General features: G+C 43.5%; 1 protein-coding gene across 3 annotated transcripts; it reads left to right on the top strand.

The window, feature by feature from the left end:
• The first annotated feature begins 201 nt into the window (after nt 1-201).
• LOC123994753 (segment polarity protein dishevelled homolog DVL-2-like) lies at nt 202-47538 on the top strand. 3 transcript variants are annotated; one of them, XM_046297712.1, is made up of 15 exons: nt 202-263; nt 29084-29153; nt 29450-29595; nt 29906-30015; nt 30765-30891; nt 31177-31267; nt 33722-33791; nt 33975-34114; nt 34199-34275; nt 39583-39650; nt 39883-40074; nt 40473-40604; nt 43145-43321; nt 43693-43917; nt 45431-47538. In XM_046297712.1, exons 1-15 carry the CDS (start codon nt 217-219, stop codon nt 45982-45984), a joined length of 2226 nt encoding a protein of 741 aa, XP_046153668.1. In that variant the 5' UTR covers nt 202-216; the 3' UTR covers nt 45985-47538. The 3 variants fall into 3 exon arrangements, with proteins under 3 accessions (XP_046153668.1, XP_046153666.1, XP_046153667.1); XM_046297710.1 differs by lacking the exon at nt 202-263 and adding an exon at nt 12477-12978; XM_046297711.1 differs by lacking the exon at nt 202-263 and adding an exon at nt 12478-12978 and having other exon boundaries at nt 39907-40074.
• The last annotated feature ends 8166 nt before the right edge of the window (nt 47539-55704 follow it).

Genomic DNA, 55704 nt, shown 5'->3' on the forward strand with positions numbered 1-55704 from the left:
TATTGAAGAATACCATCAACTGCTAACACTACCTAAAATGATTGTTCTCCGGCTGTCCCTGTATAAAAACTTTTTTCAGGTAGAACCTTTCCACCAAAGGGTTCTTTGTTGCATAACAAGGAAGAGGAAACAATACGTTGAATGTATTCTGACCCTGATCTTTCCCCTCCAGGTGCTTGATGGACTCCCAGCTGCCTGCCGACCCAGTCGGGGTTCATGCGTAGAACCCAGGATGACAAGGCCTACAATGGTTATTCAGATTTGTAAGTACACTGTGTTGAGTAGTCATACACTGTGTGGCCCGATTTCAATTGGCCTCTTTAGTGTCACCATGTAAGTCTCAGCGGATGTGCCTAAATATACAATTGTGTGTTGTCTTTGTGAGCAGATTAGTGTTTAATCTGTGATCATTTTTGTTTGTGTGATTTTGTAATGACCAAAGAAATATAAAATAAAAAGTTATTTATTTAGTTTTTTCCAGTTGTACATCATTTCCCACCTTATGGCAGACCTTGTCATAGACCATGCAGAGCCTAGCAACAAGGCATGTTCTGACTTACTTCCAATTTACCCATTGTCAAGCTGAGCCCTCCTTAGATACTGTTACTGGGCTGTGACTTCTCCACTGGGATAACCATAGCATTTGTTACAAGATGCAGTGTTCTTGGTCCATGAGTACATCTTCTTTCATACATTTCAGGTGGCCAATATTGTTGAGGAGGCGGCAAGGAGATGAGTTTTAGGAATGGAAGAAAAACTCATTGAAAGAGCCATGGTGTCTTGACTGAAAATGCATTCGTGAGACGTTGACCCTGCATGCATTTAATGAAAAGGTTGTCCTTTTAGTATGGGACAGGATACCACTTTGGGACCCATGATGGTCTTCCCAACCAGACAGAAGAGTGCACCTTTAACTCCACGGGGAGGGATGGTGTCCATATCCCTGGCGTCCCCTCCAGTACATGGGACAGGAGGCCCAGTCGACTGGAATGGACTTGAGGTGGTACTTTGGCTGTCTGAAATGACATTATGTTGTTATACCTTATGTAAGCGGTGGTCAAAAGTACTGCACTCTAAAGGCACACTTTTCATATGCATATATGCTACCAATTCTTGCAACACTAGCTATTACATTTCTTTCCTGGACCTTATTATGCCAAATCCCAAAATGCTGGTAGTCCCTTGGGCCCGATGGTCAGACCTGACAGACAACAAGCAAGGTTTTGTTAGCTCTACATGATGGCCTCTTCAGGCAGAAAGGACTAATCGGTCCCAAGGAGGTAATGACTGTCCTGGTTTGGATGTGTTAATTGAATGTAGGCTCTGTGCTAACTATAGTCTGTTCTCAGAGCTGGAGTCCATCCCAGACCCAGAGTTAATTCCTGAGCCTATTGGAGACTTTGGAGCAGAGTTTACCACAGAGAAAGAGGGTCTGATTGAAGATCTAGGTAAAGAGAAGGATGTGTTATGCCTTATGCGGCATAACACATCTCCTTCGCATAGAGTTGATCAGGCTGTTGATTGTAGCCTGTGGAATGTTGTCCCACTCCTCTTCAATGGCTGTGCAAAGTTGCTGGAATATTGGTGGAAACTGGAACACGCTGTCATACACGTCAATCCAGATTATCCCAAACATGCTCAATGGGTAACATGTCTGGTGAGTATGCAGGCCATGGAAGAACTGGGACTATTTTAGCATACAGGAATTGAATACAGATCCTTGCGACATGGGGCAATGCATTATGATGTTGAAAAATGAGGTGATGGCATTGGATGAATTTCACGACAATGGGCCTCAGGATCTCGTCAGGGTATCTCAGTGCATTCAAAGTAGTTTATGCCTGCCCATACCATAACCCCACCACCACCATGGGGCACTCTGTTCACAACATTGACATCAGCAAACCGCTCGCCCACAAGACGTCATACCATCTGCCCAGTACAGTTGAAACCGTGATTCATCCATGAAGAGCACACTTCTCCAGCGTGCCAGTGGCCATCGAAGGTGAGGATTTGCAAACTGAAGTTGGTTACGACACCAGACTACAGTCAGATCAAGACCTTGGTGAGGACGACGATCACACAGATTAGCTTCTCTGAGGCGGTTTCTGACCGTTTGTGTAGAAATGTTTTGTTTGTGCAAATCCCGGGCCGGCATGGTCCTGGGCCAGCATGGTTAAATGTGGTCTGCGGTTGTGAGGCTGGTTGGACGTATGACCAAATTCTCTAAAATGACATTGGAGGTAGCTTATGGTAGAGAAAAATACATAATTCTCTGGCAACAGCTCTGGTGGAAATTCCTGCAGTCAACATGCCAATTGCACCCTCCCTCAAAACTAGAGACAGCTGTGGAATTGTGTTGTCAGAGTGGCCGTTCATTGTCCCCAGCACAATGTGCACCTGTGTAATGATCATGCTGTTTATTCAGCTTCTTGATATGCCACACCTGTCAGGCGGATGGATTATCTTGGCAAAGAAGAAATGCTCACTAACAGGGATGTAAACAAATGGGTGCACAACAGCTCTTTGTGCGTATGGAAAATGTTTGGTATCTGTTATTTCAGATTATGATACATGGGACCAACACTTTACATGTTGTGTTTATATTTTTGTTTAGTTTGACAATGCGTTTCTGTCTTTATCATTATGCACTGCATACTAGCTAGATCAGGGGTGGGAAAACATTTTTGCTCAAGGGCCACATCGGGATTTTGAAATTAAACAGAGGGTCACATTTTTTGGGGGACCTCCCAAGTGGCGCAGGGGTCTAAGGTGTCACTACAGACCCGGGTTCGATCTCAGGCTGTGTCACTGCTGGCCGTGTCACGCACGGCTCTTGACCTTCACCTCTCCTGAGTCCATAAGGGAGTTGCAGCCATGGGACAAGTCTGTAACTACCACTTGTATACCATGGAATTGGGGGGAAAAAATGGTTAATTGAAGTGGCCAGCGGGACATACTTTGCCCCCTCCCCTTGAGCTAGAGTAATCAGAAATACTGCCTTATTTGTTAAGAACGCCGACTTAAGAGCTTTAGGATAATATCCTTTGCAGTGTTTTACGGGGGTATCTAATGAGTTCAAGATGGTCAGGGCAGTTATGTCATTCTTTTTCATTATAATTGAGGGCAGATTCAGTCCAATTCTAGCCCAACTCAGATGTACAAATTATCAGAGGGCATATTCCGTAGACTCGACAAACAAGAATGTTGCACATGGAAAGTATGGAAACTCTTTTCACATGTTTCTGCAAATCCTAACATTCCTAGATTTCTTTGGCCTGCATTGGTTTCCCGAGTTTGCAAAGCCAGACCTATCGCTAGTCTTGGCTTAATGTGAATCAGGTTATCACAAGTCCCAAGGTTCCTGATTAATCAAGTTACAGGACATTCCTAGGAAAATTGGGCTTGCAATGTTGGGCTTGTTATAAAGGATCTTATGAGGAACAGGTTCTTAGGTCTGGTTAATATATCAGCCAAACACATATGATATGTTTGTCTGATGACGTGGCACGCAACCATTGGTTGATGCAATGCCTACGCATCTAGTCGGGCAGGAACTCTACCTTTGCTACTGTCAGAAATGCACATGAGACTGCCACAGTAACTGTTCTTCCGATTTGAACAAGCCAGATATGTGAAATTATCAGGTGACGATTCACACTGTGGCTGCGTTTTAGACAAGCGGCCCAATTGTTTATTTTTTTCCACTAATTGGTATTGTGACCAGTTACATCAGCCTTAAAAAAAGATCTGATGTGAAAAGATCTGTGATTGGTCAAAATAAAAATGTGTGGGGAAAAAATCAGAATTGGGCTGCCTGTGAATACGGTCCCTGAACCCTAGGGACAGTGTAGGCATATGAAGGCCAATCGGCAACACACCTGATTCTTCCAATCATAGTCTTAATTATTATTATTTTTAATTTAAGGCATCATGGCGATGAAAATGGGCAGGAAACCTTGGAGAGTAATGGTGGCAGGTAGAGGGTTACGATGAATTATCTGCGGTGGCAGGTGCGTTGAAGACTGACGACTTCGGGCCTTGTCCCGATGCTTACAAGGATGATTCTTACCCAGTGGGAGCAATATTTTTGGGGAGAATGGATCCTTGCCTTCTCGCTGATCCATATGTGGTGTCAGGATTGTTGGAGAAGTGGTTGGCCTGTTGAATCGGTGAAAGTAACTCTAAGTGGATTTATGATGATTTTCATCCAGAGGGAGCTGACACTTGGTACATTTCACCTTGGTACAAGAACTGTGACTTTCTTTGCTCTCCGCAGCAGGGCGCCATTGAAAGGAGTGACACTAAGTGTTGAGGAGGACCAACAGAAATGGAGGATTCCTGGTGTTTGTGACTCATGTCGCTTGGTGCGACACAGACCCGGTGGAGAGCGTGGTGAAACAGATACGGTCTGTCCTGAGGAGTTTTGACGCAGAGTCTTTACCCAACAAAGTCAAGTTAGGATGGGTCAGTTATCCCGTGAGAGTTTTTGTCCCGAATCCATTATGGTGTCTTCTGTGCCAAGCTTATGACTATGTGTAGGAGGGAGATTCCTAGATGTGACAAGTATGCATTAGGGCATGAGACAAAGGAACGTGTAGTATCTGTGGAAAAAGTTGTATGTGTTAATTGTAGTGGTACTCATGGTGCTGGAGATCAGAAGTGTCTGGTGAAAGAAAGGCTGGTTGAGGTTGACAGGATCAGTGTAGCTCAAAAGGTATCGTATGAGGAGGCAGTGAAGAGAGTCGTAGAGGAAGATGGGTTCAGGGCGAGGGATCCTAAGAGGCTCTCTATGAGTAGGCCGAGGCCAATAGTGATTGGTAATAACACGTTTCAGTAAGTTTGGCTTCTTAGCATTCATAGCCATGGTTATTAACTGTACGGCAGAAATGGAACATAAACCACAGAAAATATATGTTGTGGTGGCAGATGCAGAGAAGTACATAGGTGTACAAGATTTTCCTACTGAGTTGTTACAAGGTGTGTTGAACGGGCTTGTCCTGTCCTCCCAGGCTGCGGGCCTGGTGTACGATCAGATGTAGAATGGTGTTACGAGAATTATGTTCTGAATGTTCATAAACCGAACTTCAATTAAACAACTCGGTCTGTTACCAAGAATTTGTAAGGTTCTTGTTGAAATTAAATAGGCAGAGGCCAGTCTACAATAGTCAGCAACATTTATTTATGAGAGCTCTACCAATCATATCATGTACATTGGTTTATATATCTCCCATGTTGTCATAAATGTCCCTCTCAGACAATGACTATATAGTTTACAAGTCTTCTCCTACATTGCTTACATTGCTTATCACATCCTGCCACATGTTACACAATCTACTGCAAGCCCAATCTTTCTCCCAAGGTGGGGAGACTTCCTTCCCTGTTATCAGTTTCACAGTGGTCACAAGTTGTCTGCCACAGTTTCTTGTCTGCTAACAGTCCCTCCTTTCTTATGGACAAACATTCTTCATCATTATACAGAGACGGTAGAATTGTGTTAGATATAGTCTTATCATTACTTTAAATGTAGACATCTTTTAATCATTACACACTGATCAAAAAAATAAAAGGAACACTAGAATAACACATCCTAGATCTGAATGAATGAAATATTCTTATTAAATAGTTTTTTTCTTTACATAGTTGAATGTGCTGACAACAAAATCACACAAAAATGATCAATGGAAATCAAATGTATCAATCCATGGAGGTCTGGACGTGGAGTCACACTCAAAATTAAAGTGGAAAACCACACTACAGACTGATCAAACTTTGATGTAATGTCCTTAAAACAAGTCAAAATGAGGCTCAGTAGTGTGTGTGGCCTCCACGTGCCTGTATGACCTCCGTACAACGCCTGATCATGCTCCTGATGAGGTGGCAGATGGTTTCCTGAGGGTTCTCCTCCCAGAATGGGCGGGCCAGTCCATAGCATCAACGCCTTCCTCTTGCAGGAACTGCGGACACACTCCAACCACATGAGGTCTAGCATTGTCTTGCATTAGGAGGAACCCAGGGTCTGAGGATCTCATCTCGGTACCTAATGGCAGTCAGGCTACCTCTGGCGAGCACATGGAGGGCTGTGCGGCCCCCCAAAGAAATGCCACCCCACACCATGACTGACCCACCGCCAAACCGGTCATGCTGGAGGATGTTGCAAGCAGCAGAACGTTCTCCACAGCGTCTCCAGACTCTGTCACGTCTGCCATGTGTGCTCAGTGTGAACCTGCTTTCATCTGTGAAGAGCACAGGGCGCCAGTGGCGAATTTGCCAATCTTGGTGTTCTCTGGCAAATGCCAAACGTCCTGCACGGTGTTGGGCTGTTTGCACCACCCCCACCTGTGGACGTCGGGCCCTCATACCACCCTCATGGAGTCTGTTTCTGACCGTTTGAGCAGACACTTGCACATTTGTGGCCTGCTGGAGGTCATTTTGCAGGGCTCTGGCAGTGCTCCTCCTGCTCCTCCTTGCACAAAGGCGGAGGTAGCGGTCCTGCTGCTGGGTTGTTGCCCTCCTACGGCCTCCTCCACGTCTCCTGATGTACTGGTCTGTCTCCTGGTAGCGCCTCCATGCTCTGGACACTACGCTGACAGACACAGCAAACCTTCTTGCCACAGCTCGCATTGATGTGCCATCCTGGATGAGCTGCACTACCTGAGCCACTTGTGTGGGTTGTAGACTCCGTCTCATGCTACCACTAGAGTGAAAGCACCGCCAGTATTCAAAAGTGACCAAAACACCAGCCAGGAAGCATAGGAACTGAGAAGTGGTCTGTGGTTACCAACTGCAGAACCACGCCTTTATTGGGGGTGTCTTGCTAATTGCCAATAATTTTCACCTTTTGTCTAGTCCATTTGCACAACAGCATGTGGAATTTATTGTCAATCAGTGTTGCTTTCTAAGTGGACAGTTTGATTTCACAGAAGTGTGATTGACTTGGAGTTACAGTGGGGCAAAAAAGTATTTAGTCAGCCACCAATTGTGCTCCCACTTAAAAGTTCCCACTTCAAGTTCTCCCACTTAAAAAGACGAGGCTTATAATTTTCATCATAGGTACACTTCAACTATGACAGACAAAATGAGGGAAATAAATCCAGAAAATCACATTGTAGGATTTTTTATGAATTTATTTGCAAATTATGGTGGAAAATAAGTATTTGGTCACCTACAACCAAGCAAGATTTCTGGCTCTCAGACCTGTAACTTCTTCTTTAAGAGGCTCCTCTGTCCTCCACTCATTACCTGTATTAATGGCACCTGTTTTAACTTATTATCAGTATAAAAGACACCTGTCCACAACCTAAAACAGTCACACTCCAAACTCCACTATGGCCAAGACCAAAGACCTGTCAAAGGACACCAGAAACAAAATTATAGACCTGCACCAGGCTGGGAAGACTGAATCTGCAATAGGTAAGCAGCTTGGTTTGAAGAAATCAACTGTGGGAGCAATTATTAGGAAATGGAAGACATACAAGACCACTGATAATCTCCCTCGATCTGGGGCTCCACGCAAGATCTTACCCCGTGGGGTCAAAATGATCACCTAGTGAATGAACTGCAGAGAGCTGGGACCAAAGTAACAAAGCCTACCATCAGCAAGGGCATTGAAGATTAAACGTGGCTGGGTCTTTGCCTCCCTCCAGTCCCTCGACTTCTTGGCACTGACGGAAACATGGATCACCACAGACAACACTGCTACTCCTACTGCTCTCTCTTCGTCCGCCCACGTGTTCTCGCACACCCCGAGAGCGTCTGGTCAGCGGGGTGGTGGCACCGGGATCCTCATCTCTCCCAAGTGGTCATTCTCTCTTTCTCCCCTTACCCATCTGTCTATCGCCTCCTTTGAATTCCATGCTGTCACAGTTACTAGCCCTTTCAAGCTTAACATCCTTATCATTTATCGCCCTCCAGGTTCCCTCGGAGAGTTCATCAATGAGCTTGATGCCTTGATAAGCTCCTTTCCTGAGGACGGCTCACCTCCCACAGTTCTGGGCGACTTTAACCTCCCCACGTCTACCTTTGACTCTTTCCTCTCTGCCTCCTTCTTTCCACTCCTCTCCTCTTTTGACCTCACCCTCTCACCTTCCCCCCCTACTCACAAGGCAGGCAATACGCTCGACCTCATCTTTACTAGATGCTGTTCTTCCACTAACCTCATTGCAACTCCCCTCCAAGTCTCCGACTACTGCCTTGTATCCTTTTCCCTCTCGCTCTCATCCAACACCTCCCACACTGCCCCTACTCGGATGGTATCGCGCCGTCCCAACCTTCGCTCTCTCTCCCCCGCTACTCTCTCCTCTTCCATCCTATCATCTCTTCCCTCCGCTCAAACCTTCTCCCACCTATCTCCTGATTCTGCCTCCTCAACCCTCCTCTCCTCCCTCTCTGCATCCCTTGACTCTCTATGTCCCCTATCCTCCAGGCCGGCTCTGTCCTCCCCTCCCGCTCCGTGGCTCGATGACTCATTGCGAGCTCACAGAACAGGGCTCCGGGCAGCCGAGCGGAAATGGAGGAAAACTCGCCTCCCTGCGGACCTGGCATCCTTTCACTCCCTCCTCTCTACATTTTCCTCCTCTGTCTCTGCTGCTAAAGCCACTTTCTACCACGCTAAATTCCAAGCATCTGCCTCTAACCCTAGGAAGCTCTTTGCCACCTTCTCCTCCCTCCTGAATCCTCTGCCCCCCCCTCCCCCCTCCTCCCTCTCTGCAGATGACTTCGTCAACCATTTTGAAAAGAAGGTCGACGACATCCGATCCTCGTTTGCTAAGTCAAACGACACCGCTGGTTCTGCTCACACTGCCCTACCCTGTGCTCTGACCTCTTTCTCCCCTCTCTCTCCAGATGAAATCTCGCGTCTTGTGACGGCCGGCCGCCCAACAACCTGCCCGCTTGACCCTATCCCCTCCTCTCTTCTCCAGACCATTTCCGGAGACCTTCTCCCTTACCTCACCTCGCTCATCAACTCATCCCTGACCGCTGGCTACGTCCCTTCCGTCTTCAAGAGAGCGAGAGTTGCACCCCTTCTGAAAAAACCTACACTCGATCCCTCCGATGTCAACAATTACAGACCAGTATCCCTTCTTTCTTTTCTCTCCAAAACTCTTGAACGTGCCGTCCTTGGCCAGCTCTCCCGCTATCTCTCTCTGAATGACCTTCTTGATCCAAATCAGTCAGGTTTCAAGACTAGTCATTCAACTGAGACTGCTCTCCTCTGTATCACGGAGGCGCTCCGCACTGCTAAAGCTAACTCTCTCTCCTCTGCTCTCATCCTTCTAGATCTATCGGCTGCCTTCGATACTGTGAACCATCAGATCCTCCTCTCCACCCTCTCCGAGTTGGGCATCTCCGGCGCGGCCCACGCTTGGATTGCGTCCTACCTGACAGGTCGCTCCTACCAGGTGGCGTGGCGAGAATCTGTCTCCTCACCACGCGCTCTCACCACTGGTGTCCCCCAGGGCTCTGTTCTTGGCCCTCTCCTATTCTCGCTATACACCAAGTCACTTGGCTCTGTCATAACCTCACATGGTCTCTCTTATCATTGCTATGCAGACGACACACAATTAATCTTCTCCTTTCCCCCTTCTGATGACCAGGTGGCGAATCGCATCTCTGCATGTCTGGCAGACATATCAGTGTGGATGACGGATCACCACCTCAAGCTGAACCTCGGCAAGACGGAGCTGCTCTTCCTCCCGGGAAGGACTGCCCGTTCCATGATCTCGCCATCACGGTTGACAACTCCATTGTGTCCTCCTCCCAGAGCGCCAAGAACCTTGGCGTGATCCTGGACAACACCCTGTCGTTCTCAACCAACATCAAGGCGGTGGCCCGTTCCTGTAGGTTCATGCTCTACAACATCCGCAGAGTACGACCCTGCCTCACACAGGAAGCGGCGCAGGTCCTAATCCAGGCACTTGTCATCTCCCGTCTGGATTACTGCAACTCGCTGTTGGCTGGGCTCCCTGCCTGTGCCATTAAACCCCTTCAACTCATCCAGAACGCCGCAGCCCGTCTGGTGTTCAACCTTCCCAAGTTCTCTCACGTCACCCCGCTCCTCCGTTCTCTCCACTGGCTTCCAGTTGAAGCTCGCATCCGCTACAAGACCATGGTGCTTGCCTACGGAGCTGTGAGGGGAACGGCACCTCAGTACCTCCAGGCTCTGATCAGGCCCTACACCCAAACAAGGGCACTGCGTTCATCCACCTCTGGCCTGCTCGCCTCCCTACCACTGAGGAAGTACAGCTCCCGCTCAGCCCAGTCAAAACTGTTCGCTGCCCTGGCCCCCCAATGGTGGAACAAACTCCCTCACGACGCCAGGACAGCGGAGTCAATCACCACCTTCCGGAGACACCTGAAACCCCACCTCTTTAAGGAATACCTAGGATAGGATAAGTAATCCCTCTCACCCCACCCCCCCTAAGTTTTAGATGCACCATTGTTAAGTGACTGTCCCACTGGATGTCATAAGGTGAATGCACCAATTTGTAAGTCGCTCTGGATAAGAGCGTCTGCTAAATGACTTAAATGTAAATGTAAATGTCTTTCAGCATGAAAATGATCCCAAACACACTGCCCGGGCAACGAAGGAGTGGCTTCGTAAGAAGCATTTCAAGGTCCTGGAGTGGCCTAGCCAGTCTCCAGATCTCAACCCCATAGAATATCTTTGGAGGGAGTTGAAAGTCCGTGTTGCCCAGCAACAGCCCCAAAACATCACTGCTCTAGAGGAGATCTGCATGGAGGAATGGGCCAAAATACCAGCAACAGTGTGTGAAAACCTTGTGAAGACTTACAGAAAACGTTTGACCTCTGTCATTGCCAACAAAGGGTATATAACAAAGTATTGAGAGAAACTTTTGTTTATTGACCAAATACTTGTTTTCCACCATAATTTGCAAATAAATTCATTTTAAAAATCCTACAATGTGATTTTCTGGATTTTTTTCCCCCTCATTTTGTCTGTCATAGTTGAAGTGTACCTATGATGAAAATTACAGGCCTCTCTCATCTTTTTAAGTGGGAGAACTTGCACAATTGGTGGCTGACTAAATTCATTTTTGCCCCACTGTACATTGTGTTGTTTAAGTGTTCCCTTTATTTTTTTGAGCAGTGTACATAAAATTCATAATATATAATAATATATGCCATTTAGCAGACGCTTTTATCCAAAGCGACTTACAGTCATGTGTGCATACATTCTACGTATGGGTGGTCCCGGGAATCGAACCCACTACCCTGGCGTTACAAGCGCCATGCTCTACCAACTGAGCTACAGAAGGACCACTAACAAATGGTGGTGAGGTTTTAATGGTTGTAGGGTTAGATGGTAGGGCAATTTTATTATATTTTCCTGTCCTTTTCCCCTTCCATTTTGTGTCACAACGTGTAAGTAATTCACACTCCAGAATAGTAGGTGGAAACACAGGGCTAGATAAGATAAATAGGGTGGCCGTGACCGGCCTTACAATCCAGTACAGTAGGTGGCGTGTATGCACCTTTCAGTTGCTTGCTATCAGGGCAGGATTACCGAATGGGTACGCAGGGCATGTTCCGGGGCCCCTAAATAGGTTATGATAGCAAAATGTGTAGAATTGCAGGAAATTTGCTTTAAAACTGCTACATTTTCTCAGCCTCATGGCAAAATGTGTAGAATGGCATGGTTTCTTTGGGGGGAGGGGGGGGACAAATGTAGTCGTCCAGCCCTAATCCAACAATGCAAATTTAAAGGTGTTTATTGGGTTCGGTAAGATGGCAGAAGCAGGTCTTCTGTTTGAAACTGATGGCGTGTTGAGTGGAAATGAGTGAGAAGGAATGGACCACTGGTAGAGTAAATGTATTGTTATTATTCAACATTCTGGCATGTGAGGAAACGTTCCACATTTTTGCACTGTTTAGTTTGACTGTACCAGAAGCCAGGACGCATAGGAACTGAGAAGTGGTCTTTGGTCACCACCTGCAGAACCACTCCTTTATTGGGGGGTGTCTTGCTAATTGCCTATAATTCCCCCCTGTTGTCTATTTCATTTGCACAACAGCATGTGAAATGTATTGTCTATCAGTGTTGCTTCCTAAGTGGACAGTTTGATTTCACAGAAGTGTGATTGACTTGGAGTTACATTGTGTTGTTTAAGTGTTCCCTTTATTTTTTTGAGCAGTGTATATATTTCTTATTACACAGAGTTAATGTGATTTGTCTTTGATAGACCTAATTGACAGATGCTAATCAGTCATAAAGCATTCTATTTTGTCATTGTATGCATCTGTGAAAGCAGGCTGTGTCAAATCCTATATATCAGAGCATTGGATAAGCTTTAATAATATGGAATAATTGTTTTTACATCGGGTACAAGACAATTGTATTGTACCATGTGAAAGTCCTATCATGAGTCGGCCTATATACTACTAGGCTATCTGCTGGGATTTCAGTTGGATGTCCCGAGCAGGGAAGGGGATGTAGGGGCGTAAAGATACGCCTATGTAGCCTATAACGTCACACGCCGCGTTGGCTACTGGCAGTGCAGGGATATCTTTGTGCCCACTCTTTCCCTACCCAGTTCATACCTAAAAAGTTGTAGGAAACTGTACGAATTTCAGCGTACCTGAGGGAATTAAACTATCTAACACAAACTGGAAAGCGACCGAATAATTAATGTATGCAAGGACAGCTGCAAGTAACCAACCAAGCGAAGCATTTAAATGGTCGCGATTTCAGAAGTAGAATAGTTTGCTGAGAGGGTAACTTTACGGTCAGACCTCGTCCACTCGTACTGTTCTTCTCGGTGTGTAAAGTTCTGAGGGACCGAAAAAGGCTGGTGAAATGGCGGAAACCAAAATAATCTACCACATAGACGAGGAGGAGACGCCGTATCTGGTGAAGATCCCTATTCCTTCGGAAGACATAACACTTTTGGATTTCAAACAAGTTTTGAACAAGCCGAATTATAAATTTTTCTTCAAATCTATGGATCAGGATTTCGGGTAAGGACGGTTGTTAAATGTGATGATGCTTTGAAGCTGGTTTGCTACTCCAGCTACGGGTTGTCTTAAATGGCCTAGGCTAATTGATGTTGGACAGAAGTCATTTCTGTCACGAGGCATGAATTGAATTATTCCCCAAGGAAATGGCACACTGCTATTCAGATAATGCTTCCTAACGTAGGTCTGTCCCATGTCAGTTGACCAGGAACTATTGCTGGAGATCTTGTTTTTACTGCGATAAACTGCTGACTTGGTGCACAATGTCGTTTTTTAGTCTCTAATAATGCCAGGGCCAGCATCATCCTCCGGAATGTAAATGAGCATTCTGAAAAGGCACCACTGAGGAGCCGTCAACTCCACGTGAACAACTGGTGTTGGCGGATTGGAGCACCGAAATGACATATAAAACGACGTTTTTGTAAAAAAAAACGAGGAATTTCAGCACTCAATGAACAGCCTGCATTTAGAACCCCAGTCCTCCCACACCAGTGGGGGCTCAACTCGATCTTAATTCGTGGAGTTTAGTTGGCTATGACTGATTTGCAACAATGTTGCAAACTTATGGCAACAATGTAACAAGTATGGCTCTCCTAGTGAGACACAAAGTAACTGATTGTAAGAGCTATCCAAACAAGTTAGGATTCAGTGAGTTGGTACACTTTAGAGAACCTAAAATGAAAGTATTTTATTCACACATGATGTAGCTATTCAACAGCCTCCTTCATTCACCCCTGAATCCTTATTTCTGTCCTTGAAAGTATAATCATATATTAAACACGTAGGCCTAATTATATAGTAATAACCAATAGTTAGACTGGAGGCATATCATGATCAGCTAATGGAACATGGGCCTATATTTAGATATTCTAAATGTGTTTTTACTGACCCAATAATATATTTTCTTGTGAAAGGCAAATTAAACAAATGCACAACTCCCTATTCAACAGCACTGTTTAAACAGAGGATGTTCTGTAGCCTATACATCTCTGGGGTTCTTCGGTGTTTCTATCCCTCTGTGTTTGAATACGTCACAAATGGCACCCTATTCCCTATATAGTGCACTACTTTTGGCCAGTGCACTATGGGTAGTGCAAAAAAAAGTAGTGCACTATAGTGAATATGGTGCCATTTGGGAATGCAGTCTCTGTGTTTGGGCTAAGTGCCAGAACTCTCCCCTCTTCACAGCAGCTGCACTTCCTCCTCACCTAAACCCCATTCCTTCTCGACCCTTAAGTAGAGTCAGGAGAAAACACTCTGCCACAGACTGTCGACTATTCTCTTTAACAAATGAGCCTTTCCTGCTCTGCCCGAGGTTAGATTTACACATTCACAGTTCCAGCCATTTAAAGCATGACCGCCATGATTTAGCAACTTCAACCACTGAAAACACACACACAGGCGCCTGAGCGATGGAGGAGCTGCATCCCCACATTCAAAATCAGGGTGCATGTTTTAGCACCCCCACTTTTTTATCAGAAAAGTATCATGATCAATTGGGTCATTTTTCATTTTCAATGATAAGTAATGTTTTGCACTAGTCTGTTTTGAAGTAGATGAAGTCCATTTTTTTTTTTTTTTACACACACACACACACACACACACACACACACACACACACACACACACACACACACATATATATATACTGCTCAAAAAAAAGGGAACACTAAAATAAAACATCCTAGATCTGAATGAATGAAATATTCTTATTAAATACTTTTTTCTTTACATAGTTGAATGTGCTGACAACAAAATCACACAAATGATCAATGGAAACCAAATTTCTCAACCCATGGAGGTCTGGATTTGGAGTCACACTCAAAATTAAAGTGGAAAACCACACTACAGGCTGATCCAACTTTGATGTAATGTCCTTAAAACAAGTCAAAATGAGGCTCAGTAGTGTGTGTGGCCTCCACGTGCCTGTATGACCTCCCTACAACGCCTGATCATGCTCCTGATGAGGTGGCGGATGGTCTCCTGAGGGATCTCCTCCCAGACCTGGACTAAAGCATCCGCCAACTCCTGGACAGTCTGTGGTGCAACGTGGCGTTGGTGGATGGAGCGAGACATGATGTCCCAGATGTGCTCAATTGGATTCGGATCTGGGGAACAGGGGGGCCAGTCCATAGCATCAATGCCTTCCTCTTGCAGGAACTGCTGACACACTCCAGCCACATGAGGTCTAGCATTGTCTTGCATTAGGAGGAACCCAGGGCCAACCGCACCAGCATATGGTCTCACAAGGGGTCTGAGGATCTCATCTCGGTACCTAATGGCAGTCAGGCTACCTCTGGCGAGCACATGGAGGGCTGTGCGGCCCCCCAAAGAAATGCCACCCCACACCATGACTGACCCACCACCAAACCGGTCATGCTGGAGGATGTTGCAGGCAGCAGAACATTCTCCACGGCGTCTCCAGACTCTGTCACATGCTCAGTATGAACCTGCTTTCATCTGTGAAGAACACAGGGCGCCAGTGGCAAATTTTCTAATCTTGGTGTTCTCTGGCAAATGCCAAACGTCCTGCACGGTGTTGGGCTATGGACGTTGGGCCCTCATACCACCCTCATGGAGTCTGTTTCTGACCGTTTGAGCAGACACATGCACATTTGTGGCCTGCTGAAGGTCATTTTGCAGGGCTCTGGCAGTGCTCCTCCTGCTCCTCCTTGCACAAAGGCGGAGGTAGCGGTCCTGCTGCTGGGTTGTTGCCCTCCTACGGCCTCCTCCACGTCTCCTGATGTACTGGCCTGTCTCCTGGTAATGCCTGCATACTCTGGACACTACGCTGACAGACACAGCAAACCTTCTTGCCCCAGCTCGCATTGATGTATCATCCTGGATGAGCTGCACTACCTGAGCCACTTATGTGGGTTGTAGACTCCATCTCATGCTACCACTAGAGTGAAAGCACCGCCAGCATTCAAAAGTGACCAAAACATCAGCCAGGAAGCATAGGAACTGAGAAGTGGCCTGGTCACTACCTGCAGAACCATTCCTTTATTCAGGGTGTCTTGCTCTAAAGGCCTATCATTTCCACCTGATGTCTATTCCATTTGCACAACAGCATGTGACATTTATTGTCAATCAGTGTTGCTTCCTAAGAGGACAGTTTGATTTCACAGAAATGTGATTGACTTGGAGTTACATTGTGTTTAAGTGTTCACTTTTATTTTTTTGAGCTGTGTGTGTATATGTATGTAGGTAGGTAGGTAGATGGATGCTTCAAGATGAATGGTTTTTGCCCACTGGAAAAAGTTTTCCTTCCATCCACAGTGACACTTTTGGTTCAGTGCAGTTAGAAAGCACTAGTTGCACCAAAAGAAAATGATATGTATTTTGTTGTCCTGTTATATTTGTATCATTGTTTCATGTCCACTCAGGGTGTTACATATCATTTGAGCTGAATGCACCAGAGGCACACTTTTTTTATCACTTCTTTTCCACTTTTCCTGTAAGAACCATGATGAGCACAGGCATGTGACTATGTCTAATATAACGTGATTGAATTAAAAAAATTCCGCAAGCTGTTTACAGGCATTTTAAAAGCTGCAAAATGTATCTTTTTGGGGAAACCTAACCAAATTCACAGAACAGCTCTATAACTCGCATTTCTATGTGTACTATTTCTATACTTCTCATTTTTGTGTCTTACTTTTGGTTTTGCACACCAGGTGAAAATACAATATCTTTGGTTATGGAAAATATATTTCACAGTGGTTTAGATGGTACAATGATTCTCTACAGTATACTTGCTTGTTTTGTCACAAACAAAAGTAGGTGAACTATTAGAATTTTAGCAATTAGGAATTGTCAGTGACATCTGCATAGTGCACCTTTAACGCCATTATGTATTTTTGCCATCGATTTTCCCAACGTCAATTAGTTAAATCACATTGTTCAATGTTTTCATTCCGTTACAAAAGTAAGTCCTAGCTGAGCCCCATATGCAACTTGTGGCCGCTTTGCACTTACAATGTAGCCAAACTGTGTCTGTGCCTAAGCGCAATATGTTAAAAGCACAGGATATGTGTACCTTGAATAATCTGCTCTGCTAAGTAATATTAGCCAATTTTATACTCTAGTTGCATCAAATATTTATGCTGCTGAGACAGTTTTTATACATTTCTTGGCGACACTATGACAGCACTTCGAACAAAAAAGAAGTCCATGTCGAAGGTAGGAAGTACACTTTTTTTTGCCAGAGATGATGAAAAAACGTTCAAATACTGTAATACTGAATTGGAACGGTAGTCGCCGTTCCAATTCATCCCGAAGGTGTTTGTGGTTGAGGTCAGGGCTCTGTGCAGGCCATATGAGTTTTTCCACACCGATCATGACAAGCCATTTCTGAATGGACCTCGCTTTGTGCATGGGGGTATTGTCATGCTGAAACTGGAAAGGGCCTTCCCCAAACTGTTGCCACAAAGTTGGAAGCACAGAATCGTCTAGAATGTAATTGTATGCCGTAGTGTTAAGATTTCCCTTCACTGGAACTAAGGGGCCTAGACCAAATCATGAGAAACAGCCCCAGACCATTATTCCTCCACCAAACTTTACAGGTGGCACTATGCATTCGAGCCGATAGTGTTCACTTGGCATCCGCCAAAGCTAGATTTGATCTGTCGGACTGCCAGATGGTGAAGCGTGAATCATCACTCCAGAGAACCTGTTTCCACTGCTCCAGAGTTCAATGGCAATGAGTTTTACCCCACTCCAGTCGACGCTTGGCATTGCGTATTTTGATCTTATGCTTTTGTGCGGTTGCTCGGGCCATAAAAATCCATTTCATGAAGCTCCCGACGAACAGTTCTTGTGAACGTTGCTTCCAGAGGCTGTTTGGAACTCAGTAGTGAGTGTTGAAACCGTGGACAGACGATTTTTACGTGCTTCAGCCCTCGGCAGTCCCATTCTGTGAGCTTGTGTGGCCTACCATTTCGCGGCTGAGCCCTTGTTGCGGCTGAGCCCCTAGACGTTTCCACTTCACAATAACAGCACTGACATTTGACCGGGGCAGCTCTAGCAGGGAAGAAATTTGACGAACTGCCTTGTTGGAAAGGTGGAATCCTATGATGGTGCCACGTTGAAAGTCACTGTGCTCTTCAGTAAGGCCATTATCCTGCCAATGTTTGTCTATGGAGATTGCATGGCTGTGCTCAAATTTTATACACCTGTCGGCAACGGGTGTGGCTGAAATAGCCAAATCCACTCATTTGAAGAGGTATCCACATACTTTATGGTTTCAATAAATCAGCCTAAAATGGCACTTGTTTATTTGACTGAATATATACAGTGGGGCAAAAAAATATTCCCACTTAAAAAGATGAGAGAGAAGCCTGTAATTTATCATAGGTACACTTCAACTGTGACAGACAAAATGAGAAAATAAAATCCAGAAAATCACATTGTAGGATTTTTAATGAATTTATTTGCAAATTATGGTGGAAAATAAACTTTTGTTATTGACCAAATACTTATCTCAATACTTTGTTGTAAACCCTTTGTTGGCAATGACAGAGGTCAAACGTTTTCTGTAAGTCTTCAAGGTTTTCACACACGGTTGCTGGTATTTTGGCCCATTCCTCCATGCAGATCTCCTCTAGTGCAGTGACGTTTTGGGGCTGTTGCTGGGCAACACGGACTTCCAACTCCCTCCAAAGATTTTCAATGGGGTTAAGATCTGGAGACTGGCTAGGCCACTCCAGGACCTTGAAATGCTCCTTACGAAGCCACTCCTTCGTTGCCCGGAGGTGTGTTTGGGATCATGGTCATGCTGAAAGACCCAGCCACGTTTCATCTTCAATGCCCTTGCTGATGGAAGGAGGTTTTCACTCAAAATCTCACGATACATGGCCCCATTCATTCTTTCCTTTACACGGATCAGTCGTCCTGGTCCATTTGTAGAAAAACAGCCTCAACGCATGATGTTTCCACCCCCATGCTTCACAGTAGGTATGGTGTTCTTTGGATGCAACTCAGCATTCTTTGTCCTCCAAACACGACGAGTTGAGTTTTTACCAAAAAGTTATATTTTGGTTTCATCTGACCATATGACATTCTCCCAATCTTCTTCTGGATCATCAAAATGCTCTCTAGCAAACTTCAGACTGGCCTGGACATGTCTGGCACTGCAGGATTTTGAGTCCCTGGCGGCGTAGTGTGTTACTGATGGTAGGCTTTGTTACTTTGGTCCCAGCTCTCTGCAGGTCATTCACTAGGTCCCCCCGTGTGGTTCTGGGATTTTTGCTCTTGTAATCTTGTGATCATTTTGACCCCACGGGGTGTGATCTTGCGTGGAGCCCCAGATCGAGAGAGATTATCAGTGGTCTTGTATGTCTTCCATTTCCTAATAATTGCTCACACAGTTGATATCTTCAAACCAAGCTGCTTACCTATTACAGATTTAGTCTTCCTAGCCTGGTGCAGGTCTACAATTTTGTTTCTGGTGTCCTTTGACAGCTCTTTGGTCTTGGCCATAGTGGAGTTTGGAGTGTGACTGTTTGAGGTTGTGGACAGGTTTTTTATACTGATAACAAGTTCAAACAGGTGCCATTAATACAGGTAACGAGTGGAGGACAGAGGAGCCTCTTAAAGAAGTTACAGGTCGGTGAGAGCCAGAAATCTTGCTTTTTTGTAGTTGACCAAATACTTTTTTTCCACCATAATTTGCAAATTCATTAAATCCTACAGTGTGCTTTTTTTTTTTTTTTTTTTGCATCTTTAGATTCCCACTAAGTTTCTAACAGAGATTTTCATTTTTATCCCATATGGAACCACTCATCAAGTGTGCTGTTTAGGTTTTTCTGCAAATTTCTTTAAAATTCTTCATTACAGGATTGCATGTTCTGTTAAGAAATTACTATAATCTATATGTGATTGTCATGCTGTACACTGTGAGTGGATGCCCTAATGGGTTACGTACCCAATGCATATGGGTCCGTTAAATTTTCCGGCGCCACATTTTCCTAAAGGAAACCCTGACACACACACACACACACACACACACACACACACGCACAGAAAAAAAACATAGAAAAGCTATTTTCTACCTCAGACAAATCTTGTTATGCAATTAGTTTGAGTGCTGGCCTCCCTGGTAAGTTAAATTCCCTCCCATCTACAACAGGCTAATTATCTCCTGGATAATACAGCGAGCTATACTGACTGTACTTTTAACTTATGGACTGCTGACATTCATTAGGCTATGAGACAAATGGGTGGGAAGACCGTAATGGAGAGAATGTAGGCTTTCAATATGTCTGCTCTACCATGTCCTGTAGCTAGCTGGCCTGTTACCATGTACAACTACACAACTTTCTCTGGTCTCTAAGGCTGCGTTTACACAGGCGTCCCTATTCTGATCTTATCCCCAATTATTTGTTTTTTGAACAATCAAGTCTTTTACAAACAATTAGGCTGCCTGTGTAAACGCAGCCTAAGAAAAGCGCCGTTTCTCACCACCATATTAGCGGTTCCTCCTTTAAAAGTTGCGAGCTTATGCCGCCGGACTTAGAGGTACCCAGCGTCACAGCGTCATTGCTTCAGACCACCAAGGGGGTATGAGAGCACTCATTATGCATTTAGGTCCCAAGGTTTTTATATGACCAATCATATCGAGTGGTTCCAATGACGAATTTGACGAACCCTCTTTTCTTTTTTGCCTTAATCACTGATCTGGCTTTCAAGTCTATGAAAATGCCCGTTTTTGTTACAAATTTAACTAAAACAATGCACATTCACTAATATTGACTCACTTCTTATAGTAGGCATTAAGCTATAGAAAATGAACACCGGTCTTAACAATCTGTCTGTCTCTAACTGTTTGAAAAGCATCTTAGGCTGTCCTCTTTGTTCAGATTTTGAAATCAAGTGGCCCAGCTTATTTCTCAAAGAGAACGAGTTTCCATTTCCATGTATAATTCTTATGCTTATTGCACATATATAAAAGACTAGACAACTAGTATAAGTCTTTGGCTAAAATGCTGCTAGCAGTACCCCAATGCCGTACGCAACAAATTGAGCATTACTTTTCCAGATTCAATATTAATTTATACTCTCGTTTTAGTTGTCTGCTCTGCACGCAATTTTAGTTGAGACATAGAAAGGGTTTTGTTAAAGTTCTCTATTACAGTAAAATAATGTCTCAATGTGTTTGTCCATATGACCTGTTGGACTGAATGCAGATAGTGAGTTGAAACTGCTTGTCAGAGAGGAAATTGTAATCTCTCAATTTTGTTGGCGTGAGAGGCAGAGGGAGGGGCTCGATGTGTGTAAACCATAGAGGAAAATACTAAGCGAGAGGTTCCACTCAAGCTAAAATCTGTCCAAAATAAGCCCAATGTGTTTCTATGGGCTTATTTTGGACCTAATCTTGTCGCATGCCTTCCTGCATTTGGGACAACAACTTCCTTTGTTAGGGTGGAGATGTGCATTTCTTCTTTATACAGTATATAGATCTCTGGTGTAAATGTGGAGGTGCACACAGCACAGAAGGAGCGAAAGATGTGACACTAAAAATACAACACTAGAACAAGCGGCCGTAAATACTCATAAAAATAATAAAACCATGAGTATTTTGGAATATTGCGCAAAAACATGAATTCAAATAAATTAGATATCGCCCAGCCCTACTTAATTCCCTTAAAAAATGTGTCAAAGCCATTCAGTAAAGTTGCAGAACATTATGCATGGTATTTGTCTTTACCTCAATACAACGCAGTCGTATTTGAAGTGAAGACAACAGCAGATCTTGACCAGAGTGAGGCGTTTTATTTGCAAGTGAAGATAGTAGTCCGTAACTGTACAATATGAATACTAACACACAGAGGAAGGGTTTTGAAACTTTCTTGGCCCATGACCCTCTCCCATGATGTTACCAAAAAAAACATGTGTCTTATATTCAGGCAGAGCCGCCGGAACATGTGGCAAGACGACTGCATTTGCCCCAGTAGGCCTGCTTTTCAATCTGCACACCACTTTCAAAGCAGTAGCACCAACCTGGCCAGATAGCCTACTTGTCAGCACATTTTTGTATTCCAGTTCAAAATGTACCTGCACTGTCGTCACAGACTACCATTAAAAACCATTGAAGACAACATGTAGACAAGCGTGCTATTTATGCAATATGATTGGCCGTTCATTCAAGCACCAATATGCTCCAGCAAATCACAACTTCTCGAGCAAAGCTACGTTAACACAGCATTGTATTAATTTCAAGCTGTCCCGAGCAAAAATTAGTCCATCAATCTACTTGCTGAGCTTATTTATTTTAGGGAAAGTGATTTTACGAAAGTTAACTCCCAATAGTGAACATTCTATCAATATGCTGGTGACTGTTGAGTCTGCAAAAAGAAACCTACAAAAACACATTAGCATTTGTCTTGGTTAGCCTGCTGTAGCCAGGTAGATGTAATTTCGAATGCAATTGTCTTAAAGGGGCAGCGTGATATTTTGAGATGTAATTTAAAAAAATTCTCAATGACATACTTTAGAAACAAAAATTAATACAATGCAATTCTAAAGAGTAGAGTAACAACTTACATTGCTAAATTATATTAAATAGCCTTTTAATGCTAACAAATAACAAATATAATAACAAAATATTGCCTATTAATAGCTGCATATAGAGAGGAAGCAGGTAACCTATAGGCTCTGCATGACCACAATGCATTTAAAAACTACACCATGTCCAGTCCAGTGAGGGGGAAAAGTTACGTTAGACCCTGTTAAAGCTTTACGAGTAGGACTGAGTTTTACCTGACCAGGTCATGATTTTCAGGAAAAACTCCAGGCCCCAGAAGATGCGTACAAATTTTGACACACCACTCTGGAACCTGTGGTGCCTTCTCTGTCATCATGTGAATGATAATGGCTAGTAGAAGTAATCAGCATTTTAAAATTAATAGATTTGGAAGAGTATTTCATTACTGTGACCTTCCCACAGTTCATTGTAAGAGGAAGTGTAAACTAACAGTCCATTAGTTAGAAAAGTACCTTGGCGGCGTAGAGAATTTCGCTATTTTATGCAATTCAACACTTTCATTGAGCTGAAAGAACATTTTGCTGTTTTTGAAGAATTGCTGGAAATGTTCAATGTATTTTGCCATGGCTAATGCTGTGTTCCTCTGTTCATAACTCAATCAATGGCATGTGCTCTGAACCCATGCTAGCCCTAAGACCGCACTCAACGATCTGTATAATAATGATAAATCATTTATGATAATGGCGCCGAAAGACATGGCCGCTGTTTTACGACCCAATAACGAATTGTGCTATTTTGAATGTTTTTTTTTGCATTATTTAACTTGTAGATGCTTCTGCCACCGTGTCTTATGACTGAAAGAGCTTCTTAATATCAGGGCAGTCGGATGGGAAGGATTTACTCCAGACACCCGACAAGGCCCTCATCCCAGTCATTCACAGGAGGAAAAGACCGAGGTATCGTGGACACCGGTCCGGGTGCCTTGTAAGGATCTGTCGCCGAGAGGGTAATCTACCTTTACCATCGATCCTATTAGTCCATTTCCAATCAATCGATAATCAAATAGACGAACTATGAGCATGTATATCCTACCAACGGGCCATTAACTGTAATATCTTATGATTCACCGAGTCGGCAGAACGACGACATGAGTAACATACAGCTGGCGGGTTTTAAGCTTTTTCGTTAGGATAGAACAGCGGCCTCTGTTAAGACCAGGGGCGGTGGCCTATGCATATTTTTACTCAATGAGCTGTATACGGCCATAAGCAAACAGGAAAACGCTCGTCCAGCTGGTGCTGCTAGTGGCAGGGGACTTTAATGCAGGGAAACTCAAATCAGTTTTACCTAATTTCTATCAACATGTTAAATGTACAACCAGAGGGGGAAAAAATCTCTAGACCACCTTTACTCCACACATACAGATGCGTACAAAGCTCTCCCGTCCTCCATTTGGCAAATCTGACCTTAATTCTATCCTCCTGATTCCTGCTTACAAGCACAAACTAAAGCAGGAAGCACCAGTGACTCGGTCAATAAGAAAGTGGTCATATGAAGCAGATGCTAAGCTACAGGATTGTTATGAGAGCAGACTGGAATACGTTCCGGGATTATTCCAATGGCATTGAGGAGTACACCACATCAGTCACTGGCTTCATCAATAAGTGCATTCGAGGACGTAGTCCCCACAGTCACTGTATATACATGACCCAACCAGAAGCCATGGATTACAAGCAACATCCACACTGAGCTAAAGGGTAGCACTCCCGCTTTCAAGGTGCGGGACTCACTCAATCACATTTATTTATAAAGCCCTTCTTACATCAGCTGATGTCACAAAGTGCTTTACAGAAACCAGCCTAAAACCCCAAACACCAAGCAATGCAGATGTAGAAGCACGGTGGCTAGGAAAAACTCCCTAGGAAGGCAGGAATCTAGAGAGGAACCAGGCTCTGAGGGGTGGCCAGTCCTCTTCTGGCTGTGCCGGGTGGAGATTGAACATCTTGGCCATGTACTGTTAGAAATGTTCATAGATGAAAAGCAGGGTCAAATAATAATAATTTGTTGTAGAGGACGCAACAGGTCAGCACCTCATGAGTAAATGTCAGTTGGCTTTTCATAGCCGATCATTCAGCGTTAGAGACCGCAGGTACGGTAGAGGGAGAGAGTCGAAAACAGCAGGTCTGGGACAGGTAGCATGTCCGGTGAACAGGTCAGGGTTCCATAGCCGCAGGCAGAACAGTTGAAACTGGAGCAGCAGCACGACTAAGTAGACTGGGGACAGCAAGAAGTCATCAGGCCAGGTACTCCTGAGGCATGGTCCTAGGGCTCAGGTCCTCCGAGTGAGGGAGAGAATAAGAGAGGTGTGTACTTAAATTCACACAGGACACCGGATAAGACCGGAGAAATACTCCAGATATAACACACTGACCCTAGCCCCCCGACACACAAACTATTGCAGCATAAATACTGGAGGCTGAGACAGGAGGGGTCGGGAGACACTGTGGCCCCGTCCGATGATACCCCCCTGACAGGGCCAATCAGGCAGGGACAAACAGGCACCCACTTTGCCAAAGCACAGACCCACACCACTAAAGGGATATCTTCAACCATCAACTTACTACCCTGAGACAAGGTCAAGTATAGCCCACGAAGATCTCCCCCACGGCACAAACCCGAGGGGGGCACCAACCCAGACAGTGACTCAACCCACTCAAGTGACGCACCCCTCCTAGAGACGGCAAGGAAGAGCACCAGTAAGCCAGTGACTCAGCCCCTATAATAGAGTTGGAGGCAGAGAATCCCAGTGGAGTCAGGGGAACCGGCTAGGCAGAGACCGCAAGGACGCTTTTCGTCGCTCCATTGCCTTTCCGTTCACCTTCACACCACTGGGCCAGACTACACTCAATCCTAAGACCTACTGAAGAGATGAGTCTTCAATAAAGACTTGAAGGTTGAGACTGAATCTGCGTCTCTCACCTGGATAGGCAGACCAATCCATTAAAATTGAGCTCTATTAGAGGTCAACCAATTAATCGGTATGGCCGATTTAATTAGGACCGATTTTCAAGTTTTCATAACAATTGGTAAACAGTTTTTGGACACCGATTATATTGCATTCCACTAGGCTACTGCGTGGAAGGCTGATCACCCGTTACGCGAGAGCAGCAAGGAGCCAAGGTAAGTTGCTAGCTAGCATTAAACTTAACTTATAAACAATCAATCTTCACATAATCACTAGTTAACTACATGTAGTTGATGATATTACTAGGTTATCTAGCTTGTCCTGCGTTGCATATAGTCAATGCGGTGCCTGTTAATTTATCATCGAATCACAGCATACTTTGCCAAACGGGTGATTTAACAAAGGAGCATTCGCAAAAAAAAACACAATCGTTGCACGAATGTACCTAACCATAAACATATTTTGCCTTTCTTAAATCAATACACAGAAGTATATATTTTTTTAAACCTAGATATTTAGTTAAAATAAGTTAATGTTAGCAGGCAATATTAACTAGGGAAATTGTGATACTTCTCTGCGTTCATTGCATATATGCAACAGTTTGGGCCGCCTGGCTCGTTGCGAACTATTTGCCAGAATTTTACATAATTATGACATAACATTGAAGGTTGTGCAATGTAACAGCAGTATTTAAATTTAGGGTTGCCACCCGTTTTGATAACATACGGAACCGTTCCATATTTCACTGAAAGAATAAACGTTTTGTTTTCGAAATTAGTTTCCAGATTAGACCATTTTTATGACAAAGGCTCGTATTTCTGTGATAATTATATCATAATTAAGTCTATGATTTGATAGAGCAGTCTGACTGAGTGGTGGTAGGCAGCAGTAGGCTCGTAAGCATTAATTCAAACTTTACTGCGTTTGCCAGCAGCTCTTAACAATGCTTGATCACAGTCTATCAACTCCTGAGATTAGGCTGGCAATACTAAAGTGCCTATTAGAACATCCAATAGTCAAAGGTATTTGAAATACAAATGGTATAGAGAGAAATAGTTGACGTGTCATAATTCCTTTTAATAACTGCAACCTAATATTTCTTTACTGGGAATATTGAAAAACCAGCTTTCATGTCTTCTCATGTTCTGAGCAAGGAACTTATTAAACGTTTTACTTTATTCTCCAACACTGTTTTTGCATTATTTAAACCAAATTGAGCATGTTTCATTATTTATTTGAGACTAAATTAATTTAATCTATTATATACAGTGGGGCAAAAAAAGTATTTAGTCAGCCACCAATTGTGCAAGTTCTCCCACTTAAAAAGATGAGGCCTGTAATTTATCATAGGTACACTTCAACTATGACAGACAAAATGAGAAAAATCCAGAAAATCACATTGTAGGATCTTTAATGAATTTATTTGCAAATTATGGTGAAAAATAAGAATTTGGTCAATAACAAAAGTTTCTCAATACTTTGTTATATACCCTTTGTTGGCAATGACGGAGGTCAAATGTTTTCTGTAAGTCTTCACAAGGTTTTCACACACTGTTGCTGGTATTTTGGCCCATTCCTCCATGCAGATCTCCTCCAGTGCACTGATCTTTTGGGGCTGTTGCTGGGCAACAGACTTTCATCTCCCTCCAAAGATTTTCTATGGGGTTGAGATCTGGAGACTGGCTAGGCCACTCCAGGACCTTGAAATGCTTCTTACGAAGCCACTCCTTCGTTGCCCGGGCAGTGTGTTTGGGATCATTGTCATGCTGAAAGGGGCAGCGGGATTTTGTATAAGCATCCATATTAGTGTCCTGCTCCTTTTTAAAGCGACAGCTCTAGTTTTTAGCATGATGCAGATGTTGCTTTTAATCCATGGCTTCTGGTTGGGATATGTAAGTACGGTCACTGTGGTAATGAGGTCGTTGATGCACTTGTAGCATCCGTGTCATCTGACCACTTCCTTATTGAGTGGGTCACTGGTGCTTCCTGCTTCAGTTTTTGCTTGTAAGCAGGAATCGGGAGGATAGAATTCTGGTCAGATTTCCAAATGGAGGCTGAGGTAGAGCTTTTTATGCATCTCTGTGTGGAGTAAATGTGATCGAGAGGTTTTTTTCCCTCTATATGCACATGTGACATACTGGTTGAAATGAGGTAAAACGGATTTAAGTTTGCCTGCATTAAAGTCCCCGTCCACTAGGAGCAGTGCTTCTGGATGAGCATTTATTTGTTTGCTTATGGCCTTTATACAGTTTGTTGAGTGCGGTCTAACGGCCAGCATTGGTTCAGAGCACATGCCCATTGATTGCGTTATGAACAGAGGAACACTGCATTAGCCATGACAAAATACATAGAATTTCTTGAAATAAGTTTGATATTCCAAAATATTTAATACAAAAATAAGACCCCAAAATATTTTCCAGGAGGAGAAGAAAATAATTTTCAGACTGAAAAAAATTATATTGGAATTGTGCCTGTTGTTCACACACACACACATCTGCCCTCTCATTGGCTAGAATGGTCCCACCTGATTTCTCTTCCTCCCACTGCCTTCCATCTTTTGAGGACATGCATTTTCATTGTAAGAGCAGTCACTCGACTATCTTGTTAGTATAATAGATAATCCTTTTTTTTGTTGATGAAACCAAAGATTATCTTCAACCTAGACTCGAACAGATCAAATCAAAGTTTTTGTCATGTGCGCCGAATACAACAGGTGTTCACTTTACAGTGAAATGCTTACTTACAGGCTCTAACCAATAGTGCAAAAAAGATACCCCCTTCAATCAACGGGGAAATACAAGGTAATCATTTAAATTTTTACAGCTTTGCCTTAACATTTTGATTGTTAAACATTGTTACTTTTGATCAGTAAATACACAAACATAAAGAGTTATAACAACGGGAAGCACAGCAAAAGCTTTCCGTGACGCACCAATTACCAGAGCTCCCAACTCATACTCCTAATACATGTTCCTTCCTTTACAGGTGATCAGCAACAATTGAGGACATCTCTAACCCACATTGTTATTAATAAATGCATGTGCTTATCATAAACTGTAAATCCTCTTCAGTGTCTGGTTATTCATAATATCTTTAGCTCAAGTGATGGAGGACATGGGACGATAATCACAAGGCCATACACAGAAAAATGCCTTCCCTCACACAGTGACAGGCATGGACAGGCACCCGGGCATTCCAACAAAGGAGAGATGGGTGGATAAACCCATACAGACCAAATAATACGCACCCACAGACAGGAGGAAAAAGAATATGTAATGAAGCACCAGAAGAGGGAGAATGAGTGTGTTTGTGTGTCTAGAGATGCTGTTGTACGATAGTGGCATTTAGGTCTGGTTTCACAAACCAAGTGTGTAAGGTAATAACTATGATACTAAAAGTACCTATTTGAAATAATAAGGAAAGTAGGCTCCATATTTCATCAATGTTTGCATTATAGACTTAGCAATGTACAAATCATCCATTTTTGTTTTTGAGATAATGTTGTAGGTCTGAGTGAGTGAGCGTATGACATCCACTCTGCCTGAAGCATGGGCAAATGAACAATGGCATATTTGAGATCTCTCGCTCTGTGTGTGTGTGTGTGTGTGTGTGTGTGTGTGTGTGTGTCACTCATCTCTCGATCTGTGTTATGTCCGTAGTGTGGTGAAGGAAGAGATTTCGGATGATGCTGCCAAACTACCTTGTTTCAATGGGAGAGTTGTGTCATGGGTAAGATGCTGACTCTCACCTTTCGTCTATGGACTGTGTTGCATGGCACTTTGTCCACCCGGTCAGCAGTAACCTCAATACTTCTCACGTGTGTCTGATTACAGACAACGCTCAATACATAATTGAGTTCTTTATCAAGAATAATAACTTGGATCTTGTTTTCACTGATGTGGTCCTGCTGTTTGTTTTGATAGCATGCTAGTTTGGTGGTAGGTGAGCAAGCATGATGTTTGCTTGTGTGAATAGGTCCGTTTTTTTACTTTGTTTCTGTTGCCCCCCCTTCCCCCCTCCTCTAGCTGGTATCCTCAGACAGTCCCCTTGCGGAGCCCCCTCGTCCCCCGGTGGAGGTCTGTACGGAGTCCTCTCCTCCCCCTTCCCCCCTGCCTCCCCTACCGGTGGAGAGGACAGGGGGCATCGGAGACTCCAGACCCCCGTCATTCCAGTAGGTTGAAGCCCTATACAGCATAGCCTGATCCCCCCCACACACACACACACATGGCTGGGAGTTAAGTAAATGCAATAAAGTGGAAGCTCCAGTGAATGATCTAATGATTGAATGGAATGGTACAGTGGATTGGGATTGTGAGAAGAACATTTCAGAGGGAGAACAGGAAAAATGCTGACTACTTTCATCAGGATGCCTTACGATATGTCAAAAGAGGAAACAGACATGGAGTTGTTTTTCCATGAATGACAATGGCATTCTAAAACATTCTCATCCCCCTTGTTCTCCCCCCTCATTCTTCCTCCAGTCCCAATGTGGCGGGTAGTGTTGAGAACCTGGATGAGTGTACTGAGACAGAGTCAGTGGTGTCATTCAGGAGGGAGAAGCCCAGACGGAGGGAAAGCATGGAGCAGCATGGTCAGTAACTGTTTGAGTGGTCCAGTTGGTAAGAAAATTGCGCGAAACGCCAAGGTCGTAGGTTCAATTCCTGCAGGCATTACATATATTTTTAGGATGTGTATGTGACTAAGTCTCTCTGGATAAGAGCGTCTGCTAAATTACTAAAAAGTGTAATTGTACGGCCTCCCGAGTGGCGCAGTAGTCTAAGGCACTGCATCGCTGTGCCACTAAGAGATCCTGGTTCGAGTCCAGGCCCTGTTGCTGCAACCTGGAGACCCATGGGGTGGCGCACAATTGGCCCCACGTTGTCTGGGTTAGGGGAGGGTTTGGCCGGCAGGGATGTTTTTGTCCCATCGGGCATTAGCGACTTCGGTGGCAGGCCGGGCGCAATGCGCGCTGACACGGTCGCCAGGTGTACGGTGTTTCCTCCGACAACCCGGAAGCCAGCCTCACCAGTGTAAGTGGGCATTGTGTCAAGAAGCAGTGCAGCTTGGCTGAGCTGTGTTTCGGAGGACGCACGGCTCTCGACCTTCACCTCTCCCGGGTCCGTACGGGAGTTGTAGCGATGGCACAAGACTGTAACGACCAATTGGATACCATGAAATTTGGGACAAAAAGGGATAAAAAAAAAGTTAATTGTATTGTCGCTTTGGCAAAGTGGCATATAAGTGATATGCTCTAGTCTAAGTACTAAAGGAGTAATTTTTGGACGATGCACGTTTCTCCCATGATCGTCCTTATCTCTGTTGCCCCTCTGCTTTCCAAAGGGCCGCGGATTAACGGTCAGAGCCGTCGGGAGCGGCACCTGGCAGGCTATGAGAGTGCCTCCACCATCATGAGCAGCGAGCTGGACACCACCAGCTTCTGTGACTCGGACGATGACACCATGAGCAGGTCAGTCACACACACACAGAGCATGGGCCGTCAACCACGATTGTTTAATAACTTGAACTTATTTGGCCCAGCATCACCACTTTGCCTATATCATGTATATAAATGGTTAACAAAACAAGCCCTAAAATAGAGCCTTGGGGAACCCCTTATGTGATATCCAGGAACCTAGATTTTTTAAAAACTGTTTCACATTGACACCGAGTTGTGTTTGAGATATAGTTGCTGAGCCAATTACAGGCTTCCTTAGGGAAGAGTTAACGCCTCCATTCTCCATTCCCCCCTCAGGTTCAGCAGCACCACAGAACAGAGCACAGCCTCTAGGCTACTGAAGCGCCACCGCAGACGCCGGAAGCAGCGTCCCACCAGGCTGGAGAGGGTACTACAGCTACTGCTTTTAATATATAATATTTAATATTTAATATATAATAATAATAATAATAATATATGCCATTTAGCAGACGCTTTTATCCAAAGCGACTTACAGTCATGTGTGCATACATTCTATGTATGGGTGGTCCCAGGGATCGAACCCACTACCCTGGCGTTACAAGCGCCATGCTCTACCAACTGAGCTACAGAAGGACCACATTTATCTAGGAACACACAGTAATTCTGAGAACATAAGACTATAAGATAGTTAGCATGTTGTGTGGATATGTAGGACCCTGCAGTTGGGGCCAGTTTGTTTCAGTATACAGTACCAGTCAAAGGTTTGGACACCTACTCATTCCATTGTTTTTCTTTATTTTGACATTTTTACATTGTAGAATTATAGTGAAGACAAACTATGAAATAACACATATGTAGTAACCAAAAAAAGTGTTAAACAAATCAAAACATTTTATATTTCAGATTCGTCAAAGTAACCACCCTTTGCCTTGATGGCATCTTTGCACACTCTTAGCATTCTCTCAACCAGCTTCACCTGGAATGCTTTTCCAACAGTCTTGCAGGAGTTCCCACATAAGCTTAGCACTTGTTGGCTGCTTTTCCTTTACTCTGCGGTCCAACTCATCTCAATTGGGTTGAGGTCGGGTGATTGTGGAGGCCAGGTCATCTGATGCAGCACTACATCACTCTCCTTGGTCAAATAGCCGTTACACAGCCTGGAGGTGTGTTTTGGGTCATTGTCCCGTTGAAAAATAAATGATAGTCCCACTAAGTGCAAACCAGATGGAATGGAGTATTGCTGCAGAATGCTGTGGTAGCCATGCTGGTTAAGTGTGCCTTGAATTCTAAATAAATCACAGACAGTGTCACCAGCAAAGCACCACCACGACATCACACCTCCTCCATGCTTCGCGGTGGGAACCACACATGTAGAGATCATCCGTTCACCACCTCTGCGTCTCACAAATACACGGCGGTTGGAACCAAAAACCTCAAATTTGGACTCATCACACCAAAGGACAGATATCCACCAGTTGAATTGCTTGTGGTCTCTTCCTCTCATTGGTTGTCCTTTAGTAGTGGTTTCTTTTCAGCAATTTGACCATGATTGCCTGATTCACGCAGTCTCCTCTGAACAGTTGATGTGTCTGTTACTTGAACTCTGTGAAGCATTTTATTTTGGGCTGCAATTTCTGAGGCTGGCAACTCTAATGAACGTATGCTCTGCAGCAGATGTAATTCTGGGTTTCCCTTTCCTGTGGTGGTCCTCATAAGAACCAACTTCATCATAGCACTTGGTTTTTGCGACTGCACTTGAAGGAACTTTCAACGTTATTGAAATATTCCACATTGACTGACCTGCATGTGTTAATGATGCACTGTAATTTCCCTTTGCTTACTTGAGCTGTTCTTGCCATAATATGGACTTGGTCTTTTACCAAATAGGGCTGACTTCTGTATACCACCCCTACCTTGTCACAACACAACCGATTGGCTGAAAGGCAGTAAGAAGGAAAGAAATTCCACAAATTAACTTATGAAGCTGGTTGAGAGAATGCCGAGAGTGTGCGAAGGTGTCATCGAGGGAAAGGATGATTACTTTGAAGAATCTCAAATATAAAGTGTTTTGATTTCACACTTCTTTGGTTATTACTTGATTCCAAATGTGTTATTTCATAGTTTTGATGTCTTCACTATTATTCTACAATGTAGAAAATAAAGAAAAACCCTGGAATGAGTAGGTGTGTCAACTTTTGACTGGTACTGTACATTTTAAAACCATAACAGATTTCACAACATATTAGGTGTTGATTGTGTACAGGCTATTAAATTGATTTATTAGACTTTTAAAATGTGGACCTTTCATCAGCAGCTTGCATGTGTGGAACCCCTTTATAATAATTAACGGTCAATTACCGTGACCAGCAGTTATTTGCATGACAATTACCAGCTGACAAAATTTGTGTCGACAGCTTTCCACAGTGATGCTGGCCCATGTTGGCTCCAATGCTTCCCCCAGTGTCAAGTTGGCTGAATGGTCCACCACCCAAAGGACATTGTTGATACACACGGGAAACTGTTGCGTGTGAAAAAAACAGCAGAGCTGCAGTTAAACATAAACCGGTGTGCCTAGCACCTACTACCATACCCTGTTCAAAGACATGTAAATTGTTTGTCTTGTCCATTCACTCTCTGAATGGCACACATACACAATCCATGTCTCAACTGTCTCAAGGCTTAAAAATACTTATTTAACCTGTCTCCTCCTCTTTATCTACACTGATTGAAGTGGATTTAACAAGTGACATCAATAAGGGATCATAGCTTTCACTTGGATTCACCTGGTCAGTCTGTCATGGAACGGGCAGGTGTCCTTAAAATGTTGTATGCTCGGTGTATGTGATGTAATCGTACGAGTTATTGTTTTGCTGTGTTTCAGGCGTCGTCGTTCAGCAGTGTGACAGACTCCACCATGTCCCTTAACATCATCACTGTTACACTCAACATGGGTGAGTGCCCCCTTCAATTGCTCCCCTCCTTTTCACTTCTATCACCTCACGCTCTTTCATTGCCTTATCTCTAAATAAGGCTCACGTGCTAGCTTATCTGTAAGGTTTCATTTTTCTTATCTGAAATAAAATGGAATAGGATAAAAAAAGACTGTTAGCTGATGTACGGTTTCTCCCGTGCAGATAAATACAACTTCTTGGGCATCAGTATCGTGGGTCAGAGCAACGAGAGGGGTGATGGGGGTATCTACATCGGCTCCATTATGAAGGGAGGGGCTGTGGCTGCTGATGGGCGAATCGAACCAGGAGACATGCTGCTACAGGTGACACACACACAATAAGTTGTGTCTCTTAGAGCTGGAAAGCTCTTTGTTTAAGGTCTATCCTCTCATGTTGCTTCATCTCAGGTGAACGACATCAACTTTGAGAACATGAGTAATGACGATGCTGTCCGTGTGCTGAGAGAGATTGTACATAAACCTGGGTAAGGCATCTCTTTCCTATATGCAAACTTTCAGTCCGTGTCTTGTTCTACAATTGAAGTCGGAAGTTTACATACACTTAGTCATTAAAACTCGTTTTAAGCATACAGTCCATAACACAATACAAAAAGGAAAGTCTATATACAGTGTGTGCAAATGGCGTGAGGAGATAAGGCAATAAATAGGCTATACTAGCGAAGTAATTACAATTTAGCAGATTAACACTGGAGTGATAGATGAGCAGATGATGATGTGCAAGTAGTGATACTGGTGTGCAAAAGAGCAGAAAAGTAAATAAAAACAATACGGGGATGAGGTAGGTAGATTGGGTGGGCTATTTACAGATGGTCTATGTACAGCTGCAGCGATTGGTTAGCTGCCCTCCTTTCAGAAAAACTGACCACGACTCCATTTTATTGCTCCCAGCCTATAGACAGAGACTAAAACAGGAAGCACCCACGCTCAGGTCTGTTCAACGCTGGTCCGACCAGTCGGATTCCACGCTTCAAGATTGCTTCGATCACGTGGACATGTTCCCGCATAACGTCAAACAACAACATTGATGAATATGCTGATTCGGTGAGCGAGTTTTTTAGCGAGTGCATCGGTGATGTTGTACCCACAGCATCTATTAAAACATTCCCCAACCAGAAACTATGGATTGATGGCAGCATTCACGCAAAACTGAAAGCGCGGACCACTGCTTTTAATCATGGCAAGGTGACTGGAAACATGACCAATTACAAACAGTGTAGCTATTCCCTCCACAAGGCAATCAAACAAGCTAAGCGTCAGTATAGAGACAAAGTGGAGTTGTAATTCAACGGCTCAGACACGAGAGGTATGTGGCAGGGTCTACAATCAATCACGGACTACAAAAGAAAAACCAGCCCCGTCGTGGACCAGGATGTCTTGCTACCTCGCTTTGAGGACAATACAGTGCCACTGACACGGCCCGCTACCAAAACCTGCGGGCTCTCCTTCACTGCAGCCAACATGAGTTATTAAACGTGTTAACCCTCGCAAGGCTGCAGGCCCAGACGGCATCCCCGGCCGCGTCCTCAGAGCATGTGCAGACCAGCTGGCTGGTGTGTTTACGGACATAATCAATCCTTATCCCAGTCTGCTGTTCCCACATGCTTCAAGAGGGCCACCATTGTTCCTGTTCCCAAGAAAGCTAAGGTAACTGAGCTAAATGACTACTGTCCCATAGCACTCACTTCCGTCATAATGAAGTGCTTTGAGAGACTAGTCAAGGACCATAATCACCTCCACCCTACTTGACACCCTAGACCCACTCCAATTAGCTTACCGCCCCAATAGGTCCACAAACGACGCAATCACACTGCCCTAACCCATCTGGACAAGAGGAATACCTATGTAAGAATGCTGTTCATCGACTACAGCTCAGCATTTAACACCATAGTACCTTCCAGACTCATCATTAAGACCCTGGGTCTCGACCCCGCCCTGGACTCCCTGACAGGCCGCCCCCAGGTGGTGAGGATAGGAAACATCTCCACCCTGCTGATCCTCAACACTGTGTCCCCACAAGGGTGTGTTCTCAGCCCTCTCCTGTACTCCCTGTTCAACCACGACTGTTTGGCCATGCACTCCTCCAACACAATCATCAAGTTTGCGGACGACACTACAGTGGTAGGCTTGATTACCAACAACGACAAGACGGCCTACAGGGAGGAGGTGAGGGCCCTTGGAGTGTGGTGTCAGGAAAATAACCTCACACTCAATGTCAACAAAACAAAAAAGATGATCATGGACTTCAGGAAACAGCTGAGGGAGCAGCCCCCTATCCACATTGACAGGACAGTAGTGGAGCGGGTAGTAAGTTAAGTTCCTCGGCGTACACATCACAGACAAACTGAATTGGTCCACCCACACAGTCAGCATCGTGAAGAAGGTGCAGCAGCGCCTCTTCAACCTCAGGAGGCTGAAGAAATGTGGCTTGTCACCAAAAGCATTCACAAACTTTTACAGATGCACAATCGAGAGCATCCTGTCGGGCTGTATCACCGCCTGGTACGGCAACTGCTCCGCCCATAATCGTAAGGCTCTCCAGAGGGTAGTGAGGTCTGCACAATGCATCACCGGGGGCAAACTACCTGCCCTCCAGGACACCTACACCAAACGATGTCACAGGAAGCCATAAAGATCATCAAGGACAACAACCACCCGAGCCACTGCCTGGTCACCCCGCTATCGTCCAGAAGGCGAGGTCAGTACAGGTGCATCAAAGCAGGGACCGAGAGACTGAAAAACAGCTTCTATCTCAAGGCCATCAGACTGATAACAGCTATCACTAACATTGAGTGGCTGCTGCCAACATTCTAACTCAACTCTAGCCACTTTAATAATGGAAAAATTGATGTCATAAAGGTATCACTAGCCACTTTAAACAATGCCACTTAATATAATGTTTACATATCCTACATTACTCATCTCATATGTATATACTGTACTCTATACCATCTACTGCATCTTGCCTATGCCGTTCGGCCATCACTCATTCATATATTTGTATGAACATATTCTTTCCTTTACACTTGTGTGTGTGTATAAGTTATTTGTGGTGAAATTGTTATGTTAGATTACTTGTTAGATATGACTGCATGGTCGGAACTAGAAGCACAAGCATTTCGCTACACTCGCATTAACATATGCTAACCATGTGTATGTGACAAATAAAAATTTGATTTGCTCAGATAGCTGATGTTTAAAGTTGGTGAGGGAAATATAAGTCTCCAGCTTCAACGATTTTTGCAATTCATTATAGTCACTTGCAGCAGAGAACTGGAAGGAAAGGCAGCCAAAGGATATGTTGGCTTTGGGGATGACCAGTGAGATATACCTGCTGGAGCATGTGCTACGGGTGGGTGTTGTTATCGTAACCAGTGAGCTGAGAAGGCGGAGCTTTACCAAGCATAGACTTATAGATGACCTGGAGCCAGTGGGTCTGGCGACGAATATGTAGTGAGGGCCAGCCGACTAGAGCATACACGTCACAGTGGTATAAGGTGATTTGGTGACAAAACGGATGGCACTGTGATAGACTGCATCCAGTTTGCTGAATAGAGTATTGGAAGCCATTTTGTAGATGACATAGCCGAGGTCAAGAATCGGTAGGATGGTCAGTTTTACTAGGGTAAGTTTGGCAGCGTGAGTGAAGGAGGCCAAGACCTCAGAAAAGACCTTCACAAGTCTGGTTCATCCTTGGGAGCAATTTCTAAACGCCTGAAGGTACAAAGAAGCCACTGCTCCCAAACTGCCATAAAAAAGCCAGACTACGGTTTGCAACTGCACATGGGGACAAAGTTTTTTGCTTTTTGGAGAAATGTCCTCTGGTCTGATGAAACAAAAATAGAACTGTTTGGCCATGACCATCGTTATGTTTGAAGGAAAAAGGGGGATGCTTGCAAGACTAAGAACACCATCCCAACCGTGAAGCACGGGGGTGGCAGCATCGTGTTGTGGGTGTGCTTTGCTGCAGGAGGGACTGGTGCACTTCACAAAATAGATGGATCATGAGAAGGAAAATGATGTGGATATATTGAAGCAAGATCTCAAGACATAAGTCAGGAAGTTAAAGCTTGGTCACAAGTGGGTCTTCCAAATGGACACTGACCCCAAGCATACTTCCAAAGTTGTGGCAAAATGGCTTATGGACAACAAAGTCAAGGTATTGGAGTGGCCATCACAAATCCCTTACCTTAATCTCATAGAAATATGGGCCAAAATTCACTCAACTTATTGTGGGAAGCTTGTGGAAGGCTACCCAAAATGTTTGACCCAAGTTAAACAATTTAAAGGCAAAGCTGAAATAAATAACTCTACTATTATTCTGACATTTCACATTCTTAAAATAAAGTGGTGATCCTAACTGACCTAAAACAGGGAATTCTTACTAGGATTAAATGTCAGGAATTGTGAAACTGAGTTTAAATGTATTTGGTTAAGGTATATGTAAACTTCCGACTTCAACTGTATGTGTGCATCCCTTCTGCTCCTTCTACAAAGATAATTATCGATCGATCAATAATAAAATAAAATGTTTTTGCTAAAACGATTATAAGTTACAATCTGTAGAAACTGAGGATAGAAAGGTTAACCGCAAAGTCAAAAAATATATGGCAAATAGAAAAAGAGATCGCTGGGAGGGGTTGAGTGGAGGCATTAAAAACAAAAAAAACTCATGGAAAATATACTTCCAATAATGGAAAATGTATTTAAAAAGAGCTGTGTGTAAACATACAAGATTTTAGACCACTTGACTTTTTCCACAATTTGTTACGTTACAGCCATGTTCTGAAGTGGATTCAATCTGTGTACAATACCCATATTGATGAAGAGATAACAGGCTATTAGAAAGTTTTGCAAAAGGATAACAATAAAAAAACAGATACCTTATTTACATTCAGACCCTTTTGCTATGAGACTCAAAATTGCACTTAGGTGCATCCTGTTTCCATTGATCATCCTTGATGTTTCTTCAACTTGATTGGAATGCACCTGTGATAAATTCAATTGATTGGACATGATTTGGAAAGGCACACACCTGTCTATATAGGGTCCCATAGTTGACGGTGCATGTCAGAGCGAAATCCAAGCCATGAGGTCAAAGGAATTGTCCGTAGAGCTCCGAGACAGGATTGTGTTGAGGCACAGATCTGAGGAAGGGTACTAAAAAATGTCTGCAGCGTTGAAGGTCCCCAAGAACACAGTGGCCTCCATCATTCTTAAATGGAAGAAGTTTGGAACCACCAATACTTCCTAGAGCTGGCTGCCCAGCCTAATTGAGCAATCGGAGTAGAAGGGCCTGTTCAGGGAGGTGACCAGGAACCCTATGGTCAGTCTAACAGAGCTCCAGAGTTCCTCTGTGGAGATGGTTGTCCTTCTGGAAGGTTCTCCCATCTCTGACGCACTCCACCAATCAGGCCTTTAGGGTAAAGTGGCCAGACTGAAGCCGTTACTCAGTAAAAGGCACATGACAGCCCGCTTGGAGTTTGCCAAAAGGCACCTAAAGGACTCTGACCATGAGGAACAAGATTTTCTGGTCTGATGAAACCAAGATCGAACTCTTTGGCCTAACTTTGACTGGTACTGTATATATTATTATATACATTTACAAAAAATATATGGGGGTTGAAATTTATGCAGACAATGACATTGATAGAAGCTACAATCCATCTGCAATATTAAAGCTGATCCACCCCCTAAAACAAAAGACAAAAAAAATAAAGATAATTATCTCGATGTCTCTCTCGCTTTCTCTTTCTCCTTTTCTCTCCACCCAGACCTATTATCCTGACAGTGGCTAAATGCTGGGACCCGTCACCACAGGGCTACTTCACCCTCCCACGCAGTGAGTAACCTGTTATCTCCTAGGCTCTTTCTCAGTTCCTCTTTCCTTGATTCCTTGCATCCTCTCTCCTCACAACACACGAGGTCGAAGATCCAAAGTCCCTTCCCCTCTGACCTTCTCGTTTTGAGAATGAGGAGAGGGAAGACGTGAGAAATCGAGCAAAGACTAAATGCGAAAAGAGCCTCGGCTGAGAAATCCACCCAATGGTAGAGGAGACTACAACCCCTCATAGTGTACACCCCCATTGTTCTTCCAGATGAGCCGATCCGGCCCATAGACCCGGCTGTGTGGGTGAGCCATTCTGTGGCCCTGACAGGGGCCTACCCTCCCTACCCCGGCAGCTCCTCTCTCAGCACCATCACCTCCAACTCCTCGGTGACCGAGACAGAGCGTGAGTCCCTCTGCCTGTCTTTGGCCCACAAAGGTAAGGTCTGTTTTTATTTACTATGTTTGAGTCTTCTCGTGTCGCTTTCTCTCTTGTAAGTCTCAAGTTTTGTCATTTTGCTCATTGATCTCTGTTGAAGATTTGTCAGGGTTTCCCAAACTCGGTCCTGGGCCCCCAAGAGGTGCACATTTTGTTTTTTGCCCTAGCACTACTCAGTTGATTGCAATAGTGAACTAATTATCAAGCTTTGATCATTTGAACTAGCTGTATAGTGTTAGGGCAAAAAACAACATCGCGAGGACCGAGTTTTGGAAATGCTATTTTAAGTTCTCTTCTCCCTCAAGTGTTAAGTTCTGTCTACCTTAGTTGTTGATAATTAATATTTTTTTTTGACAATCTGTTTCTCTTAATCTTACCCTCGTCTCATCTCTCTCCAGGTTTTGATGACTTCAACCTGTCCCTCCACTCTGACATGGCATCGGTGGCGAAGGCCATGGCCTCCCCAGAGTCTGGTCTGGAGGTTCGGGACAGGATGTGGCTCAAGATCACCATCCCCAATGCCTTCCTTGGTGAGAGAACTGCTTCCAGATCTGTTTGTGCTGTATAGCCAACTTCTAGGGTGCTGTTGTATTTGGATTGGAAAGAAAGATTATATTGTTGAAAAGTTATAACTAGTATTAGGGTTTAATTAAAAATATAAACAATAATAATACCGATGACCGGTATCCCAGGACTTCCCAACCAAGCACCTTCACAAAAAAATCTAAATGTGCACGCATGAACCGGACATCAACTTTTATTTTACTAGGTAAGTTGAATGAGAACACATTCTCGTTTACAGCAACGGCCTTGGGAATAGTTACAGGGGAGGTGGGGCAATGAATAAGCCAATTGGAAGCTGAGGACGATTAGGTGGCCATGGTGGTATGAAGGTCAGATAGGAAATGCAGCCAGGACACCAGGGTTAACACCCCTACTCTTAACAATAAGTGCCATGGTATCTTTAGTGACCACAGAGTCGGGGCACCAGTGTAACGTCCCATCTGAAAGACGGCACCCTACACAGGGAAATGTCCCCAATCACTGCCCTGGGGTATTGGGATATTTGTTTAGACCAGAGGAAAGAGTGCCTCCTACTTGCCCCCCAACACCACTTCCAACATATGGTCTCCCATTCAGGGACCGACTAGGACCGACCCTGCTTAGCTTCAGAGGCAAGCCAGCGGTGGGATGCAGGGAGGTATGCTGCTGGCAAACTCTCTGGCATCATTCATAGCCTACATTAGACCAGTCATCACAATTCTAGCAGCCTGCCGTATTTAGCTTACTCCACATAATGTCAATAGAAACCATCACTTACTTGCATGACATCTAGAAATTGCTGTCTCATGTGTAGGCTACTCATGACGCAGTTACTGAAGGCAGTCTCATCTCACATTCACAAATCTCTTTATGGCACTGGTAGAAGCTCAAAATATGAACTGCAGCTACTCACTGGTCACAAAATGACTGGTATATTGTGATTACAGCCGTGCCTCTAGGAAATGGATATTTGCAACATTTGTCCATGATGTTAAAATAACAAAAGCGAGTGCACGGCTAGCAGATAGCGGCTAGCAGATACCATAGACTTCCAGTCATTGTACTAACCCTACTTAGCAGTTGCGCTAGTGCTTGATAGCAACTTACTTCAAACAGGGTGCAGAGACATAAAAATGGTATCCATGAGTTCATCTGACTCTGGGGAAGTAGATATAGAGCGTCATTACCAAAATCACAAAGTGTCCCTTTTTAAACTGGCTGGGCCTAATATAGCAACAAATACTGACATTACACATCCAAGTATATCTGGCCAAATTATGAAAGACGAATTGTACTTTTGAATTCCGTAAAGTCAGTGTGGAAGAGGTGAAATCAACAATGACAAGCAAGGCCTCCCGGGTGGCGCAGTGGGCTAAGGCAGTGCTAGCTGTGCCACCAGAGACTCTGGGTTCGAGCCCAGGATCTGTCGCAATGACGAGCCACCGCTATCTGACAATCTGGATGGAAAATTACCGAAGATAATAGTGGATGATATTTCCACCTCTATTTACCATATCTTCAAGTTAAGCGTACTGGAAAGTGTGTGCCCTCAGGCTTGCAGGGAAGCTAAAGTCATTTCGCTACCCAAGAATAGTAAAGCCCCCTTTACCGGCTCAAATAGCTGACCAATCAGCCTGTTACAAACTTCTGGGAAAAAATGTTTGACCAGATACAATGTTATTTCACAGTAAACAGATTGACAACAGACTTTCAGCACGCATATAGGGAAGGACACTCAACAAGCACGGCACTTACACACTGATTGGCTGAGAGAAACTGATGATAAAAAGATTGTGGGGGCTGTCTTGTTAGTCTTCAGTGCGGCTTTTGACATTATTGAAAAATTAATGTGTTATGGCTTTGCACCTTCTATAATGTGGATCAAGAGTTACTTGTCGAACAGAACAGAGTGTGTTCTTTAATGGAAGCCTCTCAAACATAATCCAGGTAGAAGCAGGAATTCCCCATGTTATCTGTTTAGGCCCCTTGCGTTTTTCAATTTTTACTAACGACATGCCACTGGCTTTGAGTAAGGCCAGTGTGTCTGTATGCAGATGACTCAACACTGTACACGTCAGCTACTACAGCGACTGAAATGACTGCAACACTTAACAAAGATCTGCAGTTAGGGCCTTATTGCTTAAATAAGCCATTGGATTCCTGTCCACATTTCTCCATTTACAGTGGTATAGTCATGTCAATTTTTGGACTTCTATATGTTTTTAAATAGCATTTCCGGTCTGAACGGGAATACCAGGATATTACCGGGATGGTTGCAATTTTCTCCGCAAAGAAAATTGGTAGATTTACAGGCAAAGATTAAACCCTACAGTAGATCATAGGTGGGGTTCTGATGGATGATTGATTGGCATGTTCTGACGTAGTGGAGTGCCTCTACCAACACATCAGGGGTTCTAGTGTTTGGTTCTAACGGATGATTGATTGGCAGGTTCTGATGTGGTGGAGTGCCTCTACCAACACATTGGGGGATTCTAGTGTGGGGTTCTAATGGATGATTGATTGGCAGGTTCTGATGTGGTGGAGTGGCTCTACCAACACATTGAGGGCTTCCAGGACCGTCGTGAAGCCAGGAAGTATGCCAGTAACTTGCTGAAAGCTGGCTTCATCCGCCACACGGTCAACAAGATCACCTTCTCAGAGCAGTGCTATTACATTTTCGGTGACTTCAGCGACTGTGAGAACTGTGAGTAAAACAGCACAAGCCTTTGTGGCTAATTGCCCATAGGCCTGTTTTACTGTACTACAGAGATGGGCAACAGGTGGCCATCCCTGTATTATGATTATTTTGGATAAGAAAATTGTCTTAGTGCGGCACTCCTTTGAATTTCGAAATCCCGATGTGACCCTCGAGCCTTAAGCTGTTGCCGTGCCTTCTGTGCTACATTAGCTTTACAGTTTCGTGGCTGTTTGTTGTAAATATGTATATTTGCCATGGACTTTTTGCGGTTTTATTTTGTGAGAGCTCTGGTAAAATGTCCTATTTATTGAAAATGAAGGTCAAATGATGCATCATACATCACTGATTATAACTGTGCCATTACACTTCTCTCCCAGACATGGCAAACCTCTCCCTGAATGACAACGACGGTTCTAGTGGGGCCTCAGACCAGGACACCCTGGCCCCGCTGCCCCTCCCGGGGGCCACACCCTGGCCCCTGATGCACACGTTCCCCTCCTACCAGTACACCTCCAACCCCTACTCCAGCCAGCCGCCCCCCTACCACGAGCTTTCCAGCTACAGCTACGCGCCAGGCAGCACAGGGAGCCAGCATAGTGAGGGTGAGACTGGAGGGACACCGGGGGGGGGGGTGTACTGAACAAAAATATAAATGTAACATGCAATAACTTCAAAGATTTTACTGAGTTACAGTTCATATAAGTAAGTTAAATTGGCCATATCTATGGATTTCACATGACTGGGAATACAGATATGCATCTGTTGGTCACAGATACCTTTTAATAAATGGTAGGGACGTGTATCAGAAAACCAGTCAGTATCTGATTTTACCACCATCTGCCTCATTCAGCACGACACATCTCCTTCACATAGAGTTGATCAAGCTGTTGATTGTGGCCTGAGGAATGTGGCCCCACTCCTCTTCAACGGCTGTGCAAAGTTGCTGGATATTGGCGGGAACTGGAACACGCTGTTGTACACATCGATCCAGAGCATCCCAAACATGCACAATGGGTAATATGTCTGTTGAGTATGCAGGCCATGGAAGAACTGAGACATTTTCAGCTTTCAGGAATTTTGTACAGATCCTTGCAACATGGGTCCGTGCATTATCATGCTGAAACATGAGGTGATGAATGGCACGACAATGGTCCTCAGGATCTCATCACGGTATCTCTGTGCATTCAAAATGCCTTCGATAAAATGCAATTGTTTTCATTGTCCATAGCTTATGCCTGCCAATACCATATCCCCAATGCCACCATACATTGACATCAGCAAACCGCTCTCCCACACGGTGCCATACACATGGCCTGCGGTTGTGAGGCCTGTTGGACGTACTGTAAAATTCTCTAAAACAATGTTGAAGGTGGCTTATGCTAGAGAAATAAACATCCCCAATTCTCTGGCAACAGCTCTCGTGGACATTCCTGCAGTCAGCATGCCAGTTGCACGCTCCCTCAACTTGAGACATCCGTGGCATTGTGTTGTGACAAAACTGCACATTTTAGTGGCCTTTTGTCCCCAGCACAAGGTGCACCTGATCATGCTGTTGAATCAGCTTCTTAAAATGTCACAGCTGTCAGGTGGATAGATTATCTTGGTAAAGGAGAAATGCTCCGTAACAGGGATGTAAACAAATTTGAGCACAACATTTTAGTGGCCTTTTATTGTCCCCAGTACAAGGTGCAGATGAAATTATCATGAAGTTTAATCAGCTTCTTGATGTGCCACAGCTGTCAGGTGGATGGATTATCTTGGAAAAGGAGAAATGCTCACTAACAGGGTAAATGTGTGTAAACACATTTGTGCCCAAATTGAGAGAAATAATATTTTATTTCAGCTCATGAAACATGTTGTGTTTATATTTTTGTTCAGTGTAATTAATATACATGTGTTAATGAATGAATGAATCATTAAAGAGTTCAGAGTTTTCCTGACAGGCCATACTCAGAAACTTGGAACATTGTAGGGTTATGCAAGGGTTAAATAATGTCTTGTTTGAATCAGAGCTATAGATAGCCTCTGTATGATTCTGGTTAGACTGTGATATTAGAATGTACTCTGCTTTTCTGTGGTGCCTGTTTTCAAATTGTCCTGTCTTCTCTCACCCAGGGAGCCGGAGCAGTGGCTCCACCCGAAGCGAGGGAGAGAGACGGAGGGGAGGAAAAGGCGGAGGAGGGGTGGGCAGTACTAGCGGCCGGGATGAGAAGTCACCGGTAGGCGGAGACGGCAGGGACTCTCGCTCAGGAAGCGGCAGCGAATCAGAGTATTCTGTACGGAGCAGCCTGAGGAGGGGGGAACACGGAGGCTCGGCCACCCCCAGTGAACACAGCCACTATAGCCACGTCAGCCAGCGCTCACACCACCGCGCACCCCCTCCACACCTCCAATTCCCACAGGGCATCCCCCTTTCATACAACCCCATGATGCTTATGATGGTCCCCCAGCACCCCCATCACCCTCACGTGCACCCACACACCCTCCAGGGCCTGGGGCAGACAGGGCCCTCGATGCCAGGCCTGCCCCCTGGCACCACCCCCGGGGGACCTCCAGGGGCACCCCCAACCCGTGACCTGGGCTCTGTGCCCCCAGAGCTCACCGCCTCGCGCCAGTCCTTCCACCTTGCCATGGGAAATCCCAGTGAGTTCTTTGTGGACGTCATGTAGGAGTGGAGACACTACAGAGGGTTGAGTCGCAAATGGCACCTAATTCCCTACATAGTACACTACTTTTGACCTGAGTCCAATGAGCCCTGGTCAAAAGTAGTGCCCTCTGGGACTGACCCAGAGGCTGTATATGGGGAAGTTGGTGTCCAGAATCAGAAGGATGCACGCTGCAGCATAAGGCAACATTAGAGTGGTACCAGCAACATCCACAAGGTGCTTTGATTCATTTGAACTCTTGGAAAGCTTTAAGAGCCTAAACCCAGCCCAGACCATTGTCTCTCTTTGTGATGTTATTGGTTAACCAAGGTTTTATTAGGTGTCTCATCTGACAGGAATCAGTTACCTTTAGATGTTTACCTATCTCTGCCTTATCTTACAAGCTGGTAAACATCTAGAGGAAGCAAAGATGAGTAATTCCTGTCAGCTCAAGATTCACCTAATAAAAACCTTAAATTGAGCTTCATCAAGGGTAATGGGAATACCTACATTTCTTTGTTGTTCAGACAGGAACATAGGTCATTATTATGTCAATTTGTATGATATGAAAACAGAATACATTTCACTTCATCAAGTAATTGTACATAATTCAATGTGCCACGCCATTACGACCACTGTCACATAGCTGTGATCATGTTTCTAAACATGTCACACGTCACTCATAGTGATATGGAGCATAGTACTACTATAGCCTACTTAGGAGGTTAATTGATGTGGTGTTCTTGGAATATGGTACTAAAACACTACCAGCTGGAGAAGAAAAGTCTTGTATACATGCATCTGTTAATTGAAATGGATGAATTCATGCATTCACATTTGATCTACTGATAACCAGCAGTAGGAATGTTTTTTTAATTTTTTTAATGAGAAGCGCTGTTGGGTTTGTGTTTATATGCACTCACGCTCAGGGCCTGTATTCACAAAGCAAGTAGGTAGGCTGATCTAGGATCAGGTGCCGCCGTCCATATAACCGTATTCATTATGATTTGACAAGACTCTGATATGATTGAATAAGGGCCCAGATATTGTGGAGGCCTCCTGTCCTCTGCAGTAACTGGTGAGCCCCCCTGATACATTTGTGATTTGCACCTTACTGGTCAGTCAGCTTGATGCAGTGTGTGAATTGGGCTGGTACACACAGGTACTGATTACTGGCCACTCTTTTTTTTTATATTGGCTTAAATATATGATGAGTACTGCACCCAAAATGACTACCGTACCAGCACTTGTTTCAGTTCACTTCAAACACTGGGTGGATGACTGGGAGATGGAAGCTGGTACAGACCGACAGACTGAAGTATTTGGGATAGCAGTTGGTGAGGGTCAAAGAATGTAGTCTGGCTAAACCAAACAATGCTTATGCTCTCACCATTGTTTGAGTGCTGCATTCAGTCTGGTTTAACCACGCTACAAAGAATGAAAAAGAAGCAAATACAAAATAGTTTATATAGCTCTGATCTCACACTCCTACCCACATTTTGTTTTTTAACTGAGTGACATACACATTTTTTATGTATACATTTATGTAATTGTATTAAAGGTGCTTGATGACGAACAGTTATGCTTCTTAGTATGGCACAGTCAGTAATGCATTGTCATATTTGCTTGTTTGTCACTTGTTCATTTGAGTCATTTAGCGGACACTCTTATCCAGAGAGACTTAGTCAGTCCATTCATCTTAAGATGGCGCAGGTGGAACAACCACATATCAGTCATAGTAAGTACATTTCTCCTCAAAGTAGCAAAGTCCGAGCTAGTAAGGGGGAAATTGCAATTGTATTAGTGTTTTCCCCCTTATTTGTAGATAGCAATTTTGTGTATAAGCCTTAATTGTAATTTATAACTGAACTTCAATGATGGTGGCAAAAAAAAATTGACACTTATTTAATTGTTTTTAGAAGAAGCTGTCCTTGAATAAAATAAAATATGGTTATTTTACTGAACAAAAATAGAAATAACAATTTTAAGATTTTGCTCATTGAAGTTCATGTAAGGAAATCAGTCAATTTAACTAAATAAATTGAGTCCTACTCTATGGATTGTGGGCCTGGGAGGTCATGGGTCCATCCACTTGGGAGCCAGGCCCAAATCAAATGTATTTGTCAAATGTGGCGAATACAACCGGCTTACTTACATACAAGCCCTTAACCAACAATGCAGTTGAAGAAAGTCAAAATATTTACTAAATTGAATTTAAAAATAAGTAACAAGAACATTGACATTGAGGCTATATACACAAGCGGTACAGGTACAGAGTCGATGTGCAGGTTAGTCGAGGTCATTTGTAAAAAGTGACAATGTATAGATAATAAACAGCGAGTAGCAGCGGTGTAAAAACAAAAGCAGGGGTAGCCATTTAATTAATTGTTAAACAGTCTTACGGCTTAGGGGTAGAAGTTGTTAAGGAGCCTTTTGGTCCTAGACTTGGTTCTTCGGTACCGCTTGCCGTGCGGTAGCAGAGAGAACAGTCTGACTTGGGTGGCTGGAGTCTTTGGTAATTTTTAGGGCCTTCCTCAGACATCGCCTGGTACAGAGGTCCTGGATGGCAGGATGCTTGGCCCCAGTCCTGTAGCGTAGCATCTGTGTCATCTGACCACTTATGTATTGAGCGAGTCACTGGTACTTCCTGCTATAGTTTTTGCTTGTACGCAGGAATCGGAAGGATAAAATTCTGGTCAAATTTGGCAAAAGGAGGGAGAGGTTTGTATGCGTGTGTGGAGTAAAGGTGGTCTGAATGGAAGGAAGCAAGTCCCACAGCAATGTTCCAACATCTAGTGGAAAGCCTTCCCAAAAGAGTGGAGGCTGTTGGAGCAGCAAAGGGGGAACCAACTCCATATTAATGCCCATGATGAGATGTTTGACGAGCAGGTGTCCACATACTTTTGGTCATGTAGTGTATCGGTACACTCGTTAACTTAAGCATAACGTAACTTCTATTTGAGCAAATAAGCCTCACGCAGCAAATAAGCCATTACATTTTTTTGTTAACCAAATTTGACACTCATTGACATATAAAAACTCCTTGCTTGGTGAGAGAAAGAATAAGAAAAAACACCACCTGCTGGAGAAGACAGATTTTGGGCCCAGTTATCCCCCTCGCTTTGCCTCTTCCTCTCTGGCAACTTCACTATTGATTTTCTAGATTCAGGTTCACTCAAACATTTTAAGCATTGTTTTTCAACTGATAGTTACAGCTGATCTGGGGATTTTATATTGATTCACTCCTTCAATATGTCATCTGATGTATTAGTTTCTACGGAAGTCCGGAGAGGACATGTGAATAACAAAATATACACTGAACAAATGTATAAACGCAACATGTAAAGTGTTAGTCCCATGTTTCATGAGCTGAAATAAAAGATCCCAGATGTTTTCCATCTGTACAAAAAGCTTATTTCTGTCTCAGGGAAGCTCATCTGCATGCTCGTTGACCTCACCTGCGTCTTGAACTGACTGTAGTTCGGCGTTGTGAAAGACTCCAGTGGGAAAATGCTCACCTTCAATGATCATTAACACACTGGAGAAGTGTACTCTTCACAGATGAATCCCGGTTTCAACTGTACCGGGCAGATGGCAGACAGCCGATACATATCGCTTGTCCCGGTCAGGTGAAATGCATAGATTATGGCCTAATGAATTTATATCAATTGACTGATTTCCTTATATGAACTGCAACTCAGGTAACTCTTGGAAATTGTTTTATTTTTGTCAGTGTATTTCCCTCATGTCGATCACGACTAATTTATCTTATGATCACTACATAAAAGGTGTTTTGTCGAACACAAGATAAACAAAAAGTACCACAATCATCCATTAATTTGTTCAGGTGCAGGATAACTGCGTCATGTGGCTGTTTGTTCGCAATGTGGCGCATTTAAGCCCTGAACGATGCCTAACAAGCAACCTGTCTCCCAGACTGTGTGCCACCCCCAAGACCACAACCCATTGCATGCAAGGAACAACGCAGCTAATCTTGTGAGCTAGCTAGGTAGTAGTCTTGTTAGCTAGCAAGCTAGCTTGTTATCTATGCTGGTTGTTATCGAGCAGAACTGATATGTATAATTGCAAGGGACACTTCATGTTTTGTGGATAATATTTACATTTACAGTGGGTGAGCTTCATTCCTGGCAGGCTGATCAGATTCAATAGCAGCCTCAGAGGCTGATAAGTCTGCCTTGTAGGCTGTTAAAATGTATTCCCCAAATAAATATGTTTTTATCAATTAGTATATTTGAGTTTAACCATAATATTTATTGCATTATTTGTTCTGTCTTTTCTGGTGGAATGCAATCAACTTTCTATGGCTTGTTTTAACAATAGTGATATTTTGGAGGGGATTTCATTTTCAAATAACCGACAGTGAGAGGTCGTCATCTGAATAAAGGGGAAAAGGCTATTCTTGAACATTCTGACTAATCTGCTAGATAACCAGCTCAGATTTAAGTATACCTTTTGTATGACGGAAGCCTTTAGTGAGAGGTCTAATGCTTTAATACTTCATTTCTGCCCTCCGAATTCATATTTATTATATAAATAGGCCAGTTTAACTTTGTTTGGCATGCCATTCCAAATAAAATATATTTATTTGCTCATATAATTTTAAAAAACAGGTCGCTAGGTAAAGAAAATAGGTCAACTGAGATATGACTAAAGTGTTAATCAGAGTGATTTTTCCACAAATAGACAGGTATTTACCTTTCCATGTTAGCAAGATCTTATCTATTTTTGGTAACTTTCTATAAAAATGTATTGGAGTGAGATGATTTATTTCGTGATATGTATACCGAGTATATCCACATTACCATCAGACCATTTTATTGGTAAACTACACGGTAATGTAAAAGTAGTATATTTTAATAATCCAATACGTAATACACTGATCATCATTTGGTTGTAATCCAAAGAGGTTAGAAAATGTTTATAGATCCTCTGAAGCTGTGGATTTAAAAGAAAACATGAATCATCGGCGTACAATGACACCTTTTGTCATGCCTACTCCCGTTCCCTCTCTCCGGCGCTCAACGTCGCTGCTCGACTAACCACCGGTCCCGTCAACCCACATTTATGCATACCTGGCAACCACCTGCTCCCCATCGTTATGCACACACGGACTTCATCCTTACCTTGAATATTTCCCTTTATTTAACCCCCAATATTCAGGCATATTGGTTTTTGTTCACGTTCAGTATGTTTTTCCTGTTTTTAATCGGCTCATGCTCATTATTAAACTCACCTTCTGCACCTGACTCCTAGCATATATATTACACGTTCGCTTTTAAGCCCTGAATTTCTAGCCCCTTGATATTATTGTTGGATACGATTTTAATAGTTAACACTTCTAAAGGCACATTTAAAAGTGTCCCATACAATAAGGGGATCTGCTGTACCTACAGTACCAGTTAAACGTTTGGACACACCTACTCATTCAAGGGTTTTTCTTTATGTTGACTATTTTCTACATTGTAGAATAATAGTGACAACATCAATACTATGAAATAACACATATGGAATCATGTAGTAACGTGCTTCTACACCTGCATTGCTTGCTGTTTGGGGTTTTAGGCTGGATTTCTGTACAGCATTTTGAGATATCAGCTGATGTAAGAAGATTCTACATTTGATTTGATGTTACCAAAAAAAGTGTTAAACAAATCCAAATATATTTCAGTAGCCACCCTTTGCCTTGATGACAGCTTTGCACACCCTTGGCATTCCTTCAACCAGCTTCACCTGGAATGATTTTCCAAGTCTTGAAGGAGTTCCCACATATGCTGAACACTTGTTGGCTGCTTTTCTTTCACTCTGTGGTCCAACTCATCCCAAACCATCTCAATTGGGTTGAGATTGGGTGATTGTGGAGGCCAGGTCATCTGATGCAGCACTCATCACTCTCCTTCTTGGTCAAATAGCCCTTACACAGCCTGGAGGTGTGTTAGGTCATTGTCCTGTTGAACAAAAAAAATAGTCCCACTAAGCTCAAACCAGATGGGATGGTGTATCGCTGCAGAATGCTGTGGTAGCCATGCTGGTTTAAGTGTGCCTTGAAGTCTAAATAAATCACTGACAGTGTCACCAGCAAAGCACCCTCACACCTCTCAAAGAGACGAAGGTTGGAACCAAAATCTCAAATTTGGACTCATCAGACAAAAGGACAGATTTCCACAGGTCTAATGTCCATTGCTCGTGTTTCTTGGCTCAAGCAAGTCTCTTATTATTATTGATGCCCTTTGGTAGTGGTTTCTTTGCAGCAATTTGACCATGAAGGCCTGTGTCTGTCACTTGAACTATGTGGAGCATTTATTTGGGCTGCAATTTCTGAGGCTGGTAACTCTAATGAACGTAACCTCTGCAGCAGAGGTAACTCTGGGTCTTCCTTTCCTGTGGTGGTCCTCATGAGAGCCAGTTTCATCATGATGGTTTTTGCAACTGCACTTGAAGAAACGTTCAAAGTTCTTGAAATTTTCAGGATTGACTGACCTTCATGTCATTTCCCTTTGCTTACTTGAGCTGTTCGTGCCATAATATGGACTTGGTCTTTTACCAAATAGGGCAGACTTCTATATACCGCCCCTACCTTGTCACAACACAACTGATTGGCTCAAAGACAGTTAGAAGGAAAGAAATTCCACAAATTGACTTTTACCAAGGCACATCTGTTAATTGAAATGCATTCCAGGTGACTACCTCACAAAGCTGGTTGAAAGAATGCAGAGAGTGTGCAATGGTGTCATCAAGGCAAAGGATGGTTACTTTAAAGAATCTCAAATATAAAATATATTTTTTATGTTTAACCCTTTTTTTGGTTACTACATGATTCCATGTGTGTTATTTCATAGTTTTGATGTTTTCACTATTATTCTACAATGAAGAACATAGTAAAAAATAAAGAAAAACCCTTAAATAAGTAGGTGTGTCCAAACTTTTGACTGGTACTGCATGTTATGTCAGAAAAAAAATCAGTTATAAATTCTTCTGTCCTAGTTAAAAACAAGTTATCATCCAATAGGCTTTGATTGTATTTCCAATGACATAAGAAAGTAGACATCAAGGTTGATTAAGCCTCCTCCGTGTATATCTCACTAGGTTAGCATATTAAACCTCCATATATCCACTAGTTCTATTATATCCGTGTATATCTCACTAGGTCAGCATATTAAAGCCTCCATATATCCACTAGTTCCAATATATCCATGATATTCATAATCTCATTAAGTGCATGAGGGTGATAGTTCGTAGTGATTTCCTTTGTCTTTTTTTCACCTTTATTTAACTAGGTAGGCTAGTTGAACAAGTTCTCATTTACAATTGCAACCTGGCCAAGATAAAGCAAAGCAGCTCGACACATACAACAACACAGAGTTACACATGGAATAAAACAAACATACAATACAGTCAATAATACAGTAGAAAAATAAGTATATATACAATGTGAGCAAGTGAGGTAAAGGCAAAAAAGGGCTATGGTGGCGAAGTAAATACAATATAGCAAGTAAAACACTGGAATGGTTGATTTGCAGTGGAAGAATGTGAAAAGTAGAGAAATAAATAATGGGGTGCAAAGGAGCAAAATAAATAAATACAGTTGGGCTAAATTATAGATGGGCTATGTACAGGTGCAGTAACATGTGAGCTGCTCTGACAGCTGGTGCTTAATGTTTTATGACTGCAGGGGCAGTATGTAGTAGCTTGGATGAAAAGGTGCCCGTTGTAAACAGCCAGCTCCTCAGTCTCAGTTGCTAATATATGCATATTATTTTTAGTATTGGATAGAAAACACTCTGAAGTTTCTAAAACTTTTTGAATTACGTCTGTGAGTATAACAACTCATATTGCAGGCAAAAACCTGAGAAATTCCACTTCCTGTTTTGGATTTCTTCTGGGGGTAGCAGATTTTCAACCAAGCTCTCATTGAAATTACAGCGAGATATGGATGAGTTTTAACCTCCTACACCTTCCACTAGGTTTCAACAGTCAATAGAACTTTGTCTGATGACTAATGTGAAGGGGGATCGAATGAGACAGGAAATAGTCACCACTGCCACGAGTTGACCATGCTTTCACTATGCGCATTCACAGGGGAAGGACCTGCGTTCCACCGGTCATCTGAAGTCATTCTAATTCTCCGGTTGGAATGTTATTCAAGATATATGTAAACAACATTCTAAAGATTGATTCAGTACATCATTTGACATGTTTCTACTGACTGTTACGGAACTTTTGGACATTTCGTCACGTTATAGTGGACGCGCTTTGTGACTTTGGAATTGTTTACCAAACGCGCTAACCAAAGTAGCTAATTGGACATAAATAACGGACATTTTCGAACAAATCAAGCATTTATTGTGGACCTGGGATTCATAGGACTGCATTCTGATGAAGTTCATCAAAGGTAAGGAATGTATTTTCTGGTTTCTGTTGACTCCAACATGGCGGCTAATTTGGCTAATGTTCTGAGCTCCGTCTCAGATTATTGCATGGGTTGCTTGTTCTGTAAACTTTTTTTGAAATCTGACACAGCAGTTGAATTAAGGAGAGGTATATCTATAATTCCATGTGTAGAACTTGTATTATCATCTACATTTATGATGAGTATTTCTGTTGAAACGATGTGGCTATGCAAAATCTCTTGATGTTTTTGAACTAGTGAATCTAATACGCCAATGTAAACTCAGATTTGTTTATATAAATATGAACTTTATCAAACAAAACATGCATGTATTGTGTAACATGAAGTCCTATGAGTGTCATCTGATGAAGATAATTCAAGGTTAGTGATTAATTTAGTCTCTTTCTGCTTTTTGTGAATGCTATATTTCGCTGGAAAATGGCTGTGCTTATTGTGGTTTGGTGGAGACCTAACATAATCGTTTGTAGTACTTTTGCTGAAAAGCATATTTCAAATCGGACACTTTGGTGGGATTAACAACAAGATTACCTTTAAAATTATGTAAAACACGTATGTTTTAGGAATTGTAATTATGAGATTTCTGCGGTTTGAATTTAGCGCCCTCTATTTTCACTGGTAGTTGTCATATCGATCCCGTTAGCGGGATTGCAGCCATTTAAAGCTAGTGAGGGAGATAAGTGTTTCCAGTTTCAGACATTTTTGTAGTTTGTTCCAGTCATTGGCAGCAGAGAACTGGAAGGAGAGGCGGCCAAAGGAAAAATTGGTTTTGGGGGTGACCAGAGAGATATACCAACTGGAGCGCATGCTACGGCTGGGTGCTGCGATGGTAACCAGCGAGCTGAGATAAGGGGGGGACTTTACCTAGCAGGGTCTTGTAGATGACCTGGAGCCAGTGGGTTTGGCGACGAGTATGTAGCGAGGGCCAGCCAACGAGAGCGTACAGGTCGCAGTGGTGGGTAGTATATGGGGCTTTGGTGACAAAACGGATGGCACTGTGATAGACAGCATCCAATTTATTGAGTAGGGTATTGGAGGCTATTTTGTAAATTACATTGCCGAAGTCGAGGATTGGTAGGATGGTCAGTTTTACAAGGGTACATTTGGCAGCATGAGTGAAGGATGCTTTGTTGCGAAATAGGAAGCCAACTCTAGATTTAACTTTGGATTGGAGATGTTTTATGTGAGTCTGGAAGGAGAGTTTACAGTCCAACCAGACACCTAGGTATTTGTAGTTGTCCACATATTCTAAGTCAGAACCGTCCAGAGTAGTGATGTTGGGCAGGTGCAGGCAGCGATCGGTTGAAGAGCATGCATTT

Source organism: Oncorhynchus gorbuscha, linkage group LG14 (assembly GCF_021184085.1).
Source record: "Oncorhynchus gorbuscha isolate QuinsamMale2020 ecotype Even-year linkage group LG14, OgorEven_v1.0, whole genome shotgun sequence".
Lineage (NCBI taxonomy): Eukaryota > Metazoa > Chordata > Actinopteri > Salmoniformes > Salmonidae > Oncorhynchus > Oncorhynchus gorbuscha.

Excerpts from the sequence above, each read along its gene's own strand:
- LOC123994753 (XM_046297710.1), top strand. The coding sequence starts at position 12,818 with ATGGCGGAAACCAAAATAATCTACCACATAGACGAGGAGGAGACGCCG. Across the intron at positions 12,979-29,083 it reads TCTATGGATCAGGATTTCGG|TGTGGTGAAGGAAGAGATTT; the intron begins GTAAGGACGGTT and ends TTATGTCCGTAG. Across the intron at positions 40,605-43,144 it reads CATCCCCAATGCCTTCCTTG|GTTCTGATGTGGTGGAGTGG; the intron begins GTGAGAGAACTG and ends ATTGATTGGCAG.